Source organism: Procambarus clarkii, chromosome 41, assembly GCF_040958095.1.
Source record: "Procambarus clarkii isolate CNS0578487 chromosome 41, FALCON_Pclarkii_2.0, whole genome shotgun sequence".
Taxonomy (NCBI): Eukaryota; Metazoa; Arthropoda; class Malacostraca; order Decapoda; family Cambaridae; genus Procambarus; species Procambarus clarkii.
In genome coordinates, this window is record NC_091190.1 from 24,841,756 (window position 1) to 24,913,844 (window position 72,089).

The 72,089-nt window shown below is 45.1% G+C and overlaps 2 protein-coding genes across 2 annotated transcripts in view; one reads left to right on the top strand and one right to left on the bottom strand.

Moving 5' to 3' along the window:
* The window catches only part of LOC123761120 (cuticle protein 7-like), an 11,583-nt gene extending 7,217 nt beyond the window's left edge, over window positions 1-4,366 (bottom strand). Inside the window, exon 1 of the mRNA XM_069339118.1 lies at window positions 4,321-4,366. Coding sequence (XP_069195219.1) covers window positions 4,321-4,335 — 15 coding nt within the window. The 5' untranslated portion in view covers window positions 4,336-4,366. The remainder of the gene's footprint in view (window positions 1-4,320) is intronic.
* A 12,956-nt stretch (window positions 4,367-17,322) lies between these two features.
* On the top strand, window positions 17,323-36,930 carry LOC123761121 (splicing factor 3A subunit 2-like). Its single transcript, XM_069339211.1, has 3 exons — window positions 17,323-17,448; window positions 22,806-22,988; window positions 36,154-36,930. Exons 1-3 carry the CDS (start codon window positions 17,323-17,325, stop codon window positions 36,928-36,930), a joined length of 1,086 nt encoding a protein of 361 aa, XP_069195312.1.
* Window positions 36,931-72,089: the final 35,159 nt, after the last annotated feature.

Sequence of the window (72,089 nt, forward strand, 5' to 3'; positions counted from 1 at the left end):
TGAAATCTCAGATTAGGCAAAATTGTAATTAGTTTTGTCAATAAAGATAATAATAAGTATAATGGTGGTGTGTTGAAGGCTTTTGTCGGTACCTGGTTGACAGGACGGTTTTATGAGTGGTTGGTTGGTAGGGTTATTGGTGGAGGGTTGGTAGGGAGGGTTATCGGTGGAGGGTTGGTAGGGAGGGTTATTGGTGGAGGGTTGGGAGGCTTCTGCCAGTATCTGCATATGGCAGGTAAGCCATTTTCTTTAACACTTGAATGGTAAAATGGTTGACTAAATCAGATAAAACTATTAAGAATTGTGTTTATGGAGGTAGACTATCTACCGAGGGTGACTTGGTGACATAGAATAACGAGTCCCTATACTCTGAGGTAGAGACGAGCGAGTGGAGGACGAGGGAGAGTTGAGGTTAAAGATCAAACAATACACTATAATAACGAGGCAACGTTTCACAACCGAGTAACTATTGGTATTTGGGATGAAATATATTACGACCTATAACTATAAAATACAGTATATCTATCTTTTTGTCTGAGGATGGAGGCCAGGCAGGTTTAGTGGGGGCCCAGTTTCAGTGAAGTGTGCAGGATTGGTGGGATTTTATCCTGTCATGGGTTAGTGGGTCGGGACCGACCCGTGACCCCACTGAAGTTCGGGGTAGGCCACAGTCCTGATGCCCTACCCTCACGAAATTGTGTGTGGGGTTGGTGTGTGTGGGGTTGGTGTGTGTGTGTGTGTGTGTGTGTGTGTGTGTGTGTGTGTGTGTACGTGCGTGTGTGTGTACGTGCGTGTGTGCGTGCACTGGTACAAGATGGGAAGTACATGTGGGAAGGGTGAAGGTTTCTGGGGGTGATATTGGGAAAGGGAAAATTGTCGTTATAATTACAAAATTACTTGGGTCGAAATTGGGTGAGAAATGTGAAGTCCTGCCCTATTTAAATTTGTTGGGAAGTAAAAAAAAAACTTTCCTCCCGCTCCAAAGTTACCCCATTAAATTGCGGTAAAGAAAAAAAAAGTGGCTTTAAAATGCCGCTCTAATTCGCCTTTTGGGAACATTAAAAGTTTCCTGGAGACATTTAGTGGAAACGTTAATACGGCCACTGCTCCCCCCCCCCCAAGAGTCAGATCCAACAGCCTGGTTGACGACCGGGCCGCGGGGACCCGAAGTCCCGGAAACACTTCAAGATAGGGCTAATAATATCCACCTTATCACTGTGTGTCCCCTGGAGAGACCAAAACAAACCTGTCCTTACACTTGATGCATCGAAATACCGACGCTTCCTGGGACTAATGACCATCGGGGGTTAATTGCCTTGGTTTCACGTGCTTTTAGTTGGGCAAAACTGCTACATACCTGACGCTCGTCGGTACTCCTGTGTGGTATTTCTCTTGGTGGGTTGACAAGCGATTTGTACAAAACGGAAAGGGGAAAAAATGTTGATTTTATTTCTACTATTTTGGTTCTACATCAATATATCTTGATAAGTTATTATTCCAATTCCAATTTGTGCGCGTGTGCGTGTGTGTGCGTGCGTGCGTGCGTGTGTGTGTGTGTGTGTGTGTGTGTGTGTGTGTGTGTGTGTGTGTGTGTGTGTGTGTGTGTGTGTGTGCGCGCGTGTGTGTGTGTGTGCGTGCGTGTGTGTGTGTGTGTGTGTGTGTGTGTGTGTTTGTGTGTGTGTGTGTGTGTGTGTGTGTGTACTTGTGTGTGTGTGTGTGTACTTGTGTGTGTGTGTGTGTGTGTACTTGTGCTTGCGGGGGGTTGAGCTCTGCTCTTTCAGCCCGCCTCTCGACTCTTATCAATAAATTGTTTTTAACTACTAACTTCCCCCCCCCCCCACACACACACACACACACACACAGGAAGCAGCTCGTAGCAGCTGTCTAACTCCTAAGTGCCTATTTACTGCTAGGTAATAGGGGCATCAGGGTGAAAGAAACTCTGTCCATTTGTCTCTGCCTAGTCCGGGAATCGAACCCGGGCCACATGATTACGAGTCCCGCGTGCTGTCCACTCAGCTACCAGACCCTGTGTATGTGTGCGCGCGCTCCTCTGTGTGTGTGTGTGTGTGTAATATGAATTTCCAACAGTAAATAATTGGATAGTTGTATGTTAAAAAGTTGTGAACCGTCTAATCTACTAATTAGAAAGTAAAGTTATACCGGGGAACTTTGTTCACTAATGTTACATTGTTAATACGTCGCTTGATTACGTAAATAATGCGACGTATTAGACGAGGGTTCGGGGGCCCGGATGAACTTGACTCTTCAGCAGCGGGTTGATGAGGTCACAAGACTTTCACTGTGTAACACATCAAAGTCAATATTTGTTTTGTTCTCTCTCAGACTTTCTAGATCTACATCTTCACTTGTTACTTATGAATTAATGTGACTGCTCACGGGTGCGATTTTACACACACACACACACACACACACACACACACACACACACACACACAGTATGGAGGCATACTTCATACACAGTTTCAAATGTAGATATGATAAAGCCCAGTAGGCTCAGGAATCTGTACAGCAGTTAGTTGACCGTTGAGAGACGGGATAAAAGAGCCAGAGCTCAACCCCCCGCAAGCAGAACTAGGTGAGTACATACTCATCCACTCACATTCACATACACACACACACACTCACACACACACACACACACACACACACACACACACACACACACACACACACACACACACACACACACACACACACACACACACACACACAGGGGGCCTCGTAGCCTAGTGGATAGCGCGCAGGACTCGTAATTCTGTGGCGTGGGTTCGATTCCCGCACGAGGCAGAAAGAAATGGGCAAAGTTTCTTTCACCCTAAGTGCCCCTGTTACCTAGCAGTAAATAGGTACCTGTGAGTTAGTCAGCTGTCACGGGCTGCTTCCTGGGGTGTGTGTGTGTGTGTGGTGTGGGGGAAAAAAAAATAGTTAGTAAACAGTTGATTGGCGGGCCGAAAGAGCAAAGCTCAACCCCCGCAAAAACACAACTAGTAAACACAACTAGTAAACACACACACACACACACACACACACACACACACACACACACACACACACACACACTCACACACACACAAACAGTTTTCACCTAATAGCCAAAACCGCACAGCAGAGTAAGCAAGGACGGCTTTGCATAATAGCCCGAAACATTTGTTACATTCATGGTAAAAAGTAGTTAGACCTTAATGAAATTAACATTAACATTAACATTCATCACAATAATTGCTTACTTGTGCCCAATTTCACCTACGCTTGTCTCGGGGAGTAATAATGTGTATAGTGAGGTGAACTTTCTTACTTAAAGTTCTAATTTAAATTCGCGTGTTTATTAAGAATATAAAATGTTCTTGGTAGTACGGACGGGTTCGTTCTCAACTCGTAATCAAGAATTCCGGGTTCGAATCCCCCGTCTGGGCACGTTTCTATTATCTAATGCCACTGTTCACCTAGCAGTTTATCCTGGGGAAGAATCCGTAATTGATCGACCTTTTTTTTGGGGGGTGGGGGGGGGGGGGTGGAACTATCATAATCACTAAGCCATTACGACTATATAGGATGGGGTCAGGATAAGGATTTGGGATGGGACGGTAGGAAAGGAATGGTGCCCAATCACATGGGCGGTCGGGGATTGAATGCTGACCTGCATGAAGCTCAACCGTCCAGCCCAAGTGGTTGGGCTGGAGAGGGGGGTTATCTCGGTATATAAGCCTAACATGTATAAACACACACTACCTCCACAGATCTCCAGTATCATCTATTGATACTGGTAATGGCTCAAAAGGGCCACCACTTACGGGCTATTCATGCCCGTGCCACCTTTTGGGTGACTTAATCTTCATCAATCAATCAAACACACACTTACGGGCTCACCATAGCCCGTGCTACATGAACACTTCGTTCTGAGTAGCTAAATCTGCAACAACAGCAAAACACACTCTCTTACGGGCTATTCATGCCCGTGCCACCTCTTGGGTGGCTTAATCTTTATCAAACACTAACTGTCTGCCTGTCCCCCGACACAATGAATTATTATAAACTAGGTCTTATCTTTATATGATCGTTAATTAATATAAATTTTCTATGATGATAAAGATTAAGCTACCCAAGAGGTAGCACGGGCATGAATAGCCCGTAAGTGGTGGCCCTTTTAAGCCATTACCAGTATCAAGAGCTGATACTGGAGATCTGTGGAGGTGCGACTGCACCCTGCGTGATAAGGCAATTGTTTTCTTAGCAGCTATTGGATGTTAGGTGTAATTAATATGAAGTAGGAAGAATGGGTGAGGGAGCAGTGAGTACCTTGAGGGACGCCATGGTGGTGGAGGTGGTGTGTGAGGTCGGGCCGGGTGAGAGGCACTGATGCCTCCGTCTCCACTGCCTCTCCTTATATACTCTGGGGCCCGTCTTCAGACCTTGGCCTCCCTTAACCCCTCCTTTTCCTCTCCATCTATACACTCCCACTTATCGTGCACTTGTGCTCAGGGAAGGGCAGTGTATGCCCCCTTCTACCCATGACAGTGTACGCCCCCTTCTACCCATGACAGTGTATGCCCCCTTCTACCCATGACAGTGTACGCCCCCTTCTACCCATGACAGTGTATGCCCCCTTCTACCCATGACAGTGTATGCCCCCTTCTACCCATGACAGTGTACGCCCCCTTCTACCCATGACAGTGTACGTCCCCTTCTACCCATGACAGTGTATGCCCCCTTCTACCCATGACAGTGTATGCCCCCTTCTACCCATGACAGTGTATGCCCCCTTCTACCCATGACAGTGTATGCCCCCTTCTACCCATGACAGTGTATGTCCCCTTCTACCCATGACAGTGTATGCCCCCTTCTACCCATGACAGTGTATGTCCCCTTCTACCCATGACAGTGTATGTCCCCTTCTACCCATGACAGTGTATGCCCCCTTCTACCCATGACAGTGTATGCCCCCTTCTACCCATGACAGTGTATGCCCCCTTCTACCCATGACAGTGTATGCCCCCTTCTACCCATGACAGTGTATGCCCCCTTCTACCCATGACAGTGTATGTCTCCTTCTACCCATGACAGTGTATGCCCCCTTCTACCCATGACAGTGTATGCCCCCTTCTACCCATGACAGTGTATGCCCCCTTCTACCCATGACAGTGTACGCGCCCCCTCCCACCCATGACAGTGCACGCCCCCCCCTCCCACCCATGACAGTGTACGCCCCCCTCCCACCCATGACAGTGCACGCCCCCCCCCCTCCCACCCATGACAGTGCACCCCCCCCCTCCCACCCATGACAGTGCACGCCCCCCCCTCCCACCCATGACAGTGCACGCCCCCCCCTCCCACCCATGACAGTGCACGCCCCCCCTCCCACCCATGACAGTGCACGCCCCCCCTCCCACCCATGACAGTGCACGCCCCCCCCCTCCCACCCATGACAGTGCACGCCTCCCCCCTCCCACCCATGACAGTGTACGCCCTCCCCTCCCACCCATGACAGTGCACCCCCCCCCTCCCACCCATGACAGTGCACGCCCCCCCCCCCTCCCACCCATGACAGTGCACGCCCCCCCTCCCACCCATGACAGTGCACCCCCCCCTCCCACCCATGACAGTGCACCCCCCCCTCCCACCCATGACAGTGCACGCCCCCTTCCCACCCATGACAGTGCACGCCCCCCCCCCTCCCACCCATGACAGTGCACCCCCCCCCCCTCCCACCCATGACAGTGCAGAATGATCCTTAACAACCTGACACACAATATTCTTCTGGTGTTGAGCTAAAGACCCATCAGCCTCTGAAGGGCCGTTAAGTTTAATAGTTTATTTCATCGTGATCCGGAGAGTCGTTGGCAGTAATTAAGGTCAACGCTAACTGCCCTCTCATCTAAGACGCTGCATGTGGTCACGGATGCGTCCAGTACGTTATTAATGCGACGTATTAGCGCAAATTTCGAGCATCAGGATTTTGACGTTTTGTATGCATCGGCTACCGGTTAAATCGGTCGTATTCTGTACGTTGTGACAAATGGGACTGGGTTATAAGTGTTTGTGATGGGTTTGCTAGTGTAAGAGTTCATGCAGTTCCGCATTGGTCACTACGTAACAAATACAACTGTTTTGCCTAACTAGAAATGTACGAACCCAAACAACCTACTTAACCTGTCGAGGCAGATACACAGAAAACGTCAATGTTACGGTACTTTAATTTGAACTAATACGTCGCATTTTTTAACGGTTTGATCAATTCGGTAAAAAATGCGAGGTGAGAGGACAGTTTTACCTTAATTGCTGCCCAGTGCTCCAGGGGTCTTTATTACTGCCCAGTGCTCCAGGGGTCTTTATTGCTGCCCAGTGCTCCAGGGGTCTTTATTACTGCCCAGTGCTCCAGGGGTCTCTATTACTGCCCAGTGCTCCAGGGGTCTCTATTACTGCCCAGTGCTCCAGGGGTCTTTATTACTGCCCAGTGCTCCAGGGGTCTTTATTACTGCCCAGTGCTCCAGGGGTCTTTATTACTGCCCAGTGCTCCAGGGCTCTTTATTACTGCCCAGTGCTCCAGGGGTCTCTATTACTGCCCAGTGCTCCAGGGGTCTTTATTACTGCCCAGTGCTCCAGGGCTCTTTATTACTGCCCAGTGCTCCAGGGGTCTTTATTACTGCCCAGTGCTCCAGGGGTCTCTATTACTGCCCAGTGCTCCAGGGGTCTCTATTACTGCCCAGTGCTCCAGGGGTCTTTATTACTGCCCAGTGCTCCAGGGGTCTTTATTGCTGCCCAGTGCTCCAGGGGTCTTTATTACTGCCCAGTGCTCCAGGGGTCTCTATTACTGCCCAGTGCTCCAGGGGTCTCTATTACTGCCCAGTGCTCCAGGGGTCTTTATTACTGCCCAGTGCTCCAGGGGTCTCTATTACTGCCCAGTGCTCCAGGGGTCTCTATTACTGCCCAGTGCTCCAGGGGTCTTTATTACTGCCCAGTGCTTCAGGGGTCTTTATTACTGCCCAGTGCTCCAGGGGTCTTTATTACTGCCCAGTGCTCCAGGGCTCTTTATTACTGCCCAGTGCTCCAGGGGTCTTTATTACTGCCCAGTGCTCCAGGGGTCTTTATTACTGCCCAGTGCTCCAGGGGTCTCTATTACTGCCCAGTGCTCCAGGGGTCTCTATTACTGCCCAGTGCTCCAGGGGTCTTTATTACTGCCCAGTGCTCCAGGGGTCTTTATTACTGCCCAGTGCTCCAGGGGTCTTTATTACTGCCCAGTGCTCCAGGGCTCTTTATTACTGCCCAGTGCTCCAGGGGTCTCTATTACTGCCCAGTGCTCCAGGGGTCTTTATTACTGCCCAGTGCTCCAGGGATCTTTATTACTGCCCAGTGCTCCAGGGGTCTTTATTACTGCCCAGTGCTCCAGGGGTCTCTATTACTGCCCAGTGCTCCAGGGGTCTTTATTACTGCCCAGTGCTCCAGGGGTCTTTATTACTGCCCAGTGCTCCAGGGGTCTTTATTACTGCCCAGTGCTCCAGGGGTCTTTATTACTGCCCAGTGCTCCAAGGGTCTTTATTACTGCCCAGTGCTCCAGGGGTCTTTATTACTGCCCAGTGCTCCAGGGATCTTTATTACTGCCCAGTGCTCCAGGGGTCTCTATTACTGCCCAGTGCTCCAGGGATCTTTATTACTGCCCAGTGCTCCAGGGGTCTCTATTACTGCCCAGTGCTCCAGGGGTCTTTATTAACTTAAAACAAATTCAGAACAACTTCACTCTGAATTTACAGAGAATAATTATTTTTAATTTTGTTTACGGTACACCACCAGTTAAGGTCAATTGTTTTACCAGAAACTCCCGACTTGGCTGCCAGTACATAAAATATTCCTTGTACCTTCTTGTATATAATAAGGTTACTTTTAACACCCTCTGAAGTAAACTGTTTACAATATATTCACATTTTGCACTTTTTTACAGTCAAATAATGCTTATTTATTTATATATTACTTATTTATATATTTACCTATTTACATTTTATTTTTTCGGTTTATTTTTTATTTTTTTATATACAAGATAAAATGGGTTTGTGGAGTAGATAACATTGGTGTTGTCATTCTCCCCAAGCCACGACCTATTTTACTACTGATTACTGATTACTACTGATTTTTACTACTGATTTTAGGCTGATTACTATTTCAGATTATTAGTTGAAATGTCATACTTCCACTTATAATAGTACTAACGTTGTCAGTGCGTAGTAGTAATTCCTAGTCGCTTATCCATTATGTATTAGAAATCACTTTACTCTGAAGAGTGTGGATGTGTAGTGAGCACTGTGGGAGTGTGCGCGGGAGAAGCGCTTGTGCTCTGTGCATTACTGTGGAGGATTTTTTTTATTTTCTACCACAGACGTGGACACACTTTTACAATGCTAACCGGCATATATACATTTTCTTCTGTCCTCCATGGACAGGGTTAGAGATGTGTTCAACATATAGTTCAGGGGTTTATTGAACACTCAACCACAGAAGGTGATTCGGTGCTTTTAAAATGCTAAGCTAACCTACATACGTAAATACATAGATACACAGATTTACGTATGCCCTACATAAAGTGTTCGATGTGTCTTTTACATAGTGTCATTAATGTACATTTACAAAGTTGAAATGTAATTCTGATCAGCTTCCATATATACTTTATACACATACATATGGAGTGTGGGTGGTTTGCCTTCCTCTACTGGAGTGAACGATATGGAAGGAAATGCACAAGAGTGCATTGTTAACGGTGAAGAACATATGTCATAGGCACAATCGGAGAACATTGCAAGAACATGAGAGGTCCGCGGTTGTTCAACGTCCTCCCAGCGACTAGAAGAAATATTGCCGGAACAACCGTGGACATCTTCAAGAAAAAACTAGATAGTTTTCTTCAAGGAGTGCCGGACCAACCGGGCTGTGGTGGGTATGTGGGCCTGCGGGCCGCTCCAAGCAACAGCCTGGTGGACCAAACTCTCACAAGTCAAGCCTGGCCTCGGGCCGGGCTTGGGGAGTAGAAGAACTCCCAGAACCCCAGCCAGGCATGATCAAGGTATTACCGTGGGCAGAGCGTGAGTATGGGAGCACTCTTACTCTATAATCTATATAATGCTATGGGAGAAGCGCGGTTGTGTTGCACACTCTTGCCCCGTGTAATAAGCACAAAAATCCCCAGTGAAGTTAAGATAATTCAGAAACGCTTTGGCCTCATTGCGTCTTGGTGCCGTCTTGATTATGACTATTTTGTGTGTATGTGAATTAATGTCATTGTGTAGTAATATCTCGCGTTGAGAAATTACATTAATTTACTTTTTATGGCTATAAACGTGTTTTCATTTCTCTTTCATTTGTGAAAGTGAAGATTTGGGTGTGCAAGTGTGGCTGTTTCCAGCGTAATTATATCCTGAGGTTTGTCCATTTACTGATTCCGTAGAGTGGCGGGCTTGTTTTGTGAGCAGGGTCGAGTTCGATCCCCGATGGTCCAGTTTGGTTATGAATATATTTTAATATTGGGGTAACCTAGGCGTGCTGCGCTTATACCCACCGCTTCTCGCCTTCATACAATCTATTCTCACAACATGTTAAACTGTTGCTCAATGGTGATTGGCAGGCAATTCCAATTATCCTCATCGCTATTTCCGAAGCAGTTCTTCCCCTATTTCCTCCTAAACCAATATTCCTCCTACCGGCTCCTTATCCTGTTATATCCTGTTATTTTCTGTTATATCCTATTTTCTGTTATTTTCTGTTATATCCTATTTATTTCCTGTTATTTTCTGTTATATCCTATTTATTTCCTGTTATTTTCTGTTATATCCTGTTTATTTCCTGTTACTGAATTGTTGTATTCTGTTGCTACCTGTTATTTCATGTGATGTGATCATCGTTTCCTTCACTCTTCTCATGTGTTTCTTCACAGCATTTGGCCGCCGTCTCACTCGTCTGAGAATGCTCATTAACCCGATAAACCGATAATAATGCGGTGCTTTTAATTTTTGAAAGCAAGATAATTTTTACGCAGTAGTTGAATAGCGTCCAAATTGGGTTGTGAGGAGCGTAAGCCGGGGGTTGAGCCACTGTTGCCAGGTTGCCAGGCCGCGTGTGTGGCCATGACAGGGTGTGACAGGAAGTGATTGTGAGGCGGTGTGGGTGTGGTCCCTCTGTCAGTACCCGTCTGGTCGTCCGCCGTCTCCAGTCTCCCGTCACGGCCCTCTCCCCCCCCCCCGGACACCGACCGGGGGGGGGAGGGGGGGGAAGGATAGTTCCCTGCCCTTCTCTTCACATGCGAAGGGAAGGGAACTATCAGGGGGGGGAAAGCACCAAGCCATTACGACTATATAACACTGGGAAGGGATAAGGATTTTGGGATGGGACGGCGGGGGGGAAAAGAGTGGTGCCCAACCACTTGGATGGTAGGGAATCGAACGCTGACCTGCATGAAGCGAGACCCACAACCAGTCACTAGATGCCCATATCATAATATAAGCTGCTCCATACGCAACATTGGCTAATATAAGAACTGTCTTTTGCAAGCTGAACAGTGTGTGTCGTTCAAAAGCCTGTTTATTGATTTATCACACCAGTTTTGGAGTATGCGGCACCAGCGTGGACTCTGGAGAGAGTGTTTATAGGTATGCCAGCAGACTAGTCCCGGAGATGAGAGGTTTGAACTATGAGGCAAGACTAAAGGACTTAAACATCACGTCGAAGGAAGAGAGAAAAACTAGGGAGACATGATGATGTAAACAAAAAAAAAAAACTACAGGGAATAGACAAGGCAGATTTATTTGGGGGAGGGGGGGGGGTTGTTAGGTCCTTTTATCAATATTTTTATTTTACATCAATAAGCGATATGTAATATCATTTTTGAAAGACAGGTGGAAAATATCAGAAATACATGAATTTAGGGCGGATGGGTTGGATTTTACTCAGAGGAAAAATATGGTTAGGAAATACATGTTTTCACAGTTTTTTTAAATTGTTCTTCTGATTTTCACTGACATGTGATTTCTGTAAATTTTCCCGTGATTTTCATGTCTGATTTTCAATCGTTGAATTTTTACCATCGGGTTTTCACTTAATTTTTCTACAGCCCAAATTCCTTTCCGTCGCTCGGTGAGTTTTATTTCTCGAGGCCACTTTTTCATTTCCTTCTTCAAATATTCATTGCGTTCAGCGTTCAGTTTTCTGCATTCAAGATGCGTAGGGTGTCTGGTGCGCCTCAAAGGTCTCCTTTGTCTGCTTATTACGCCTTTTGAGCCTCCATATTTACTCTCCTTTGTCATCCTTTCCTCATTTTCTCTTTCTCTCTCCCTGGGTATTCCTTTTGCAGTTTTCCCGCATTGCTTTCTCTCTCCCGTCCCCACATCCTCTTCCTTTTTTACTCTTAGCCTTCTCCTTCTCTCCTGTTGATGTTTACCCTTTCCCCCGTTTCCCCTCTTCCTCTTCATTTCCCCTCTTTCCTTCCTACCCTTCTCATCTTCTTAGTAATTCTCTGTTTCACATCCACCGTCTCCCCTCCATCTCTCTCTCTTCTCCCTCATATAACTCGTCTTTCTCTGCCCCTCTCCAATCTCTCCCACGGCTGCTCCTCACAAGAAAGGGTCGGTGGTGGAGCCTGATAAAGTTACCTACTTAAGCTGGCTGCCTTTGACCACCTTCTATAACGAGGGAGTGAGCACCGTGCCACTCGTCTCTTGTCTTCAGGCTTGTGGGGAGATGAGGGAGGTGTGGGGAGTCTACCTGTGGGGAGATGAGGGAGGTGTGGGGAGTCTACCTGTGGGGAGATGAGGGAGGTGTGGGGAGTCTACCTGTGGGGAGATGAGGGAGGTGTGGGGAGTCTACCTGTGGGGAGATGAGGGAGGTGTGGGGAGTCCACCTGTGGGGAGATGAGGGGGAGTTTTTTATTATTATTATTATTTTCTACCACAGACGTGGCCACACATTTACAATGCTAACCAGCATATATACATTTTCTTCTGTCCTCCATGGACAGGGTTAGAGATGTGTTCAACATATAGTTCAAGGGTTTATTGAACACTCAACCACAGAAGGTGATTCGGTGCTTTTAAAATGCTAAGCTAACCTACATACGTAAATACATAGATACACAGATTTACGTATGCCCTACATAAAGTGTTAGATGTGTCTTTTACATAGTGTCATTAATGTGCATTTACAAAGGTGAAATGTAATTCTGATCAGCTTCCATATATACTTTATACACACACACACACACACACACGCATTCACATACATTTGTCTCTTTTACTCTGACAGGGTGAGATAGCTGATAGAGAAACTAGTGTGCAATTGAGCACTTAATCACTGAAGGTGATTAAGGTGCTTTTACAAGCTCAGGTTATATAGTTACATCATATAACATACATTGTATAATTGATACATTACATGGTTAAACTTGGGTACAAGTCCAATATATCAAGTGTTCCAGTACTCGTATAGTAACTACAGAGTTCAGCATACCTTAGCCCAGGAGGGCGAAAGTCAGTCAATATGGGACAATCTACAATATAATGTTCAAGAGAGTGCATGTTTTCTCTTTCACAAAGTTGACACATTGTGTACCCGACATTTGGGTTTTGAGAAAGCTGCCAGATACGTCTATATCCCAGGCGTATTTTGGCCACTATAACATCACATTGTCATAAGGGAGAGGCTATAATATAGCCTATAGCCATAGCCACTATAACATCACATCACATGAGGGGGAGTGTGGGGAGTCTACCTGTGGGGTGGTGAGGGGAGTGGGGGTGACGACAGCTCCAGAATGGCTAGAGCTGCTACATGAAACTCATGTGTTACAATCTGTAAAATTATAATATTTTTCGTCCAAGTGATGTCCCCAAGGCTGACTGAGACGTCAGTGGTGCGTAATTATCTTGTAGTTTCGAAGAGTGAGCTAAACTTCACCACGCTGAGGATGAAAGTGAAAGGTTAATTGCGACATGTAAGGATGTACTGACACCAACCACGGGAAGAGAACCTAACTGTTTAGGGTAATCACGGGCGAAACGTTCCTACAAGAAGTGGTGATGGATACGAGGGTCTACGGCCCGCTCCAAGCAACAGGCTTACCTATCAGGTCATCACTAAACAATCTGGCACCGAACTGAGAGGAAGGAGCTACTAGGGAAGATTGCTGGAGCTGAATCTCACGACAGGAAGACAGAAGAGTTTGGGGAGACATGATCACTACCTATACAATTCAGAGGAATTGACAGGGGGGTAGATAAAGATAATTTTTGGCACGGGTGGAACAAGCACAAGGGGACACGAGTGGAAACCGAGTACCCAAATGAGCCACAGGAACGGTAGAAAGAACGTTTTCAGTGTGAGAGTAGTTAACAGGTGGAATGCATTAGGAAGTGATGTAGTGGAGGCTGACTCCATACACAGTTTCAAATGCAGATAGAGCCGAGTAGGCTCAGGAATTTGTTCACCAGTTGAGAGGCGGGACCTAAGAGCCAGAGCTCAACCCCGGCAAGCACAACTAGGTGAACACGAACACACACACACACACACACACACACACACACACACACACACACACACACACACACACACACACACACACACACACACACACACACACACAGTTAGTAGTCAGTAAACAGTTGATTGACAGTTGAGAGGCGGGCCGAAAGAGCAAAGCTCAACCCCCGCAAACACAACTAGGTGAATACACACACGGCTCGCACACGCACGTACACGCACACGCACGTCTCTCTTTAAAAAAATAGTATGGTGTTAACCATTTCAGCTCCTTGTGCAGTTTGCCATCAGTTGAAAAGGGTTGAAAATCTCTCCTTTGGGGCGTGGATTGGAACAGGAAACTACAGTGCAAGAGTAGTGAGCAAGAACAATAACCTAATAGAGGCAAGGTATTTCACGCCAGTTCCAGCCGCAGTTTCAAGAGTATTTCTGGAAACTCGCAAAAATATCGGCTGCTCTTGGAATAGGTAACAGAAAGGAGAGGGGCCCAGGAGCCGAAGTTCGGCCTGCAAGCCTTTAGAGACACCTCGCACACACATCTCGCCTCACTGGAAGACACACGAGGGAGGACGAAATACCACATGCACAATTTCCTGTTACATTAATAACAGAGAAGGAACGGGTTGTACTCCTGGACACGGGAGGAAACAAGGCAGTAGTTGAACCATTTATAATTAATTTGATCAGTGTCGTGGTAAACTAAATACATTTGAAAGTGAAGTTGTAATTATCAATAGGAAGCACTGAGCTATTATGACTATATGCCACTTGGAAGGTATATGAGGATAAGGATTTGGGATAGGATAGAGGGAAGGAATGGTGCCCGACCACTTAGACGGTCGGGGATTGGACACCGACTTGCAAGAAGCGAGACCGTCGTTCTACCGTCTAGTCCAAGTGGACGGAGAAAGCCTATCACAGTATAAAATATAGTTAGGACAGCACGAGGCTCAGGAACCTGCACACCAGTTGATTGAGGGTTGAGAGTCGGCACCAGACAGAGGAACCTTGGTTCACAGCGGGTACACACGCACAAACACACACACACACGTCCACAAAAAACAAATTGAGTGACAACACCACAAGAGGCAGAGTGAAAAAGAATCTTTTTAAAAACATGGAGCTTCTCAGTAAAGAAGGTAATAGACGTAGGAATGCTGTGAGGGGAGTTGGTTGGGTCGGCTGTTTGAGGCGGGCCAGAGATCAAAGGTGGTTTTATGGGAGTCTTGTGTACTGATCCAAATTCAACCCGAAGTTTTGGTCAAAAGAGTGGGAGGATGGAGGCCGTGGTACCACTGCCCGCTCTCCTCTCAGAGAGAGAGAGAGAGAGAGAGCGAGCTCCCGCTCTCCTCTCTCTCTCTCTCTCTCTCTCTCTCTCTCTCTCTCTCTCTCTCTCTCTCTCTCTCTCTCTCTCTCTCTCTCTCTCTCTCTCTCTCTCTCTCTCTCTTGATACCTGAGGAGAAAGAGGAGAGAGAGGAGAAATGCTCACACGGAATACCAATATAAAAAGGGGACATGGGTGGAAGCTGGAACCTCAGATGAGTCGTAGAGATGTTACAAAGATTTCTTTTAGCGCGAGAGTAGTGGGGAAATTGAATGAACTAAAGGAGCACATTGTGGAAGCAAACACTATTCATAGCTTTATAACCAGGTATGATAGAGGAGGAGGACAGGAGTCATTGCTTTAAACAACCGAAGGCTGAAGGAACTGGATCTTATAACTTTGGAGGAGACACAAGAAATAGAGGAGTTATAACATACAAGATACTGAGAGGAATAGACAAGGTGGACAAGGACATTCTCCTCTAGTTGAGAGAAAGTAGGACAAGAGAACACAAGTGGAAGCTGGAATCGCAAATGAGTCGAAGGAATATAAGGAAATACTCGTACCCTGTACGGGTGGTCAACAAGTGGAATGCACTGAGAAAGTTGTGGAACCCACCTCCATTCACAACCTTAAGGAAAGGTTCGACTAAGATATTGATTGTTAGAATAATGAAGCTTTAACGCAATACAACAAGACCAGTAGGCGGGGCATAGTGAGATTAATTCCTCGTTGTCACTGGTTAGTACACAGACACCAACAGCTGGCAGATGGAATTCAATGTGAATAAATGCCACGTTATGGAATAGAAAATAAGCCCCACACAACCTGCAGATTATGAGTGAAGATCCCGCCCAAAATGCTATGCGAGTTAGTGACTTTGCAAGACTGTAAGAACAATGTTATGTACTCCCACGAACCCAATTAAATATTGCCGGAACAACGGTGGACATCTTCAAGAGGAAACTAGATTTTCTTCAAGGAGTGCCGGACCAACCGGGCTGTGATTGGTGTGTGGGCCTGCGGGCCTCTCCAAGCAACAGCCTGGTGGACCAAACTCTCACAAGTCTGGCCTGGCCTCGGGCCGGGCTTGGGGAGTAGAAGAACTCCCAGAACCCCATCAAGCAATGTACCTTCCTGAGTATAATTAAATATATATTAAAGAGCTGCGAGAGAGATCTAGGAGTGATCCTGGAGAGTAAACTGCCTCCAGAGGACCACATGAAGGACATTATTCCAGGAGCTTTCCAACTTTCATGATTTTTTTTAAATACGTGGATGATAATAGGTGAAATATTGAAATTGTTCACGACTTAGGTGAGACCAACATTAAAATATGCAGCGGGTGTATGGTGTCCAACTCTCAAGCAACACATCAATAGACTGAGAAGTGTGAAAAGACATGATAAATGGCTTCCGGAACTGAAGATAGATACGATCACTTGATTCTCTTTAAGTGATGATGATGATGTTGTTGTTATAGATTCAGCTACTCGGAACAAGTTCCAAGTAGCACGGGCTATGGTGAGCCCGTAACTTACCTGGCACAGGAGCGGGGCAAGTAGCACGGCCTATGGCCTTCTCCTCAATTCCCCTTGCATACCCGTCCCTTCCACTTTCCCCTCGTCCCTCTACCCCCTTTCCATTCCTTCCCTCTCCATCCTCTCATCTACCCCCCCCCCCCCTCTCCTTCCCACCTTTCTATCCTTTTTTCTGCTTTACCCATTCTTGCTCTTCCTTCCATTTCACCCCCCCTCTTCCTTTCCCCTTTTCATTCCTCTCTCCCCTCTTCATCCCACTTTCCTGCCTCTCCACTCATCATTCCTTTGTCCCCCCTCTCATCTCCTCTTCTCCGTCTGCCCGTCTCCAATCATCTTACCTCTTCTCTGTACTCACCTAGTTGTACTCGCCTAGCTGTGAGTACACCTAGACTGTGTGTACTATCATCACTGTATACACCATCTTCATCATTGTAACCATCTTCCCTTCTCACAACTTTCATCACTGTAACCTGAATAAACCCAGTTCATGGTTTTCGAGTAATTTTTTTATTAACACATTTAGGTATTTGTGCATTTGTGCAGCTACCCTAGACTATATGAAGGGGAGTACAGTGTGTCAAAAAACTAGCTACGTGATGCTAAAAAATCCCCATCACACAGGATGGTTAGTCATACAGAGGCATGTGATCAGAAAGCTGCACTGGCAGACTTTGGGTGTTTTTTGAGGATATCATCAACACAAGATTGAATAAGGTAGCAGTGGTAATAAAAGTCCCCATCTCGCAGGATGGTTAGTCATACAGGGCCATATGTTTAGTAGCCGGCACTGGCAAATTTTGGGTACACTGTGAGGATATCTTCAAGAATACGAGAGTGAATAAAGTAATTGCAAAGCTCCAGGTACCTCATGCCAACTGGTCTGAAAGGTCTAATTACTGGGCATTCAGTGATGTAGTGTAGGAAATTATGCCGCAGTTCCTGCTCGCAAAGTTTGCACCTGGAGTGCTCAGCGATGATGATAGAGTGCTCAGCGGGCGGACCGTCTGTGTTAAACTCCACGTTAATCACACGCCATATTTTACTTTTGACGCCGTAAGACCACGAAAATGACATTATTGTTTATAATTGCTAATTTTTTTCAACGCCTACCCTCTTCCAGCCTATGTTTATCCCATACCCAAAACCATTTCCCCTGCAAATTTGGGTGAGACTAACCTCGAGAATATACCTCCAACTTTGGACAGACATTCTCTTATAGGAATAGATATATATACATACGTCTGCCCAAAATGGGAAGGGTAGAGGGAGTGAGGGAGGGAATTATAAGGGGGGAAAGCGCTAAGCCATTAGCACTTGGAAGGGGTCAGGATAAGGATTTGGGATGAGACGGGGGAAGGAATGGTGCCCAACCACTTGGACGGTCGGGGATTAAACGGCGACCTGCATGAAGGAAGACCGTCGCTCTACTGTCCAGCCCAGCTGAGGGCCTGACAGTTGAGTGGACAGCGCTTCGAATTTGTACTCCTGAAGTTCCGGGTTCGATCACCGGTGGAGGCGGAAACAAATGGGCAAAGTTTCTTTCACCCTGATGCTTCTGCTCACCTTGCGGTAAATAGGTACCTGGAAGTTAGACAGCGGCTACGGGCTGCTTCCTGGGGGTGTGTAATAAAAAGGAGGCCTGATCGAGGACCGGGCCGCGGGGACGCTACGCCCCGAAATCATCTCAAGATAACCTCAAGATAAGCCAAGGGTAAGGGGAGGAGGAAGAGAGGATGGAAAAGAGGGGAAGTGGGGTGGAATAAGGGATGGGAGGTTGGGGGGAGGGTAAGGTAGGTAGTTATCAGGATAAAGCACAAAGCCATTACGACTATATAGCACTGGGAAGGGATCAGGATGATGATTTAGGATAGGACGGAGGGAAGGAATGGTGCTCAACCATTTAGACGGTCGGGGATTGAACGCCGACCTGCAAGAAGCGAGACAGTCGCTCTACCGTCCAGTCCAAGTGGTTGGGGGGGTGGGGGGAGGGGGGTAAGAGATAGACTATCCCAGGCACTGCTGTGTATCCTTCTTAGTATTTATATTTATATAGAATACAACGTCTCTATTCGAAGTTGGGGGCCAGACGTTTGGGCTAGTCTCGCCAAAATTTGCAGGTTAACTGGTCTTTGTATAGGGATAGTCATAGGCGGGTCGAGGTCATACACCCATTAAGCCCCCTAACACTTGGGCATGAAATGGCAAATTACACTAATTTTCAACCTCGCTAAATACCAGACTCCATCCTCAATAAGATTCATCTAGCATCGCTACACACACTATCTTCATCCCTCTACCCATCCTCACTATACGCCACCTTAATATTTAACCATTTCATTACACATTACCTTCACTACACACTATTTTCACCATATTCATGAAGGATATGTATTGTCGAGGAAAACTCCGGAGCCCCTAAGGCAGTTCGTTGTTGCCTTCAACCTCGTTCTGACAAATCCTGCGACGGCGCTGGAACCAATCATATTGGCGTTTGCCTTTCCATTAGAGACTTTCGGTGCCGTGGAGAGCGGGGGGACCTGCTGCATGGGTAACAGCTTCTCCCCTGTATCAACCCACCATGGCTCTGCGCCCTGGAGAGGCCACTCCAGAGAGTAACTCCATAGTCTCCTGAGACTGATGGATGCCCACTACTACTATCATCCCCACTACGCACGCTATCCCCACTACGCACGCTATCCCCACTACGCACGCTATCCCCACTACGCACGCTATCCCCACTCCGCACGCTATCCCCACTCCGCACGCTATCCCCACTCCGCACGCTATCCCCACTCCGCACGCTATCCCCACTCCGCACGCTATCCCCACTCCGCACGCTATCCCCACTCCGCACGCTATCCCCACTCCGCACGCTATCCCCACTCCGCACGCTATCCCCACTCCGCACGCTATCCCCACTCCGCACGCTATCCCCGCTCCGCACGCTATCCCCGCTCCGCACGCTATCCCCGCTCCGCACGCTATCCCCGCTCCGCACGCTATCCCCGCTCCGCACGCTATCCCCGCTCCGCACGCTATCCCCGCTCCGCACGCTATCCCCGCTCCGCACGCTATCCCCGCTCCGCACGCTATCCCCACTCCGCACGCTATCCCCGCTACGCACGCTATCCCCACTACGCACGCTATCCCCGCTACGCACGCTATCCCCGCTACGCACGCTATCCCCGCTACGCACGCTATCCCCGCTCCGCACGCTATCCCCGCTACGCACGCTATCCCCGCTACGCACGCTATCCCCGCTACGCACGCTATCCCCGCTACGCACGCTATCCCCGCTACGCACGCTATCCCCGCTACGCACGCTATCCCCGCTACGCACGCTATCCCCGCTACGCACGCTATCCCCGCTACGCACGCTATCCTCGCCACGCACGCTATCCTCGCCACGCACGCTATCCTCGCCACGCACGCTATCCTCGCCACGCACGCTATCCTCGCTACGCACGCTATCCTCACCAACCCTCTTCACTGTAGCCATCTTCATTACACACAATATGTCCTCACTGTAACCATCTTCATTACACACAATATGTCCTCACTGTAACCATCTTCACTACCCACTATCGTTACTGTAATCATCATCATCACTGTAACTTTACAACACAGTCGTCAATTGTCTCGATCTTCATTACAAATGACTATCATCACTAACCATATTTACTAAGCACTATCTTCACCACTGTAATCATCTTAACTACTCACAACCATCATCACTGTAACCGTATTTACTTCACACAACCTGAAGCACTGTAACCGTCTACACTGTACTCGTCCAGCCTCCTAACTGAAGCCATCTTCCATAAGTAGTTAACTACACAACGCCACCACCACCACTTCACTACACTTCACCACCACTACACTTCACTTCACCACCACTACACTACACTTCACCACCACTACACTACACTTCACCACCACCACTACACTTCACCACCACTACACTACACTTCACCACCACCACTACACTTCACCACCACTACACTACACTTCACCACCACCACTACACTACACTTCACCACCACCACTACACTTCACCACCACTACACTACACTTCACCACCACCACTACACTTCACCACCACTACACTACACTTCACCACCACTACACTACACTTCACCACCACCACTACACTTCACCACCACCACTGCACTTCACCACCACTACACTACACTTCACCACCACTACACTACACTTCACCACCACTACACTACACTTCACCACCACCACTACACTTCACCACCACCACTACACTTCACCACCACCACTACACTTCACCACCACCACTACACTTCACCACCACCACTACACTTCACCACCACCACTACACTTCACCACCACTACACTACACTTCACCACCACTACACTACACTTCACCACCACTACACTACACTTCACCACCACTACACTACACTTCACCACCACCACTACACTTCACCACCACTACACTACACTTCCCCACCACTACTACACTTCACCACCACTTCACTACACTTCACCACCACTACACTTCACTTCACCACCACTACACTTCACCACCACTACACTTCACCACTACCCTACACTACACCACTACACTACACCACACTTCACCACCACTACACTACACTTCACCACCACTACACTACACTTCACCACCACCACTACACTTCACCACCACTACACTACACTTCCCCACCACTACTACACTTCACCACCACTTCACTACACTTCACCACCACTACACTTCACTTCACCACCACTACACTTCACCACCACTACACTTCACCACTACCCTACACTACACCACTACACTACACCACACTTCACCACCACTACTACCCTTCACCACCACCACTACACACCACGGAGTGAGCTCGAAGATGTCTGTTTACATAAGTAAAGTTAACGAGAAGAGTAAGAACTGAAGAGGACTATAGGGAGACCATAACAAACTTTTGACTGCTGGAATTTAATTATTTTTTTTATTGAATAATACAATATAAAACATATTTACATCAATTTACAAGGGAAAATACTACAATTATGTTTTATATCATTCTCAGTAAACCAATTTTCCCTATCACCGAGCTTGAGCCGTAAACCCCAAATGTTATACTTGATGCACTGTGTCTGTAATCCACTTTACAAGAACAGCTTTCTGCTAACACACACAAAATATATGCATAGTATTCTCTATTTCACTACATTGGTCACACCTATTGTTCTTAATGCCCAACATCATCAACCTATCATTAATAGGGAAGGTCTTGTGAATATAGCCATACAATAGTTCACGTTGTTTTGGGAAATAAATTTAACATGGAGGTTTGCTTATATCACTCGCTAGTTAATAAAGAGTGGATATGCCTCCTGTGCTTTAGGTCACATCCTGTCACACCCTAGGTCACAGTACCTAGGTCACACCCTAGGTCACAGTACGTAGGTCACACCCTAGGTCACAGTACGTAGGTCACAGTACCTAATATATGGGGGAGCACATCATCATACACTGCCTTTTATCATACACGTGCAGGCGATGAGTCACAATAACGTGGCTAAAGTATGTTGACCAGACCACACACTAGAAGGTGAAGGGACGACCACGTTTCGGTCCGTCCTGGACCATTCTCAAGTCGATTGTGTGTTTACTATTCAAGTCATACACGTGTTTACTGTTCATCATTAAGAGGAAACTTCAATATTACTGGCTGCGGGAATTCAATATATATAAGTGCAAAATAATGAAAATGGGTAATGGACACAGGAAACCTGTATTTAACTGTACTATAATGGAAGGTAATTTAAAAAAAAAGTGAAAAATACCTGAGAGTAGACATTATCCAAACACTAAACACCACAAAGCTCATGTGAACAGGACATCATTAGCACCATATGGGAAGTTACCGAACATGACAACGTAATTTAAGAATCTAAAACAAAGAGGCCTTCAAATCCACACTTACTACATATGTGAGATCATTACCGGAGTATGCAGCGACAGCAGGGAACCCACATCTTATGAAGCATAAATAGAAACTTGAAAAAAGTTCAGAAGTTTGCCCCAAGATTAGTACCAGAATTGAGAGGCCTCAGCTTCGGGAACAGTCTAAGAGAACAATCTTAGAGGAGAGAGAGAGAGAGAGAGAGGGAGGGAGAGAAAAATAACTACGTACAAGCTCTTGAAGAGAATAGATAAAGTTAACAAAGGAATCTTATTTAAATGTAAAAGACGTAAGATGTGAGTACATCACTACAACAAGGCACCGCACTTACTAAACCAGTCTAACTATAGGCCTGACTATAATTCTTTCATCTGGTATATCATTATCAGATGACTTCTTTTAGTTCATAGTGTGACAGCCTTCCCTCAGGTAGGCCATATAAGCACTATGTTTTGGTGCTTTTCCAAGATAATTCCCTGTTGCCTCAGGCCTCAACAATGCTCTGGTACAAGTCCAGTCAGTATGGAGAAGAAAAATGACTCCGGAGACAAAGGTCGTTCTAAACACAAGAAGAAACCTAAGCGTGTCCGCTTCGCCAGAAATATTTGGACGGTTTACGACTTCGATGATTGGCCGTACGAGAGTTGGCAGGTTAGGAAAGCTGGCGTCATGTGGATTACCGCCGGCGCAGAACGCCGCCGCTTTACCAGAAGGTGTCACGAGACCGAAGACTTGCTGAAGGCCGCCATGGTCTTTGACCACCTGCACAGGGAGAAAATATTTGCCCAAAGATTTCTGGATTCTTCACTCATCCAGTGATTTGTTAATTTATTATCTGTATGTTTTGTTTTAATAAACGTATTCCTATAATTGTTTTTTATTTCGTTAACAAACGAAAGTGTGTGTGTGTGTGTGTGTGTGTGTAAGCCAAGGTAATGTGGAAATGAGTTTGCTCTCTGAGTACCTGTTGCACCTCTGGTTTTCAACGGGGATATTCTGCACATCCTGCCATGCCTCCTGGTCTCATGTGATGTTATTTGTGTGTGCAGGTTTGGGACCAGCCCCTCTAATATTTTCCACGTGTAAATTGTGTATCTCTCCCGCCTGTGCTCAAGATAATACAGGTTTAGGCTCTTTAGTCGGTCCCAGTAGTTTAGATGTTTTACTGAGTGGATTCTAGCAGTAAAGGATCTCTGCACGCTCTCCAGGTCAGCAATTTCTCCAGCTTTGAAAGGGGCTGTCATTGTGCAGCAGTATTCCACTCTAGAGAGCACTAGCGTCTTGAAAAGTATCATCATCGGTACAGAATCTCTAGTGTGAAAGGTTCTTGTTATCCAACCTGTCATTTTTCTTGCAGTTGTGACAGCTACTTTGTTTTTTAAAGGAAAGGTCTTCCGACATGAGTACACCCAGATCCTTTACATTGCTTTTTCGTTCTATGTTATGATTTGACTGCGTTTTGGTCATGGTTTCCGTTTTTATATTTTCATTTTTTCCGTAGCGCAGAAGCTGGATCTTCATTAAATACCATATCATTTTCTGTAGCCCATCGAAAGACCAGATTTACATCTGATTGGAGGTTTGTTGTGTTCTCTATGGTGTCTACTCTTATGAAAATCCCAGTGTCATTTGCAAAGGATGATGCAGTACTATCGATTGTGTTCTTGTCAATGTCCGATATGAGGATAAGAGAAAGTACTGGAGCAAGCACAGTACCCTGGGGGACTGTGCTCTTCACGGTTGATGGTCCGGATTTTATTTTGACTATTACACATTACCTTACTGTTGAACAAAAATAAAAGGCCATTGTTTGTGGTGCGCTCACACTAACTGAAAGCCCGGTGAACGAGGTCAAATATTTACACAAAGATGATGAGTATTTGAAGAAAAAATACAAACATTTCTGAGCGGATATCGCGTATTTGCTGTTAACTCTAATTTTTTGTATTCCGAGGCTGAAGAAGTGCCTGTTTTCAGTGGTTGGGCACCATTCCTTTCCCCTCGTCCCATCCCAAATCCTTATCCTGGCCCCTTCCCAGTGCTATATAGTCATAATGGCTTGGAGCTTTCCCCTGATAATTCCCTCACTCGTGGAACGTTTAACCACAGTCTCAAAATATTCACTAATTCAGTTAATGTTATATATATGAAATGATATGAAAAACATGCTTCGTGAAATACACCATGTAATAACAATGACGTGATGTATATATGAGAAGATCTTCGGAGCAGGGCGGCGGGATCGAACCCGCGTTCTGAGTCCAAGGGTTAATGTGAAGAGACCCAGGAGAGGGGAAGATCCAAACGTTTGGGGAGACCCAGGACGCTCGTCCATAAGTCTCCCACAAAGATTCTCTCTTGTCACCTAAGTTATGTTTCTTTAGATATGACAAGCTTGCAAGGTATGTTGCGTTAAGCCTCGCCAGGTAAGATCTTTTACGAAAAAAAATTGTGTGCGGGGTTCAGGATTCGTGAAGTATTTACGCATACGAAACCTGTGCATCTTCACTCGTCATAATCCGTATTTACTAAACAGTTTAGTAAACAGTTTACAGTCGTTCTCAACGCAGTGATATTGCTATTATAGTCGATCTTTCATCGCTTCAGAGCTCATAAACTGTTTAACAAATGTCAACAAAGCCGCCATGATGGAGGAAAGATAAACAGGTCCCATGATTGGCCACGTAAATGCTCAACAGATCATTGATGCTTGTTCATGTTTTCCTCTTGAGCTGTATAACTGCCGTGTCGGGCATTAGCTTAGATATTACGTCGAGCAACACAAGCTGACACACAACAATGGACTTTTGTATGAGAATATTTATAGATTAAAAGTCACGATCGTGTACGTATACATCAACACTTCTGGTGGGAATTATTAACCCAACTTTCAATTTCAGCTTCAGACTATCAGATTAGTCATGTTTTGTTTCCCTTTGTTATCAGGTGTGGGCGGAGAGAGGTCAGAGGTCAAGACCTCAGCCTCGACGCTCATTTATCCGGGTTTTAAACTGTCAAATTTTCTCATTAATTCCTGGAACACGAGCTGACGAGTTGTGGAGGACGACTGTCCACCAGCCATCCAGAGGAAGGTCGCTGCTTCCATGTCTTCCAGGGGCTAGATTCACAAAGCAGTTACGCAAGTACTTAACAAATGTGTACATCTTTCCTCAATCTTTGACGCCTTTGTAAAATAGTTTAAAAGCATGAAAACTTCCCAATCAACTGTTGTTATTGTTATAAACAGCCTCCTGGTGCTTCGGAGCTCATTAACTGTTTAATAATAGTCGTCAAAGATTGAGAAAAGCTGCACAGGTTCGTAACTGCTTGCGTAACTGCTTGAGTAACTGCTTGCGTAACTGTTTGCGTAACTGCTTCGTAAATCTAGTACCTGGGATTCCTCGCGCTAATATTCCCAACCCCCCCCCCCGTCCCACCGGCCCTCGAGCCTAATAGGTCGCATTATTTTACGGAATCCACCAATTCGTAAAAATATTTTGTATTGGTAAAAATTAAAGCATCGTAATTTTGACGTTTTCTATGCATCGGCATGCCAAGTGGTTTGCTTGGTTAGACGTAACAGTTGTATTTTTTACGGAGTGGCAAATACAGTGAACGTATTGAACATCCATGGTTCTCCAGCGTTTTCCCCAGCGTGTCCTGCGCTTACGAGGCCTTTGATACATGTTGGTAATAAGCAGATTTGGCAGCGAATATTTCAGTAACTGTACCAACACCACCATCTACGTCGCGTGTCCCCCAGTGTCTTGGGGGGGGGATGAGGTCATACTGTGTTGCTTACTGTGGCATAACTCTTGCCTAAGCTGGGCGCCTGACAGCTGGGTGGACAGCGCTTCGGATTCGTAGTCCTAAGGTTCCGGGTTCGATCCCCGGCGGAGGAGACAAATGGGCAAAATGTTTCTTTCACCCCGATGCCCCTGTTACCTAGCAGTAAATAGGTACCTGGGAGTTAGACAGCTGTTACGGGCTGCTTCTTGGGGGTGGAGGCCTGGTCGAGGACCGGGCCGCGGGGACACTAAGCCCCGAAATCATATCAAGATAAGTGTGTGTGTGTGTACTCACCTAGTTGTGTTTGCGGGGGTTGAGCTGTGGCTCTTTGGTCCCGCCTCTCAACCGTCAATCAACAGGTGTACAGATTCCTGTGTGTGTGTGTTTGAATGTGTCGCAGATCGTCGCCTGAATTGTTCTCTTGGCCCATGATTCATCAAACATTTGCTATCCACCTGCGAAGCCTGTACATCTTTTCTCAAAAGTGGTGGCTTAGTTTACATTTATTAAGTAATTTGCAAGCTACGAAGCGATACGGAGCTATTTAAACCACTAATAACTTTACGAGCTTCGAAACTATATAACCTAAAGTGTTTAAGAAATGTAAACAGGGCTGCCATGATTTAGAGACGATGTAGAGGTTTCGTAATTTGTTTAGTAAATGCTTAGAGTAATTGGTATGGGTTCTAGCAAGTGTCATTTCTCACCAGTGATGTTTAGTGAAGTCTTTCTTCACCGATGTTTTCAGTTGCAAATATCAAACATTTTTTATCCTGTTTCGTACGTGTGGCATAAACCCTGGAAACACAAACCGTAACTGTCTCTATTTTCCGCTTGTTACAACTTGTAATAAAGTTGTTACATCTTGGCTTAACGTGTTTATGACGTATTAGAACGTTGTTACAACTTGCTATATTGGTTGTTATAACTGGGTAAGTGGTGTTAAAACTTGTTCGAACATTGTAGCAACGTCGTAGTTTCAGTATGTGTTTGGCGGGTTTAAGTGGGTAGTAATTTTATTACCAGCAGTAGTTATGACAACAATAGTGATCGTAACAGTAATTGTTACAGTAACAGTAGCTGATATTAGAAACTGATATTAATAGTCTTCGATTGAGCAGTAAAAAATAACATGTTTAACTTAGATAAATTCCAGGTACGTTAGGTATGGTAAAAATAGAGACTTAAAACAAATACAGGGAACAAAACACAGAAGCATCTGCTGTAATGGGAGAGCAGCATGTAAAGGATCTGGGAATAATGATGTCTGACGACCTAACGTTTAGGGAGCATAACCAAGCAAATATTGCGGCAGCCAGAAAAATGATAGGATGGATTACGAGAACATTCAACTCGAGAGATCCCATCACAATGGTTGTACTATTCAAATTACTTGTGCTGTCCCGTCGTGAGTACTGCTCAGTATTCACGTCCTCATTCCGAGCAGGAGAGATTGCTGAAATAGAGGGAGTAGAGAGAACATACACGGCACGCATACACACGATAAAGCACCTAAACTGTTGGTATAATCTTGTATGTTTTTAAATTTCTGACTCCCTAAAATAAAGATCTATCTTCTAACATAAGAGTAGACTTAGCTGTTGACAGTAGTCATATCCAGTGGTCTCTAGGAAACTGTTGCTTTCTTGCTGTTGTTGTTATAGATTCAACTACTCGAAACAAGTTCCAAGTAGCACGGGCTATGGTGACCCCGTAATGAACTTACCTGGCACAGGAGCGGTGCCGACTGTGGTGGTGGACTGTATGTGCTCCCTCAGTGTTCCCTGGGTGGCTCAGTTTGAGGATGTTCCAGCAGCAATGGGGCTGCTGTCATTTACCTATCGGATGAAAATTACCATTTTACCGCTCGGTAAAATATAAATAATGTAACTAGCACTGATACGGTTATAAATTATTTTAGCCCATCCTCTTGATTGCCACATATGAATTATATTATAAACAATGACAAGCTTGGGTAATTCTTTACTACTATGAATTTATCTGTTGCAAATGTATACTTTCATTTATCTTTAAACAATTGCAATATATCAAATATTTGTTATATTGGTTAACCTAGATACAGTTAGCGAAAGATACGGAAGGAAATGCAGATCAGAGCCAGTGAAGAGTAGAAGTGTCATAGGTACAGAGAGCACTGAAGCCCATATCATCAGCGGCATATGCTAGATTGGCCAACATAAGAACTGCCTTTAGAAACTTGTGTAAAAGATCGTTCAGGACCTTGTATACCAGTTATGTCAGACCAATCCTGGAGTATGCAGCTCCAGCCTAGAGTCCATACCTAGTTAAACACAAGAGAAAGTTAAAGATTCAGAGGTATGCCACCAGACTAGTCCCAAAACCGAGAGGTATGAACTACGAGGAAAGTCTATGGGAGTTTAACCTCACGTCCCTGGAAAACAGAAGACTAAGTGGAGACATGATTACTACCTACAGGATTCATAGAGGAATTGACAGGATGGACAAAGAAACTATTGAGAATGGGTGGAACACGAACAAGGGGACACGGGTGGAAACTAAGTACCCAAATGAGCCACAGAGACAATAGATTTTTTTGTCAGGGTAGTTAACAAATGGAATGCATTAGGAAGTGATGTGGACAAACTCCATATAGTTTCAAATGTAGATATAATAGAACCCAATAGGCTGAGGAATCTGTACACCAGTTAATTGACAGTTTAGAGGCGGGACCAGAGAGCCGAAGCTCAACCCCCGCAAGCACAACTAGGTGGGTATTGTCTGAACATCAGAGGTCCACGGTTGTTCAATATCCTCCCAGCAAGAATAAGAAACATTGCCAGAACAAAAGGGGAAGTTTTCTGGCATAAAACTTCAGTTTGTTTCTTGAAGTACTGAACCAACCAGGCTGTAGCGGATATATGGGCCTGCGGGCCGCTGTAAGCAGCATCCTCTTGGACCAGGCTGAACGGGGGGAAAGGCAGGATTTGGGAGTAGAACTCCCTGAATCCCATTCAGGTACAATCCAGGTAGTATTAATAGTAGCAGTACCAGTTGTAGTAATATCGACAGTAGTAGTAATGGTAACTCCCCCCCCCCCTCCCCAAAGCTGACCAGGGAAGGGGGGGGGGGATTACTCATAATAATGAGTGTCTCATTATTTACTCAACAGTTTGATGCTAGGAAAGTCATACTTGTTACAATAGGTCTGCTGCCGGCTCTGCTAAGAGTTTGAGAGAAACTTGATCCCGTACTGTGGTGTTTGTGTGTGTGTGGGGGGGGGGAGTTAGGGGGGTTAAAGTGAGGGGGCATTGTGGGATCGAGAAAGTGGGGGGGGGGGAAGGAGGAAGGAATGAATTATCAAGGAAAAGCGCCAAGCCATTACGACTATATAGCACTGGGAAGGGGTCGGGATAAGGATTTGGAGTGGGGGGGGGGGAAATGGGGTGTCGAGAAAATGGGATGGAAATAAGGATATATCTGGGTAGTAGGAAAGTGGCGCTGACGGGAAGGAATTGGGGAGTTTATTGTATTAACTCCCCAGGAGTAAGTGCTAAGCCACTGTGACTATGTAGCACTTGGAAGGGATATGAGGATAAGGAGCTGAGATATCAGGACAAGGAGGTAGGATATGAGGACGAGAAGATAGAATATCCGGACATAACAGTATTGAAGGATGTCCAACCATGAGAACCAAATGGGTTCGAACCCAGACCCAGCAAGAAGCGAGGCCGTCGCGCTCTCGACGAGTTAAGATGGATATACTTCAAAGGGTTGAAGTGATTGGGGAGGCAAAAGGGCAGGCAGGGTAATAAAAAATAAGGAGTCTAAGGTAAATGTTAGATTTTTTCCCTAGGAGTGTTTCAAGCGTAGGTTAGACACGTATGTGAATGAGTTTGGGCGGATATAAATAGGCGCTGCCTCGTTAATTCGAATGTTACAAAAAATGAGGAAGTGATGGAATATACAAGACAAAGAATCTGGCGTGAGAATGAAATTCACTTATAACATGGACCCACTCAGTGAAACTAAATATACTACAAGTTAGTGGATAATAGTTGGTGTATGTGGCAGCGTGTTCTAACTACTCTGAACAGGCCTGCACGAGGCCTTAACGACTTTGAACAGGCCTGCACGAGGCCTTAACGACTCTGAACAGGCCTGCACGAGGCCTTAACGACTCTAAACAGGCCTGCACGAGGCCTTAACGACTCTGAACAGGCCTGCACGAGGCCTTAACGACTCTGAACAGGCCTGCACGAGGCCTTAACTACTCTGAACAGGCCTGCACGAGGCCTTAACGACTCTGAACAGGCCTGCACGAGGCGTTAACGACTCTGAACAGTCCTGCACGAGGCCTTAACGACTCTGAACAGGCCTGCACGAGGCCTTAACTACTGGACAGTATTCTTGGTCCTTACGGGAGCAGTGAGGCTTTGTAGTCCTCCACACTGCTCAGTCCTGCCATTGAACGTTATCGAGTAAATGTAACGTATCTTTACATAAAAAATGTGAATGTATCGAGTAACGAGTAAATGAAGTTCAAAGTTGGCGGCAATAACTGGCGGGGAAGATACCGACTGATTCTCACCAAACTTTGTACATCTGTTGAATCTTGTGCATTCTTCATCGTGGTGAAGTTTCAACTATATCACTTCAAAAAGAACAGAGATATAAATTGATGAAAAAATAATTATACGCATTTTCGACATACACAACAGGCATTTAGTTCATATCTTCTGGCATACTAATACAATAAAAATACGCATTTCCGTACCTATCATATGTATACATGTATATAATTTATACGGATGTACACATAGCTGTGTATAGTATTACAAGTATTGATGTGTAGCTACAATGAGGCCAGGATATGCAGGTTGCATACTGCATCAACTGCACTCTTACTACACCAATACAACGCCGTCGTTAATGTATTTATTGGTGGAAGGCCAGCGGTGTTGGTCCGCCGGGTCGGGTCCGCCGTGACGGGTCCGCCGTGTCGGGTCCGCCGTGTCGGCCCACCTCCATCAATATTCGCTATAAAATCGTATTTGTAATAAATATTATCACTGTTTTCCACTTCAATGATTGTCTTTAAACCATATATATATATATATATATATATATATATATATATATATATATATATATATATATATATATATATATATATATATATATATATATATATAATAAATTTGTCTGCACCCGGGTCTTTTCACCCCTCTTTCCACCCTTTTCCCCTCTTCACCCCATCTCCCCTTGACCATCTCGTCTCCTACCCCATGGTTTTTCTTCTTCTTCCCCCCCCCCCCCCCCCTGCTTCTCACTCTTCCCCTTCTCTCAGAAAATTGATTATTAAAAAGTACCTCCCCGTCCCCCTCTCATTTTCCCCTCTTCCCTTTCAGACAATTTATTATTTAAAAGCACCGAATTAACTGTATGGGATCTCCCAGAAAACCTATTATGATAAGGTTTAGGGAGTTACACTAAATATTTCACATTTGACCATGAAAATAGTATGTGGTGGTCTCCATAACTGCTAATATTTCACAAAGCATTTAACGTAAGCTCACCCCGACCATCCTATGTCCGTCCCATACCCTAGACCATTCTCCCTGCAAAGTTGGGTGAGGCTAGCACCCAGGCGTCTGGCCTTTAGACACCACGCAGTTCTATTTTGTAGTATAGATCTGTGACGAGTTTAGAAAATGCCTATTATGAATTGGTTTCAAAAATGACTTGCCCTGACAAAAAAATCCATTACACCTAATGGCAGCTAAAACACGCTTTTAACTATTTTTCGGATTATGTAAGTGAATATATTATTTTTTAGGGCACTAAAAGCACTTTTTTTTAACGGGTGGGTAGATGATTTTTGTAAAAAGCGAGCTTGAAATTAGTGGAGGGTTAGTCCCCCGTTGTTAGTGGGTAGTTGACCCTGCTCTGATGACCTCTACCAGGGCAGTGGAGGTCACTGTCGGCTTTTAACTATTCAATTCACTCACTGATGCTGGAAGACCTCATAGTCCAGCTGAAGTTTGCTAGTGCGGGCTAGTACAAGCTAGTACAAGTTGGTGCTAGTGGAGACAAGTGCGGGTCAGTGCAGGCTAGTGCAGGTTGGTGCTAGTGCAGGCTAGTGGCTGAACTCGCATCACCTACCACCATCCTATGAGATAGGGGGGAGGACAGATATTAGGTGAACTTTGAGAGCCTTTTACCCTAGCCAGAGTAACCCCGAATATTGCTCATAGGGAGCCGGTCGGCCGAGTGGACAGTACGCTGGTCTTGTGATCCTGTGGCCCTGGGTACGATCCCCAGGCGCCGGCGAGAAACAATGGGCAGAGTTTCTTTCACCCTATGCCCCTGTTACCTAGCAGTAAAATAGGTACCTGGGTGTTAGTCAGCTGTCACGGGCTGCTTCCTGGGGGTGGAGGCCTGGTCGAGGACCGGGCCGCGGGGACACTAAAGCCCCGAAATCATCTCCAGATAACCTCCAGATAGTAACAACGCCGTGCACCTTAAGCTTTATAATGTGAAATAATGATCATATTAACAGCGATAAATTCCCAATAATGTTGTTTTATCTGACAATTATAATGTTTAAATACCTACTATAACATTTAAATTTAAAGCACTTTTGAATTGTTTACCGTTGATCAGGTTGTTCAACATCAAGGTTGTTTAATTATATTATCGTTCGCTAATGAATTATTTTATTATCTTAAGCACGTTGTGCGTGTTCAATTTGAACTATACGATTATTGGATTATTTTAAAAGGTAATCAGATTATATAAATGCTATGAATAGCAGAATGTCTTCAATGACATTGGATTGATTGATTGATGAAGATTAAGCCACCCAAAAGGTGGCACGGGCATGAATAGCCCGTAAGTGGAGGCCCTTTTGAGCCATTACCAGTTTCAAGAGCTTATACTGGAGATCTGTGGAGGTGCGACTGCACCCTGCGTGACGGGAGATGTCTCCCGTGAATGACATTAGAATGGTTGAAACATTACCTATTGATTGTACCTATCTACCCGTTGTTGGTTCAGGTGGGCAACGTCCTCGCGGCCAGGTCTCTGACGAGGCCGCTTGATTGGTGGTGGGATCAACCAGGCTGTTGCAATACGCAGCTCGCAGCCTGGTTCATCCGGTATCCTCTGGAGGTGTTCCCTCTCTGGAACACCGTGAGAGGTTGGCCAGTTAAGTCTAAAGTACCAGACCGTTCTTAGATTGGTTTAAGATTCATTTGTAAATTTAGAGAAGTCGGAAGACTGTGGCTGACACAACCCGACTTACACGTGGGAAATGGAAGTGACGAAGTTTCGGACATCTTGGACCTTTAACTTGGATATAAGGGTCGAAGATGGACTGAAAAGACTGGTTTCGGGCGTTTCTGCCCGAAACGCTTTACGTAATAGTGGCTTTAGGCATTGTATGTACTAGCTCTATCTATAAATTAATTAATATCTGTATCACCCCTTGTATGTATGTACTTTACCTAAATAAACATTTGAATTTGATTTTTTTTTAAACTGCCACTTATTTCATATTTGTTTGTTGATTATTTAAATATTTAGGGATGGAAATGGTATCAAATTGGGATAGTTTGTAGAGAAGTCATGTGTGTCGTTGATGATAATTATTCCTGTGGTATTTTAAAGTGACGTAATTAATGAGAAAATGTTTAAGTGATACAATGGGATCGAACATCCTTCCTTGGGCTTCACACTCCAGGACCCACTGGATCATGAGCTCATCATGGTTCAGACGGCATTGCGTGTATCAGGACGACCTCCCTAGAAAAGGGCGTTCGAATATGTTACATTCCCACAATACTTTTGCATAAATACATGACTTAAATTAGTATGATTTTGATTTTAATTAATATAATTACACATAATTGTGATTTTAATTAATATAATTACATATAATTGTAATTAATAGTGTTAACAGTGAGGTGGTTAGGAATTACTGCCCAAATCGTGTTATGCTCCTGGGAATTACCGGATAATATGCTATTATAATCAGTATTAGAGACGTAATTAAATAGCACTGTTCACTACGACTTTCTGAGGGGCCTAATGAATTACCGAGGTCTAATGTAATTGGTGGAGGCAGCCGGCTCTGTAATGGTAATCTGTGGACTGATTATGACTGGGGGTTGGTGGGTGATTGGGGGGTTGGTGGGTGATTGGAGTTCTAAGATAATTTTCATTGTAATTAGAAGCTGATTTTGGCTGGTGGATGCAATCAGTCCTCAATAAGCACAAAATTTTATTAAGGAAATGATTGATGATTAGACATGTTTTAATTAAGTCTAAGTCTTGATACATAATTAGACCTCGGCCTACCTTGTGGAGATTCCGAGGATCCACGTTCCCTCGGCCCGGCATTGTCACAGCCGTGGAAGTAATATTTGAACGCAGATTATAATTAAGTGCACCTGGCATCAGAAATAGTATACACAAAAATAAACACAAAAAAATATCAACTTGGCTAAAGTAAAAATGGCAGAAATAAAATTATTAAATTGGGCTAGGCAAGAAAATAATTAAGAACAAGCAATTGTAAACTAAATTTAGCAATCTTTCATTAAAAAATGACTGGAATTAGATGTATGTAAATTAATTAAACCAGACTAAGCACAGCAATTGAGAATATAAAAACTGGAAGTGCAATTGCAAAATTTCATTAAAAAGATTCAACACAGCAAGTGGCAATGCAAGAAATATGTATGTAGCACATAAACTGGACACAGGAATGTATATAACTCCTATGGTAAAAAAAAATTATAATATGCAATGTTGAAGGAATAAATTTAAATTTTAGGCCTGGAGGAATTAAAAAAAATTATATTGCACAAATCCTTAACTGCTACTAAAACAAGGATTTCTTAATTCACTGGAATTTGAATTTACCAATAACACTCTAGGAGAACAATTAAAATTCAATGAAATTACTGTAAGAAGCAGGAATGTTGAAATCACACAGGAAAACTGTGGGGAGTGCAGTACTGAACCAGCTCCAATATTTAACAAGTCACTGAATGGTTAATTCACAGGATATTATGGGAATTATTACATAAGTCACTTTTTAACACTTGGCACGTTGTTCTCAACTAGCAATTACTTATCTCAGGGTTGTAATTTATGAGGATCACCAGTAGCCAAAGTAGGAGAAGCGTCGTGAAGATCTGAAGAGGCCCATGTGAGGCGTGTTTACAAACTGGATGCGACGGCAGCGCTCCTGGCGGCGGTGGCGCGAGACTCAGGGACCCCACACTGTTCAGGCTAGAGGCACGAAGATAAATTCTGACGACGACAATATTGCGACGATGGAATAACCAGTTGATACTTGCGACGATGGCTGACGACGATTGCAGTAGCTTGCACCCTCACGAAGCTTGATACTGTCAGCTTGGGTGGCGGTGGTGGTGGTGGTGGGTGTAATAGGTGGTTCCCACGTGGTGGCGCGAGGTTCAAAAATGGCTGGCGCGGGAAGCTTCCTTCCTCCTCACTGATGAGTGAGCGTTCTCACAGGAAAATATTGACCCTTACTTCTAAAACGTTAGCCTGGAGTAGTGGTTGATGGCAGGACCCCGGTCTGGCACAATATTTGATGCGTGGGTGGCAGGATGGCGGCTTATGGCGGTGGCGGTGGCGGCGGTTTTGGCTGGAACACGAGGCGATGCTGGGTACTGGAACTTTTGCTTCCAGAAAAAAATTTCTGGATCCCACTGCTGCTACCAGTATTCGTTTGCCTTGTTCGGGTTGAATGTAGACACAGTAGTCGCTTCTGTATATATTTATTGAGTGAGGCAAACAGGTGTATAACTGGCCAGCCGAGGTCCACCTACTCTGGGTCTGTGAGGATAACTGAGGCTGCTGGGAGCATGCTTGATGCTCCTCTGTCTGGCATGACGTCAGAGGCCTACTTGCCTGTGATTGGTTACATTTCAACTGACAGAATTTGAGTATAACATCTTAATCAGGCACTCTGTCCAGCCTTAATGCCTAATTAGACCTAAATTAATAACAGCAAGCACTGGAACCGCCCTCCGTGCCGCCGGAACCGCCCTCCGTGCCGCCGGGACCGCCCTCCGTGCCGCCGGAACCGCCCTCCGTGCCGCCGGGACCGCCCTCCGTGCCGCCGGAACCGCCCTCCGTGCCGCCGGGACCGCCCTCCGTGCCGCCGGAACCGCCCTCCGTGCCGCCGGGACCGCCCTCCGTGCCGCCGGAACCGCCCTCCGTGCCGCCGGAACCGCCCTCCGTGCCGCCGGAACCGCCCTCCGTGCCGCCGGAACCGCTCTCCGTGCCGCCGGAACCGCCCTCCGTGCCGCCGGAACCGCCCTCCGTGCCGCCGGGACCGCCCTCCGTGCCGCCGGGACCGCCCTCCGTGCCGCCGGAACCGCCCTCCGTGCCGCCGGAACCGCCCTCCGTGCCGCCGGAACCGCCCTCCGTGCCGCCGGGACCGCCCTCCGTGCCGCCGGGACCGCCCTCCGTGCCGCCGGAACCGCCCTCCGTGCCGCCGGAACCGCCCTCCGTGCCGCCGGAACCGCCCTCCGTGCCGCCGGAACCGCCCTCCGTGCCGCCGGAACCGCCCTCCGTGCCGCCGGAACCGCCCTCCGTGCCGCCGGAACCGCCCTCCGTGCCGCCGGAACCGCCCTCCGTGCCGCCGGAACCGCCCTCCGTGCCGCCGGAACCGCCCTCCGTGCCGCCGGAACCGCCCTCCGTGCCGCCGGAACCGCCCTCCGTGCCGCCGGGACCGCCCTCCGTGCCGCCGGGACCGCCCTCCGTGCCTAGAATACGCACATGACCTAGGAATATTTAAGATTGTGTTTTAGCTTCATTTATTTTAAAATAATTCTTCACTAGTCAGTATACTGCTATTCAAAAAGCTAAGAACGTATGAATTCGTGACTATTGACGACAGTCACAATAGGTACTGTCTCAACAGTAAGATGGGTTGCGTAAATATACATGAATATTGACATAAACAAGTACAAACAATTATTTGTTAACAATAAACATGATCATTAAATATATTTAGTTTGCTATTATTATTATTAAACAGTAAAGAATATGAAATTAGCCCGTTAAATGATATTCAGAAAAGCAAATTATCAAACAAAACAATTGTTATAATGGTATTGTGTGTATTTGTTTTCCATACAAAAACAATAACCGGAGCAATAACAGTAATTGCAATGCACCTTTCCCCAGTCAGTCAGTTTCACTGTAAAATCTACTATTCAGTAAATTAACTGACTCCATAAAGTAATGCAATATAATCAGCTGGAATCCCTTCATTGCAGGTAATGTGTGTTATTAATTACCTGTTTATGTAATTACTTGTTCATTTGTAGCTGTGAGCGTTGTTGTTGTTGGTGTGTGAAGTATAGTGTAACTTGCTGTTACTTTGTGTTGGTGTTAAATACTTGTAATGTTGTACTCGTGTCTTGTATATGATTGTGAGTCCTGTGTGGTAGTGAATGAGGCAGCATCCTCACTGTCTTGTGTGACAATGAGGCAGCATCCTCACTGTATTGACAATGAATGAGGCAGCATTCTCACTGTATTGACAATGAATGAGGCAACATCCTCACTCTATCGACAATGAATGAGGCAACATCCTCACTGTATTGACAATGAATGAGGCAGCATCCTCATTGTATTGACAATGAATGAGGCAGCATCCTCACTGTATTGACAATGAATGAGGCAGCATCCTCATTGTATTGACAATGAATGAGGCAGCATCCTCACTGTATTGACAATGAATGAGGCAGCATCCTCACTGTATTGACAATGAATGAGGCAGCATCCTCACTGTATTGACAATGAAGGAAGCAGCATCCTCACTGTATTGACAATGAATAAAGCAGAATCCTCACTGTCTTGTGTGACAATGAATGAGGCACCATCCTCACATGCTTGTGCTCATACCAGTGCCTATATAAGTATTGATAAATCTGAGAAGTATCTTTGAGAAAACGATAAGGCAATAAAATGGGTTCGAATTCGCTTCCACGGACTCATTAGCTCATCATGGTTCAGTGGGTAGTGCATGTGTCTGGACAGCCCGTCCTCCAAACAAAGATCCAAAAGTGATTCCATGCACCCGCCAAACCCCCTGTTTATGAATGAAAAGCGGTTTACACACGACTCAACTGCTGACGTTCGAACATATCCGGAACAAGTGTTTCACTGACGAATTTTGTTCCAACCACAACGCTGTAAATGCTTCACCCACGTACTACAAATACAAATAATCACCAACAGAACCTAAACACCTAACCTAACCTATGCCTATATATACACAACATGCTAATATATTATAATATTAATTTATACTTGAGAAAATTCCCGTTTTGAATGAACAGCATGTTAAAATTTATGAATGCGTCTGTGGGGTTGACCGCTGGATGTAATGGACTCCCTAGTTTATGTACTCACCTACATAAACTCCCCTAGATGTACTCACCTACAGTACATGTAGGTGAGTACATCTAGGGGAGTTTATGTAGGTGAGTACATCTGGGGAAGTACATGTAGGTGAGAACATCTAGGTGAGGACATGTAGGTGAGAATATCTAGGGGAGTACATATTAGTGAGTACATCTAGGGGAGAACATGTAGGTGAGAACATCTAGGGGACGGTCGAGGACGGGTTGGTCTGGAAAGTATTTTATTTCTAAAAATCCCTCATCATTTTGCCTCAATATTTTCTCTGAGCATAACCAAAATGCTGGTAAACCAATAAAACAACAAAGCGAACATAGCTGGGACGAAAACGTTGGTCTACGGGTCGTTTTCTCTCGAATTCTCAAATTTTTTAAAAATATTTTTGCCCTCCTATGGTTTATGGGAGTGATTACCTGATGGTGGTGGTGTGAGCAGCTGGGCCACACTGGCACCCATGCTAACCTGCCCTCAAGTTTTATCATTGTAATGAGGGTTTTTATGAGTGGGAACGGATTGAGTGATGAGAGGGAGGGAGGGAGGGAGGGAGGTGGGAGGAAGTTTCATTAAATAAATTAGGATATCAAGTAACTTTATGATGTATTTAGACTTTATATCTGGAACCTTTTTCTCTAGATTTGGTTCTCGGGTCCAAACTAAAGGGTCCGTGGACCAGGGACTGTACCGTGGTGTATCTGTACAGCTGACTAACTCCCAGGTACCTATTTACCGCTAGGTAACAGGGGCATAGGGTGAAAGAAACTCTGCTACGTCGTTTCTCGCCGGCGCCCGGGATCGAACCTGGGACCACAGTACAGGGACTGTACCGTGGTGGTAGTTGGGGGGGGGGGAGACACCACACCACACCACACTAGCTACAGTGTATGTGTGTGTGTGTGTGTGTGTGTGTGTGTGTGTGTGTGTGTGTGTGTGTGTGTGTGTGTGTGTGTGTATGTGTGTGTGTGTGTGTGTGTGTGTGTGCTCACCTAATTGTGCTTGCGGGGGTTGAGCTCTGGCTCTTTGGTCCTGCCTCTCAACTATCAATCACCAGGGGCTGTACCGTGTGTGTGTGGTGATCCAGCAGAGGTAACAAAGCATGCGATTTGTGGAGAAATAAATGCGAGGGGTCATAAGGTCATAAGCCACGAGGACAAATGGGAGTGTAACAGCATATTGCTTTTTGTGCAATGTTGCAACAATTTCTGATTTTTATTTAGAGTTCGACACTTAACCAATAAATGGAAAACGGTTTTTGTAATAGAGAAAGTTATCTTGAGATAACCAACTTCTGTAATGGATGCGGTTCATATTTCCAATGGAAATCTGCAATATATATATATATATATATATATATATATATATATATATATATATATATATATATATATATATATATATATATATATATATATATATATATATGTCGTACCTAGTAGCCAGAACGCACTTCTCAGCCTACTATGCAAGGCCCGATTTGCCTAATAAGCCAAGTTTTCATGAATTAATGTTTTTTCGACGACCTAACCTACCTAACCTAACCTAACCTAACTTTCTCGGCTACCTACCCTAACCTAACCTATAAAGATAGGTTAGGTTAGGTTAGGTAGGGTTGGTTAGGTTCGGTCATATATCTACGTTAATTTTAACTCCAATAAAAAAAATTGACCTCATACATAATGAAATGGGTAGCTTTATCATTTCATAAGAAAAAAATTAGAGAAAATATATTATTTCAGGAAAACTTGGCTTATTAGGCAAATCGGGCCTTGCATAGTAGGCTGAGAAGTGCGTTCTGGCTACTAGGTACGACATATATATATATATATATATATATATATATATATATATATATATATATATATATATATATATATATATAAATATATATATATATATATATATATATATATATATATATATATATATATATATATATATATATATATATATATAATATTCATACACGTTAGGCTTATATCGATAATAAGAAGATACTGGAAAGCCAGGTCCCAAATTTCCACAGTGGAATAACAACATACTGGAGCGAAAAATACGGAAGGAAATGCAGAATAGAACCAGTATAGAGCAGAGGTGCCATTGGCACAATCAGAGAACACTGTATAAACATCAGAGGTCCGCTGTTGTTCAACATCCTACCAGCCAGTATAAGAAATATTGCCGCAACAAAAGTGGAAATCTTCAAGATATAACTGGATAGTTTTCTTCAAGGAGTGCCGGACCAACCAGGCTGTGGTGGATGTGTGGGCCTGGGGGCCGCTCCAAGCTATAGCCTGTTGGACCAAGCTCTCACAAGTATCGCCTTGGGGAGTAGAGCAACTCCCAGAACCTCATGCTGTTACAATCCAGGTACAAACCTATAAAGGCTGATGCCTATTACTCCTTCAGAACGTCACAATGAGGCTGCTGTAATTGCAAATGTAACGCAGCAATATTTACGCTGTGGTCGATAGCACTAAATTGGGAGGACAGGATGCCGTTCGGTTGTCTCCAGGATGTTTACACTACCGTTCTCCAGTAATACAAGATGGCTGACCATCCCCCCCCCCCATCAGATACCCGGAGACACTGGAGGGTATTGAACCATCAACTTGTAGTGGATTCACGTAAAATGACTTTCTTCAGAGATCTGGCAATCTGTCACCATCGACCCAATACGATGGCTGAGGGAAGAGATCAAAGGTGATGGAGGTGTGATTGCCTCCGTGCCTAATCCAGGTGCAGTTCTCGTATAGGTAATTGTCGGGCCTCAGATGGCTGAAATTGATGCGGATTTTGAGAACTGTTTTGGAAAAATCGAGGACGCGTTTTGGGGGTCGCGGTATTAAAGGAATTAAATCTACGGTTCCTGCTAGTAATGACTGCTGCCAGCCCGGCCGCTCTCTCGATGTGTCATTCCGTTAAAACTGAAACTCTTTTACCTGACTAGAAGCGTACAAACCCAGCGAGAAAAACCTATCGAGGAAAGTCAATAGAAAAGGTAAATTTTAGAGTGCATCAGTGTTTGTAACATTTAGATAAGTTATCCATTCACACGTGTGGCCTCTCCCCCACTTACACCCCATTTTGTCTTCCTTTTTGAAAGCTCTGTACCTCAGGGTACAGTCCCTGCACCACTGATTTCCCTTATTCTCTTATCAGATATAGTCTCAAATACAAGGCACAGCTTCGTATCATCCTTTGCAGATGACACAAAAATCAGCATGAAAATTACCTCATCTGAAGACATTGAAAACTACAAGAAGATATTAATAAAGTTTAAGACTGGACAGCAGAAAATAACATGAAGTTTAACAGTGATAAATTCCAGGTACTCAGGTACGGTAAAAATGAGGACCTTAAACATAATACAGGGTACAAAACACAATCAAATCTGCCCATAGTAGGAAAATGGCATGTCAAGGATTTGGGAATAACGACCTAACGTTTAGGGAGCATAACCAAGCAAATATTGCGTTAGCCAGAAAAATGACAGGATGGATTACGAAAATTTTCAAATCCAGGGATCCCATCACAATGGTTGTACTCTTCAAATCACTTGAGCTGTCCCGTCTTGAGTACTGCTCAGTACTCACTTTCCCCTTCAGAGCAGGAGAGATTGCTGAAATAGAGGAAATACAGAGAACATATACGGCACGCATAGACGCGATAAAGCACCAAAATTATTGGGATCGTCTCAAAGCTCTCCAAATGTACTCGCTAGAAAGAAGACGAGAGAGATACCAAATAATATACACGGAAAATACTGGAGGGTCAGGTCCCAAATCTATAGAGTAAAATAACAACGTACTGGAGTGAACGATATGGGAGAAAATGCAGAATAGAACCAGTGAAGAGCAGAGGTGCCACAGGCACAGAGAACACTGTATAAACATCAGAGGTCCGCGGTTGTTCAACATCCTCCCAGCGAGCATAAGAAATATTGCCGGAACATCCGTCGATATCGAGAGAGAACTAGATAGTTTTCTTCAAGAAGTGCCGGACCAACCGGGCTGTGGTGGGTATGTGGTCCTGCGGGCCGCTCCAAGCAACAGCCTGTTGAACCAAGCTCTCACAAGTCAAGGTTGAGGGAGTAGAACTCCCACAACCCCATCCAGCAGATATAAAAACGTCAAAATGCTATGTTCTATTAGGAGGACAGGTTGGATTTCCTGGTGCATGTGAGTAACTATAGAAATATACAATTAAAAAAATCATTTGTTTTATATAAAATAAACAGTATACATGAAAGAATGTCTAATTAAATATAATTCAAAGGCAACAAATATGGTATTGACAAAAATGGGGCTGCAAGTTTCCATTATTTTATTTATTTATTACTAAAAAAAATTAAATTTATTATTTAGTTTTCCCGTTAGGAAGTCGACTTTAAATCTCCATATTTTAATGGTTAATAACATATGTACATCGTTCACAAGATGCCATGTACATGAACTATCTAATGAGTGATTGTTAAGCTTTCAACATAGACAAGATACAAATTAATGGGTTATTTAAAGCGTGTTGTGGTGTAATTGCTCGCTCACTCACTCACTCACTCACTCACTCACTCACTCACTCACTCACTCACTAACTCACTCACTCACTCACTCACTCACTCACTCACTCGTTCTCCCACTGTGTGCGCGTGAGTGAAAGCCTGAGTTGCCTTAGGGGATTATCTAAATATAAAATATATTCTGTAATGGAATCCGTACAGGATGTTAATATGATGTTAATATTTAATGCTATTCACATGTTTTATTAATTTAGTGTTCGGATACTGAGCGGAGATTTAAATTTGTTTTCACGTTAGTCAATAGACTAACGACTATTTCAAGAAAATAGTCGTTAGTCTTAGATATTACAAGAGAGAAACCTGTGTAAATATTTACTCATATATTTATTGAAAACAATTTAACATCGTGGAAGTGTGTGTAAACGGTATGAGTGTTTTGTTGAGGTGCGTCAGGCTGGGAGCAGCTGGATCCAACAGCCTGGTTGATCAGACCAGCAACCAGGAGGCCTGGTCAGGGACCGGGCCGTGGGGACATTAATTCTCGAAATCGTCAACAGGAATAGTTGTGGGGGGGGGGGGATTCAGTATGGAATGGTGATCCCTTCTGGCTGGTGTGAGCCGGCATTATTAAGGGATTGGAACCGTCATTAAGGGATTGGGACCGTCATTAAGGGCTGAGACCGTCATTGAGGGCTGGGACAGTCATTAAGGGATTGGGACCGTCATTAAGGGATTGGGACCGTCATTAAGAGATTGGGACCGTCATTAAGGGATTTGAGGCTGTCATTAAGGGATTTGGGGCCGTCATTAAGGGATTGGGGGCCGTCATTAAGAGATTGGGGGCCGTCATTAAGGGATTGGCGGCCGTCATTAAGGGATTGGGGGCCGTCATTAAGGGATTGGGGGCCGTCATTAAGGGATTGGCGGCCGTCATTAAGGGATTGGCGGCTGTCATTAAGGGATTGGGGGCCGTCATTAAGGGATTGGAACCGTCATTAAGGGATTGGCGGCCGTCATTAAGGGATTTGAGGCCGTCATTACGGGATTGGGGGCCGTCATTAAGGGATTGGGGGCCGTCATTAAGGGATTTGAGGCCGTAATTATGGGATTGGGGGCCGTCATGAAGGGATTTGAGGCCGTCATTACGGGATTGGGACCGTCACTAAGGGATTGAGCCGTACCTCTCCACAAGTTCAAACATCGCACTCCTGTAGAAATGTCCTCATACTCATAGATGAAATAATTATAATCACATTAAATCCTCTTAGCAAGGAATTTCAGCCGTGATGAGAATTGCCATAATCTCTAATTAATATAAGTAATCCTACCTGGGATTCCATCATCAGGCCTGCAATTGGGGTAATGTGCCCAGGAAGGTTGAACAGTTATTTTATAGATGAAGATAAAGTGGCATAATTGTGCTGTCTCCAATGGTCATATTGCCTTAAGGAGAGGGATTAAGACGTGGTCCGTCTCATCAGAAACACATTAGAGGTGCTTTCTGTCTCTCTTCCGCTATTCCCTTTCATGACTTAGGTCTTCCTGTTCTGCGTATCCTATCTTAGCTATTCCTGTTGTAGCCACTTTAGCTTCTGATCATACTGTGCTTCCTAACATCGCCCCCCCCCCCCTCGTATAAGTGGTGGGTGTTATAACTCGTATAACAGTGTATAAGAGCAAAGGTAACTGCAGAAGGCCTATTGGCCCATACGAGGCAGCTCCTATTTATAACCACCCAATCCCACTCATATACATGTCCAACCCACGCTTGAAACAATCGAGGGACCCCACCTCCACCACGTTACGCGGTAATTGGTTCCACAAATCAACAGCCCTGTTGCCGAACCAGTATTTACCCAAGTCTTTCCTAAATCTAAACTTATCCCATTTATACCCATTGTTTCGTGGTCTGTCTTGTGAAATCAATTTGGATAGCCTCAATAATTACATTAACTATTAAATTTCATATAAGGTTCAATCGAGATTCTAGTCGTTGGTTAGTTATAATAATATAATGTAGAGTTAATATGACGTGTTGGGAGCCTGGTCTTGTCATTCCGGCTGTTGGTCGTTGGGACGAAATGTACGCGTGTCACAGTATGCACGGCTCCACAACGGTGTGTTATCCTGTGTCACAGTATGTACGGCTCCACAACGGTGTGTTATCCTGCTTGCCCCTGTGGGCGCGTGTCACAGTATGTACGGCTCCACAACGGTGTGTTATCCTGTGTCACAGTATGTACGGCTCCACAACGGTGTGTTATCCTGCTTGCCCCTGTGGGCGCGTGTCACAGTATGTACGGCTCCACAACGGTGTGTTATCCGGTGTCACAGTATGTACGGCTCCACAACGGTGTGTTATCCTGCTTGCCCCTGTGGGCGCGTGTCACAGTATGTACGGCTCCACAACGGTGTGTTATCCTGTGTCACAGTATGTACGGCTCCACAACTGTGTGTTATCCTGTGTCACAGTATGTACGGCTCCACAACGGTGTGTTATCCTGTGTCACAGTATGTACGGCTCCACAACGGTGTGTTATCCGGTGTCACAGTATGTACGGCTCCACAACGGTGTGTTATCCTGTGTCACAGTATGTACGGCTCCACAACGGTGTGTTATCCTGTGTCACAGTATGTACGGCTCCACAACGGTGTGTTATCCGGTGTCACAGTATGTACGGCTCCACAACGGTGTGTTATCCGGTGTCACAGTATGTACGGCTCCACAACGGTGTGTTATCCTGCTTGCCCCTGTGGGCGCGTGTCACAGTATGTACGGCTCCACAACGGTGTGTTATCCGGTGTCACAGTATGTACGGCTCCACAACGGTGTGTTATCCTGCTTGCCCCTGTGGGCGCGTGTCACAGTATGTACGGCTCCACAACGGTGTGTTATCCTGCTTGCCCCTGTGGGCGCGTGTCACAGTATGTACGGCTCCACAACGGTGTGTTATCCTGCTTGCCCCTGTGGGCGCGTCACAGTATGTACGGCTCCACAACGGTGTGTTATCCTGCTTGCCCCTGTGGGCGCGTGTCACAGTATGTACGGCTCCACAACGGTGTGTTATCCTGCTTGCCCCTGTGGGCGCGTGTCACAGTATGTACGGCTCCACAACGGTGTGTTATCCTGCTTGCCCCTGTGGGCGCCCATCAGGGCTCCTTGGGGAAGCAGCGGCTGCATTTCTAACATGGTCACTCAGGGACAAATTTCAGCTGGCTTCGAAGCCGGCGGACGTCACCCACCTGACGTGTGGGTGACGTAAGCCATGACATCATGATTCATCACCGACCTCGGTCCACCGTTGACCCGACCCGACCCGACCCGAGAGTCATCCATGGAACATACCTAGTCGTGCTAGAGCCAGAAAGTTCCCTTCTGTAGCAAGAAAACATTACCTTCATTCCTTAAGCAGCTCAACCGTGTAGATGCTTAAATCGGTCTTAATCCACCGATGAGTGATGCCCAACACGCAAAGTGACACCCCGTCATTAATACCATGGGCAGGTAACCTCAAGATGACAACAGTCACTCACCACGCCAGAAGTATTAACACTACTCCTCTAGTACACTTGCAAGTGCACTAGAAGTGGCAATTCATGTCTACGGGAACTGCAGTTGCAGCTAACCTGTCAGCTATGAAAAAACCCTCTCACAGTATGTCCCCATCTGCGCCCTCGCTACTCTTTAAACACACACAATTCCCTTGAACATTATATTGTAGAATGTCCCATATTGACTGGCTGCCGCCCTCCTGGGCCGAGGTATCCTGAACTCTGTAAATACCTTATGAATACTGCAACACTTGGTGATATATTGGACTTGGGTACAAGATTGGCTATGTAATACATTAGTTATACAATGTATGTGATTTAACAAAGATGATTTTGCAAACTCGCTATAATCACCCTCAGTGGTTAAGTGCTTAATGACACACTGGTTTCTATTGCAAGGTTCTTACCCTGTCAAAGTATGAGGTCAATACACTGGTTAGTCTTGTAAATGTGTGGCCACGTCTGTGGTAGATAATAATAATAATAAATAATATTAATAATAATAAATAACTAAACCCAGTCTATCCTAACCGTATCTGCTCCACCCTATCCTAAGTTAATCCGCCCTAACCTAACCCGCCCCACCCTATCCTATCCCAACTTAACCTCACCTCACGAAAATAGATAACATTGTTTTAATATATGGCGTGCTGGAGGTATGACGTCACTATGACGTCACAATGTCAATACAGGTATTAGACACTGCTGGAAAGCTGAGGGAGCACCAACAGTCTGAATGACCGGACCATTAAACTTGACACCTCGCCACAGATCTCACCCGGTCCTTTCAACTAATAGGTCGCGCTTCCTACGTTATGGTAACTGACGTCACAAATACAACCTTCTATGGAAAATAATGGCTCCCATATATCAAAGTTTTCTATGTATCGGAGAGAGAGAGGGAGGTTAGGTGGGTTGCTTGGGTTCGTACGTTTCTTCTTCTGAGGGTGGATTTTATACGTTGTGGCAAATGAGGAGAGCGGGCCGCTTGGGTACGGAGCCCGGAGGGACAAGAGAGAGCGAGTGAATTAAAGCTGCGTGTTGTTGACGTAATCTGGAGCACGGCTTCAAAGCCAGGTATGGTAAGTTGAACTCGCACGGCCCAGTGTTCCGGATCCGCTGTCCGTGGATCTGGGTTCGAGTCACGGCCGAGACTGATACAAAAACGCAATTTCTTTCATCTGGTGTATTGTGTTCAGCTAGCAATAAATTTCCACTTGGGAGTTTGTCAGCTGTATTCTGGGGATTGTGTGTGTGTATAATTATATATAGAGGCGAAAGAGAGAAATAGATCGGTACTGAGTGCAATAGACAAGCAGCGGTGACAAAGGTAGGAGTCACACCACATGGAGACTTACAGGTGGAGACTGAGTACCCAGATGAGTCAAGTATTTGTCACAAGCAGTTTATTGAGGAAGATATAACAGATATAACAGGTATAACAGCAGATATAACACAGTATATATATATTTTTGGCTTGCCGAGGTCCTACCTACCTCTGAGGTCTGTGAGATACTGACTCGTCACCAGAAGGGCTAGTACCAGCTCTCTGTGGAGAATGACGTCAGAGGCTTATTTGATTGTGATTGGCTATCACCAACAGTCGTACAATTTGAGTACTAACACAAAGACGTTAGGGCAGTGTTAGAGTATTAACAAATAGATTGCACTGGGAAGTAATGTGGTGGTGGTGGACTCCATGCACAGTTTCAAATGTTGGTATGATAAGAGCCCAATAGGCCCGGGAATCTGTGCACCAATTGAGAGGCGGGACCAGAGAGCTCAACCCCCGGCAAGCACAACTAGGTAAGTATACACACACACACACACACACACACACACACACACACACACACTGGAATATTTTGTGGTGGTTGTGTGGCAGTGACGGTCTGGGTGGCGTCATTTGTATGCAAATGAGGTGGATAGTGGCTAATTCCTCCACGATGGAGGGGACCTGTTCATTGATCACAAGACTGCACAAGACTGGACCTGGCGGACTTCATGCCGTAAATGCATTATTGCCCTGTACGTCAGTAGTGTGTGTGTGTGCCTTGATCTAAGGCCATGTGGATGGGGCTCACGTAGCCCTCAGTGTTGTTCGTGATATGTTTAGACCACCAGATGTATTCGTGACGGTGTATGTTTACGAAACTCGTAAGACCTATCTGTAAGTTGTCTGTTCGTGTGGATGCAGGAGTTGATGCATTCTGACTTCTTTTAGCGGGCTTATAGCTTTCCTCTCCCAAAGCTCATGGTAAGCGTTAGTCTACTAGTTGTTGGGAGTAGTGATGATACTGGTAGTGGTGGTTCTGGTGGCAAGTAATTGTGCTGCTTGATGGGGTTCCAGGGATCAGTGTCCCCGCGGCTGGGTAACTTGACCAGGTCTCCTCGTTGACTGGTCAACCAGGCTACATACAGTCTGACAGTAGCAGTTAACAGGCTGGTTGATTAACTTCATGTTGGAGGTGTTTAGCAGGTTAGATAACGGGGCATTAGGTAACGGGGCTCTCTCTCTGCTGGACAACCGGCTGTGGTAATGCTTCTCTTAATAAGAGAAGCCTTACCACAGGTCGGCTGTTTACACTCGTTATGTTTAGAGTGTGTGGTGTTAGTGGTGGTGGATGGTGATCGTTGCGGTCGTAATAGTGATGGTAGCATTGGTTGTGGTGAGTGTGGGTGAACCAGTAACATTGGTTGTGCCAGTAATAGTGAGAAGTATAGTGACGGCGGAAACGGTAAGGAGAGTGATGGCACTATAGTGATGACAGGAATGTATCGTGTTGGATATTATTGTTAATTGGTGTCATAAGATGGTTGACAAGCAGTATATCTCGTGTTGGTGTCAGTTACCTATTACTTGTAGGCCAAGTTTCAGCCTGGGACCAGTATCTTTTCAACTTACCTGCGTATTTATCTTGTATTCTGTTGTGTTCCCCTCTACTCCCATTGCTCTCTCTGCGTCTCTTTCTGCCTCTCTACCCATCTTCCCATATTTTCCATTTTTCCCATTGTCTTCCTCCTTCCTCCCCCCCCCCCCTCTCACCTCCTTCCCCTCTCTCTCCATGTCTCAGCATACAATCTACCACCCAGGCGTCACAGAGCCAATTATATGACGCGTATATACAGTATGTAACGATTGTAAATAAATGATTGAAATTTGTATATCGTATTTCATATTGTGTATGTTTAACTGGGGTGTATGAGGCGTCGAGTGTGTCGCGTTGACGCCAGAACGTCGTCTTTGTTATGCTGCAGAAGGGCTGTGGGCGGAGGGGGGCTGTGGGCGGAGGGGGGCTGTGGGCGGAGGGCGGCTGTGGGCGGAGGGGGGCTGTGGGCGGAGGGGGGCTGTGGGCGGAGGGCGGCTGTGGGCGGAGAGAGGGTTGTGGGTGGAGGGGGGCTGTGGGCGGAGGAGGGCTGTGGGCGGAGGGGGGCTGTGGGCGGAGAGGGGCTGTGGGTGGAGGGGGGCTGTGGGCGGAGGGGGGCTGTGGGCGGAGGAGGGCTGTGGGCGGAGGGGGGCTGTGGGCGGAGAGGGGCTGTGGGCGGAGGGGGGCTGTGGGCGGAGGAGGGCTGTGGGCGGAGGAGGGCTGTGGGCGGAGAGAGGGCTGTGGGCGGAGAGAGGGCTGTGGGCGGAGAGAGGGTTGTGGGCGGAGAGAGGGCTGTGGGCGGAGGAGGGCTGTGGGCGGAGAGAGGGTTGTGGGCGGAGGAGGGCTGTGGGCGGAGGGGGGCTGTGGGCGGAGGAGGGCTGTGGGCGGAGAGAGGGCTGCCGGAGAAGGGCTGTGATGGAAACAGCTGTTACAATGGTGGAATACAAACCATTCTCTTCTTATGAATTACAAAATTGGATTCAAACATTAGACAATAAAACATGGCTGCTAACTGTACTGTAGAGGCAAAAGACCTTTATTACCAGGTCTTTTATCAGTGTTAGAGATGCGGGTTTCTCACAATCAAAAGTTATTCCTGTATGTTAGGTTCCTCTTACTTTTATAGGCAAAGTTCCGTATTTGGTCCCCTTTGCTTTACCTGCATTTTCAAACCAAACCTATCCTAACCTATCCTAGCCTAAGCAAACCAAACCAAACCAAGCCTAACCTAACCTTGTCTAACCCTAACCTAACCTCGTCTAACCCTAACCTAACCTCGTCTAGTCCTAACCTAACCTCGTCTAGCCCTAACCTAACCTCGTCTAGCCCTAACCTAACCTCGTCTAGCCCTAACCTAACCTCGTCTAGCCCTAACCTAACCTCGTCTATCCCTAACCTAACCTCGTCTAGCCCTAACCTAACCTCGTCTAGCCCTAACCTAACCTCGTCTAGCCCTAACCTAACCTCGTCTAGCCCTAACCTAACCTCGTCTAGCCCTAACCTAACCTCGTCTAGCCCTAACCTAACCTCGTCTATCCCTAACCTAACCTCGTCTATCCCTAACCTGGCCTCGTCTATCCCTAACCTAACCTCGTCTATCCCTAACCTAACCTCGTCTATCCCTAACCTAACCTCGTCTAGCCCTAACCTAACCTCGTCTAGCCCTAACCTAACCTCGTCTCGTCTAACCCTAACCTAACCTCGTCTCGTCTAACCTAACCTCGTCTAACCCTAACCTAACCTCGTCTCGTCTAACCTAACCTCGTCTAACCCTAACCTAACCTCGTCTCGTCTAACCTAACCTCGTCTAACCCTAACCTAACCTCGTTTCGTCTAACCTAACCTCGTCTAGCCCTAACCTAACCTCGTCTAACCTAACCTCGTCTCGTCTAACCTAACCTCGTCTAACCCTAACCTAACCTAACAAGAACTGACCTCATTCATAGTGTTGCATTCCATCAAAACAATAGGATTAAGCAACTCGTGGATGCGCTTGGTTAGGTTAACACAGTACATCAGAACTCTCACGTTTGTGTGTGTAATTGTTTATACTTGTATCTTTGCTTTAGTGTTACCTATATATATATATATATATATATATATATATATATATATATATATATATATATATATATATATATATATATATATACATACATAATATATATATATATATATATATATATATATATATATATATATATATATATATATATATATATATATATATATTTATGTATATATATATATATTATTAAATATGACCGAAAAAGTAAGATTAATAATTCTAACACGAATTTTCTCAATCCTTCGTACATTATGCTTCACTGTTGGAGGTAAATCAAAAATCACTTCTCCAAAATTCATTTTTATTTCTAGTCTGACGCGACACGGGCGCGTTTCGTAAAACTTATTACATTTTCAAAGACTTCACAAATACACAACTGATTAGAACTTGCGTTTCCCTGATTTTATATCTACATTTGAGTGAGGTGGGAAGGGTGATGTGGCATTACATTTGAATTACAATTACATTCAAATGTAATGCCACATCACCCTTCCCACCTCACTCAAATGTAGATATAAAATCAGGGAAACGCAAGTTCTAATCAGTTGTGTATTTGTGAAGTCTTTGAAAATGTAATAAGTTTTACGAAACGCGCCCGTGTCGCGTCAGACTAGAAATAAAAATGAATTTTGGAGAAGTGATTTTTGATTTACCTCCAACAGTGAAGCATAATGTACGAAGGATTGAGAAAATTCGTGTTAGAATTATTAATCTTACTTTTTCGGTCATATTTAATAATATATATATATATACATAAATATATATATATATATATATATATATATATATATATATATATATATATATATATATATATATATATTATGTATGTATATATATATATATATATATATATATATATATATATATATATATATATATATATATATATATATATACACACATCGTTCCGTTCTCCTACCGGGAGGGGGGGGGGATAGAAGGGTGTTATTCCTTGACAGATTATGCTAAAAAAAGGAAATTAACATCACAACTCTTTCAATTTTCTTGTGTATATTGCTTTTTATAAACTAAAAATCAAAATTTCTGGTAAATCCTACTTTTGGTTCAAAAGTTATGAACCCCAGAAGATGGTACAAGAATCATACAAAACCCAGACGAGGCAAAGAGAGCAAAAGGCCATCAGTGAAATAGAGAGAATTCCGAAATATTTTTTTCTCCTAGGCAAAAATCAGTAGCAAAAACTACATGAAGTATCTGGCCCCTGCGAAAGGGAGATGGAACGTTCACTGATGACCACAAAGAAATTTACGAAATACTGAGGAACGACTGTTCTCAGCGAGACACTTAAGCACACTTAAGATTGATAATCCAAAAGAATTCTTCATGGATGTGGTACCAATATCAAATCATATATCCTGGTTCTTACTGTAGTATCTAGTAGGTTCTGTATTATCTAGTAGTATTACCTGCCTAGTAGTTACTGTATTATCTAGTAGTATTACCTGCCTAGTAGTTACTGTATTATCTAGTAGTATTATCTGCCTAGTAGTTACTGTGTTATCAGCGACTGTCTTGAACGCTCAGCTTCAACAGTTGAAGTGTTCAGCAATATGTAATTAAAGATATCAAAGAGAGGCTCCCCTAATGTGCAGAAAGTTGCATACTGTGCTGATGGCTATTGTAGGCAGAATAAAGATATCTAAAACTGTATAAATCTAATCGTGGTGGTTTAATTTTGCGACCTAATTTAGTGCCACTAACAATCTTTCAATTTTTTTTTTTACACCAAGCACTTGGACTGGACGGTAGAGTGATGGTCTCGTTTCATGCAGGTCGCCGTTCAATCCCTAACCGTCAAAGTGGTTGGGCACCATTCCTTCCAACCCTCATATCCCAAATCATTATCCTCGTTATTTTAAATTGCTATCACAAAATGACAGGTTCTGGTTAATACATAAATAAGAGTGTATACTTACCTAATTGTGCTTGCGGGTTAATGCATTCCATTTGTCTACTACTCTGACACTGAACAAATTCTATCTAAAGTCTCTATGCCTCATTTGGGAACTCAATTTCCACCTGTATCCCCTAGTGCGTGTGCCCCTTGTGGTTAATAGTGTGTCTTTATCTACCCTATCAGTTCCTCTGAGAATCTTGTATGTGGTGATCATGTCACCTCTAACTCTTCTGTCTCCCAGTGACGTGAGGTTTAATTCCCGTAGTCTCTCCTCGTAGTTCATTCCCCTCAGTTCGGGTACTAGTCTGGTGGCAAACCTTTGAACGTTTTCCAGTTTAGTCTTATGCTTGACTAAATATAGACTCCATGCTGGAGCCGCATACTCCAGGATTGGTCTGACATTTGTGATATACAGAGTTCTGAAAGATTCCTTACACAAGTTTCTAAAGGCCGTTCTAATGTTAGCCAACCTGGCATATACCGCTGATGTTATCCTCTTGATATGAGCTCCAGGGGACAGGTCTGGCGTGATATCAACCCCCAGGTCTTTCTCTCTTAACTTGTATCTGGTCTCCTGCTCCCTACACCCATCTTCATTACATTACATTTGCTTGGGTTAAATTCTAACAACCATTTGTTCGACCATTCCTGCAGCTTGTCCAGGTCTTTTTGAAGCCTCAAGTTGTCCTCCTCTGTCTTAATCCTTCTCATAATTTTGGCGTCGTCAGCAAACATTGAGAGGAATGAGTCTATGCCCTCTGGGAGATCATTTACGTTTATCAGAAACAAGATAGGTCCGAGTACAGAGCCCTGTGGGACTCCACTGGTGACTTCACGCCGATCTAAGGTCTCATAACTCATAACTCTCTGCTTCCTATTGCTTAGCTACTCCCTTATCCACTGGAGCGCCCTACCAGTTACTCCTGCCTGTTTCTCCAGCTTATGCATCAGCCTTTTATCAGGTACTGTGTTTTCGGCTTTCCGACAGTTCAAAAAAATGTAGTCCGCCCATCCTTCTTTCTTGCTTAATCTTTGTCAGCTGATTGTAGAATTCTATTAAGGCAAGGCAAGGCCTGTAAGGCAAGATTTACCCTCCCTGAACCCATGTTGATGGGTTGTCACGAAGTCTCTTCTCTAGGTAACAGGGGCATTCAGTGTGAAAGAAACTTTGCCCATTTGTTTCTGCCTGGTGCGGGAATCGAACCCGTGCTACAGAATTAAGAGTCCTGGGCGCTATCCACCAGGCTACCAGGCCCCTAATAGGGAGTGGGGTGGGTGTGTGTGTGTGTGTGTGTGTACACGTACTATATGTACGTGCCGTACTATATGTACATACGCACTTAATTGGGCTTGTCAATCAAATGACCCATCAGTCATCAAATACTTATACTGCCCTAAAGTTTTCAACTTGTAATTCAGAAATGGCTTACCTACAGGTAAACTGATGTTTTTCCCGTCATTGCCTTTTCTTTCACATAAACTCGGTCAAATTTCGAATTACTTCGCATCCCCACCGGACAAAATACAGCGTACCATGGATCATAGCGGCTCACAAAGAACCATAATTGCTACGTGGGTCGGTTTGGGTAGTTTAGGTTCGCGCGTTTTAGTCCACATTTTTTTTTGTCTGGTGTGGTAACTCGAAGAGTAGGACTGAACACACTGACTGAACAACGGGCTGTTCAGTTCAGCTGAACAGGCAAGCACCAGGGTATCCCGTTTTTTCTAATTAAAAAAAACGCGTAATAAGCTACGGGTTTATCACAAACATTTTTTCATCTCAAGAAGGTAACCGAATTTGAACGAAAACCAAATATGTATCATATTAAAATTTATTAAAATTACAATTTTTTTTATATAAATGTGTCTAAGTTTATTTTGGTGAAGATTTGGGTTTCCTTTAGAGATAGAATGATGTTGGGAGTGAATAACACAAGGGAGGTGCAGGGAACATCCAGGATATTTTAATTAGATGAATAAATCGGGACATTCACCTCGGAGGCTTTTATTAAACGTCCAAGGTATGAAAACTCGAGATTTACCTTTGTAAAAGAACTCCAGAAAATTGCGCCGAGTTTATATGCAGTTCTAGAGCCTTGTTGCTCTGAGGGGAAGGCCTTATGAAGAAAGTATTTACTGAGCGGCAGGCGGAGGGCTCGACCAAAGGAAGTGAATGTAGTAAGCTGGTGAGAGTTACTGTCTGGTCACTAGGGAAAGTAACCAACACTTAAATAGTGAAGTACTGTTTCTCATGGAGACATTTGTTCATCTAGCAAACTACCTAGTTTACCTAGAGTTTACCTGTAGTCGGTTTACCTGTAGTTGCAGTTTACCTGAGAGTTCTTCCACTCCTCAATCCTGACTTTAGTCCAGGCTTGTCTTGTGATAACTTGATCTAGAAGGCTGTTGCTTGGAGCTGCCCGCAGGCCCACACATCTATTGTGTGCGCCTGCACAATACTTATTATTCACTACACTTGGTTGGTCACCATATTCACTACAACCTGGTTGGTCAGGCACTTGATCTAGGAATTTGTTTCTCTTTGAAAATGTTCACATTTGGGACGAGTATGTGGAGCAATGATAGGAGGATGAGGACGAGTGGCTGAGATTTGAGGGTGTGGTAAGATAGGTGGTGGTGGTGAAACATGTGGACAAGGAGCTGGGGTGTGTGAGGACAAGGAGCTGGGGTGTGTGAGGACAAGGAGCTGGGGTGTGAGGACAAGGAGCTGGGGTGTGTGAGGACAAGGAGCTGGGGTGTGTGAGGACAAGGAGCTGGGGTGTGTGAGGACAAGCACAAATCACAACATTCACCGACTATAAAATTCTAACCTAACTATAATTAATGCATCTCGTTTACAGTAGGTACTTCAAGTTGTAGACAACGTATACTCACCAGATTACCCGCTCTACCCCAGTCATTTGTCGTCATTAAGGTGGAGGAGCGGATCTTCCTGTCGCTGAAGAATATGTTACGTTTTTGTTTTCCTTGTTTGTATAGTAAGACGGAAGATTATTACTAGAAGATTAGTACTCTAGGCACGTCTGGAGGCACAGGTGTGGATGTCTTGAGTGGTGGAGGTACTACAGAGAGCACTGTCGAAGGTGACACTTCGTGTCGTGGAGTCGACACACTCGACTAAACCTCCAGATCGATACTCGTCCGCAGCGGCAGACGACGCCGTCAACAGAATAAGAAAAAATAGAATGTTCGCTTCACCAACCCAATTAGGACAGTCTACCATCTTGACGACTGGCCGTATGAGAGCTGGTTGGCGAGGAGGAGCGCTGTGTGGTGAATGACTCGGCCAGGTGGACGGTAGAGCGACGGTCTCCCTTATGGCAGGACGGCGTTCAATCCCCGACCGTCCAAGTGGTTGGGGTGAAGCAGTAATGATTTAGTTCTTTCTCCTGATAATTACCTTGTGGATGGCTGTCGCACATAAGAGCTTTTATAGATCCTGATTAAAGCTCGAAGCTTTGCTAAATTATTCCAGTGTATCCAGCAAGAACAAAGAGAAAATCATTTTGGAGAGATTCTTGGATTGTTTAGTTAGTCACTTATTATTATTAACATCTTTATTGACAAAATTAATTCAAGTTTTGCCTAATATGAGGGAGTTCAATTAAGTATTACTAAAGTGAGGATAATGCTGGTATTCACTGTCACGCAGGACACAGTATCATACACAAGACAATAGGTCTAAACTGTAGGCTGAAGCATATATCATGGTTACAATCAGTGTTTTAATGTGTGTGTGTGTGTGTGTGTGTGTGTGTGTGTGTGTGTGTGTGTAAAAACGACTTCCTACTGTGCACTGCCACACAAGGGCAGGGATGGGTTCATAAGTGATGCAGCTTAGAAGTAATATATATAAAATTGTTCTTCATTCTTTAAAATGGACAAGCAAATGTTGGATACATTGTTAGGATGTCGTCCAGAACACCTGAGTCAATGACATCGTTGCACAGTTGGTGCACAGTCACTTGGGCTGGTCGGTAGTCACAATCCCAGTACTTGTAGGTCGGCGTTCGATCCCTGAAGGTGTAAGTGGTTGGGCACCGTCCCTTCACTCCCTATCCCAGCTTCTATCCTGCCCTCGCAACCCTTCCACGTCCCATGTAGTCATGCTGGCTTAGTGTCCTCTTCACGATCACCTTTCCCTCAGCCAACTAGTGACGGACCAACCATCGCTAAATATAATAATTCATTCTGAAATATATCAAGTCCTTAATGATATCTTAATGCTATCTTGTCTTCCAGGCGTCATGCCTTCTTTGATAGTTACTCCAGGTGGCTTATATTTAATTAGTGAATACATGTCAATATGTAACATGTTTTCACTTATTAACATATGTTGATAAGTGAAAATATATGTTAAATATTGAAATTCTTGCATAATGCATCAACTTTTAGGTATCGACAGTAGTGTGGAAAATTACAAAAAAAAATCTAATAATAATTTGTATAGGTAGATACTCTTTATTATCCACAACACGTCATCAGTGCACTTATATCAACTCCTGCCTTATCATATATTATACCTTCCCAAGTGTGATATATACATGCTGGCTTAGCACTTTCTCCTGATAATTACTTTACAGTTTCGTCACATAAATATACAGTCTAATAAAGGAGCAGAGAAGTGAAGGTGCCTTACCTTGAGGTTATCTTGAGATGGTTTCGGGGTTTAGCGTCCCCGCGGCCCGGTCCTCGACCAGGCCTCCTCGTTGCTGGACTGGTCAACCAGGCTGTTGGACTAGGCTGCTCACAGCCTGACGTATGAGTTAGTCTGGGTTGATGAGGCTGGTCAGAGGTAGAGTGGACTAAAGATAGAGTGGAGTACTGGCATGTAAGGCGCTGCATGGGTAACAGCTTCCTCCGGTGACTGCCGGCCCTACCATAATACTATTAGACAGGGTGATGCTCGCGTGGCATAATATTAATTAAAGCCAGGTATGTGTGCTGAATAGCTGTGAGGGCGAGGGAACGTGAGCGGCCGGCGAAGGACCCAGGCCACACCACTACAGGTTATCTTAGTGTAACCAATGTAACTATTGGTGATAGTGTGTAGTGATGGTGACAGTGATGGTATTGGAGATATTGTGTAGTGATGGTGGTGACAGTGATGGTATTGGAGACAGTGTGTAGTGATGGTGTGTAGTGAGGGTGGATAGTGATGGTATTGGAGACTGTGTAGTGATGGTGTGTAGTGAGGGTGGATAGTGATGGTATTGGAGACAGTGTGTAGTGATGGTGTGTAGTGATGATGGATACAGTGATGGATACAGCATAGTTGTATCCCTCATTGTAATCATCTTCACTACACACTATCTCCACCGATAGAAGGACTCTTGAGCTCGACAAAGAGCTGGGATAGAGAGGCGGTGTAAAGGAACCATGCATTAGCACTAAGATCATTGGGGATCGAACGCCGACTCTGCAGGACTCGAAGTCGACGCTGTACGGACCCGTACTAGTAGCAGAACGTTTACAGTGGTGAACTAAGGCAAAGTAATTATTACAAGAGCGCGCTATGCCATCCTGACTATGTAGCACTTGGAAGGGACACGAGGAAAGAGATTTAGCATAAGACGAAGAGAAGGAATGATGCCCAACCACTTGGACGGTCGGGGGATCGAACTCGGACCGTCGCTGTACCGTCCAGACCCAGGGGGGGGGGATTATCCAGGTAGCTCTGGGTGTAAACAAGCTTATATTACCTCCAGACCACATTTCCTCGGCGAATTGGATAAGGCAGGATATCCTGGTAAGGTATATTACATGTGTTTACAATAAATGGCCGAGTGTTGGAACCTGCAGGGCGTTGCTGCGGCTTGTATATCTGTCCACCCACTTGTACATCTGTCCACCCACTTGTACTGGAGTCAGATTCACGAAAGAACTTACGCAAGCACTTACGAACGTGTACATCTTTCCTCAATCTTTGACGGCTTTGGTTACATTTATTAAACAGTTTACAAGCATGAAAACTTCCCATTCAACTGTTGTTATTGTTATAAACAGCCTCCTGGTGCTTCGGGGCTCATTAACTGCTTAATAATTGGAAACAAAGCCGCCAAAGATTGAGAAAAGATGTACAGGTTCGTAAGTGTTTGCGTAAGTGCTTTCGTGAATCTGGCCCCTGGACGGTAGAGCCTTGCTTCTTGCAGAGTCGGCGTTCGATCTCCAATTATCTTAGTGCTAGAGCATCGTTCCTTTACACCGTCCCTCTATCTAAGCTCTTTGTCGATCTCAGAGTCCTTCTATCGGTGGAGATCGTGTGTAGTGAAGATACAGCGATGGATACAGTATAGTATCCTGCTAATTCCCCCTCCCCCCTACTGTCCCACCGTCCCATCCCAAATCCTTATCCTGACTCCTCCCAAGTGTTCTATAGTCTTAATGGCTTGGCGACTTCCCCTGATAATTCCCTCCCTCCCGACTCTGTCCTACCCAAGAGCCTTTTGAAACTCACAAGTTCGTAGCTCTCTTAAGTGCTATAGTGGATTAGCACTTTCTTCTCATTAATACCTGTCCTGGTCCTGTCTCGTCCAGTTTAGTTATGTTTTTGCTTGAATTGTTTAGTGTAGACTAATGGGGCTGCGTGGGTAGTGTTGAGAACATGCCGCCTTGTATAGCGCCCCCTGTTGGGCAGAAAATGTGCCCAGTTGTTCATCCTGTGTGTACTAACAGTTGTACACACCTAGTTACGCTTGCTAGGGTTGAGTTTCGGCTTTTTGGTCCCGCCTCTCAACTGTCAGTCTACTGGTGCACAGGTTCCTGAGTCTATTGGGCTCTTATCATATCTACATTTGAAACTGTGTATGGAGTCAGCCTCCACACATCACTTCCTAGTGCATTCCATTTATTATCTACTCTGACAATGAAAAAATTCTTTATAATGTGTCTGTGGCTCATATGGGTACTAAGTTTCCACCTGTGTCCCCTTGTTTGTGTTCCACCCGTGCTGAAAGAGTTTTTGTCCACCCTGTCAATTCCCCTGAGAATTTTGAAGGTGGTTATCATGTCTCCCCTTACTCTTGTGTTTTCCAGGGACGTGTTTTAGCTCCTTCAGCCTTTCCTCGTAGCTCATACCTCTCAGTGCCGGGACTAGTCTGGTGGCATACCGCTGAATCTTCTCTAACTTTGTCTTGTGTTTAACTAGATATGGACTCCAGGCAGGAGCTGCATATTCCAGGATTGGTCAGACATAAGTGGTATACAGTGTCCTGAACGATTCCTTAAACATTTTCTAAAGGCAGTTCTTATGTTGGCTAACCTAGCATATGCCGCTTATGATATCCTTTTGATGTGGACCTCTGGGGACAGGTTTGGTGTGATATCAACCCCCCAGATCTTTCTCTCTTTGATTCTTGCAGGATTGTGTGTGTGTGTGTGTGTGTGTGGTGTGTGTGTGTGTGTGTGTGTGTGTGTGTGTGTGTGTGTGTGTGTGTGTGTGTGTGTGTGTGTGTGTGTGTGTGGTGTGCGTGTGTGGTGTGCGTGTGTGGTGTGCGTGCGCTTGCGTGCGTGCCTGTCATAGCAGGAAGTGAACGAGTGAGAAAGGAAGGTGGCAGGCCATGAGAGGGATAGAAAGGAACGTGCAAATGAAGACTCTGGAAACACAAACCGAAACTGTCTCTATTTTCCGCTTGTTACAACTTGTGATAACGTTGTTACATCTTGGCTTAACGTGTTTATGACGTATTAGAACGTTGTTACAACTTGCTATATTGGTTGTTATAACTGGTTAGGAGGTGTTAAAACTTGTTCGAACGTTGTACCAACGTCGTAGTTTCGGTGTGTGTTTAGCGGGGAAACGTAAAGGATCCAAAACACACACACACAAAACATAATGTATATAACAAACATATCCAAGTTAACATGTAAATATATGCAAGTTTAGCATTATATGCTGAACAATGAGGCTCAGTTTAGAGGCGTTGGAGAGAACAATCTAAAGTAATACGGCTGTAGAGGCTTTAATTAATACTAATGCCATAGTTGTGATATTAGGCAGCATATGGCTTACGGCCATATTGGAGGTGAGAGAGAGAGAGGGAGAGAGGGAGAGAGGGAGGGAGGGAGGGAGAGAGGGAGGGAGGGAGGGAGAGAAGGAGAGGGCAGAGGAAGATGGACGACACAGACAGAATAACGGACATGTTAGAGAGCCCCTCCCAGACGAGGTAGCTTATTGGCCGAGCCGACCAGCCAATCCCGTGGCTGGAAGGTTTCTCGAACGTGCGTAGGATTTCTTTAGATATGTGAAGATGGATGAGGCACGCCTACAGGTGGATGAGAGACGCCTACGGATGGATGACTGACACACACACACACGTACACACGTACATACGTACGTACAGGTGGATGTCCTGGGCGACGGGTTCCGAGGGTTTGAAGCACAAGGAACTCGCTACGACACATGAAAATATTTACGGAAAAGGATAGAATAGGAGGAGTTGAGAGAATAGATAAGAATAGAGTTGAAACAAAGTAACGGAGGGAATATAAAGGAATGGAGGAGGTTGGAGGAAGAGTATGAGCAGAAGGCCGTAGAGGAAGCAGGCAGGAATAGATAGAAAGGGACACGAAGGTGGAAAGATTGGATGGGATTGGTATAGAAAGTTTCTAATACCTAGGATTAACTTTGCAAATCTTTTCTGAACGTGATCAAATATTAGTCTATTTCATACAGAAACAGAACTGCACAATCCAACTAGGCCTAACAAGGGCAAGGAATTTAAGCTAAAGAACATTAGAAGTCTTGTTGATAACACACATGAAAATTAATCTTGAGGTTATCTCGAGTATACCCCAGTATCTTGAGTATAGTATCTTGAGTATGATCCCCCAGTATACCATTTTCTTCACTTCATACATCTGTTGACTTTTTTCGGCTTTAATATCCCCATTCATCATGACTCCTCCCTGGAAACACAAACCGTAACTGTCTCTATTTTCCGCTTGTTACAACTTGTAATAAAGTTGTTACATCTTGGCTTAACGTGTTTATGACGTATTAGAACGTTGTTACAACTTGTAATAAAGTTGTTACATCTTGGCTTAACGTGTTTATGACGTATTAGAACGTTGTTACAACTTGCTATATTGGTTGTTATAACTGGTTAGGAGGTGTTAAAACTTGTTCGAACGTTGTACCAACGTCGTAGTTTCGGTGTGTGTTTGGAGGGCTGGATCTTTTTAGCATTGCGATTTCGCAATTTCAGTCTTGCTGGCATTTACAGTCTCCGTGGTGTAGTGGTAAGACACTCGCCTGGCGTTCCGCGAGCGCTATGTCATGGGTTCGTAACCTGGCCGGGGAGGATTTACTGGGCGCAAATCCTTAACTGTAGCCTCTGTTTAACGCAACAGTAAAATGTGTACTTGGATGAAAAAACGATTCTTCGCGGTGGGGATCGTATTCCAGGGACTTGCCCGAAACGCTACACGTACTAGTGGCTGTACAAGAATGTAACAACTCTTGTATATATCTCAAAAAAAAAAAAAAAAAAAAATTAAAGCCGTGTGTCCTTGTTTCCCGCACAATGAAGATTACTAAGTGGGAGAGAACATTTAGAGAGACCAAGTTAATTGAAGATTGCGTGACCATCTCGTCAGCTAAACTCGTTTGCCAGACATATTGGCAATTGCTGGACACAATGAACGACCAACCAACCAACCACTCAAACATTTCCAAAACAGTGAGTTGGTAGCTTCTTGTGTTTGAATTGCGTTCCAGAAATGGTCAAAACATGTTCTCTAGTGAGTAATATGTTTAGTAGCAAGCTGGTCCATCTTGGGGGTGTTAGGAGAGGACGTACACGTAATGGTCTTGTTCTGTTTGGTCTGAATAAGGTGAGATGTCCGAAACATGCGCACGCACGCACGCACAAACACGCGCACGCACGCACAAACGCGCACGCACACACACACACACACACAACATGATAGAAACAACATGGCCACCATTAACATAATAGAAAGAGCAGCTTCTGTTGCTAGCAGGAATGGATCTGGACTACTAATTATGGGAGACTTCAACCATGGGAAGATAGATTGGAAGAACAGAGACCCGCATGGAGGACCAGAAACATGGAGAGCTAAGCTGCTGGACGTGGCAACAAGAAACTTTCTAAGCCAGCATACCAAAGAGCCAACAAGAATGAGAGGAGAAGATGAACCAGCCATGCTTGATTTGATATTTACCCTAAATGAATGGGATATAAGGGAAGTTAAGATGGAAGCGCCCTTGGGAATGAGTGACCACAGTGTATTGAACTTTGAGTACTTGGTAGAGCTAGGACTTATCTCCCCCCAAAAAGAACTAGGAATCAAAAGGCTGGCATACCGAAAGGGGAATTATGAACAGATGAGAAGTTTCCTAAGTGAAATACCTTGGGACACAGACCTCAGAGACAAGTCTGTACAGGGTATGATGGACTATGTTACCCAAAAGTGTCAGGAGGCAGTAAACAGGTTCATCCCGGCCCAAAGGGAAAAATCCGAGAAGCAACAAAAGAATCCATGGTATAATAGGGCATGTATGGAAGCGAAGAAACTGAACAAGAAGGCGTGGAGGAACTTCCGGAATAACAGGACACCAGAAAGCAGGGAGAGATACCAGAGAACCAGGAATGAGTACGTCAGGGTGAGAAGAGAAGCAGAGAAAATTTTTGAAAATGATATAGCAAACAAAGCCAAGACCGAACCAAAGCTACTCCACAGTCACATCAGAAGGAAAACAACAGTGAAAGAACAGGTATTGAAACTTAGAACAGGCGAGGACAGGTATACAGAGAATGACAGAGAGGTGTGTGAGGAACTCAACAAGAGGTTCCAGGAGGTCTTCACAATAGAACAGGGTGAGGTCACTGTGCTAGGAGAAAGGGAGGTAAACCAGGCGGCCTTGGAGGAGTTCGAAATTACGAGAGAGAAGGTCAAGAGACACCTGCTGGATCTGGATGTTAGAAAGGCGGTTGGTCCAGATGGGATCTCACCATGGGTACTGAAGGAGTGTGCAGAGGCACTTTGCTTGCCACTCTCCATAGTGTATAGTAAATCACTAGAGACGGGAGACCTACCAGAAATATGGAAGACGGCGAATGTGGTCCCAATATACAAAAAGGGCGACAGACAAGAGGCACTGAACTACAGGCCAGTGTCCTTGACTTGTATACCATGCAAGGTGATGGAGAAGATCGTGAGAAAAAACCTGGTAACACATCTGGAGAGAAGGGACTTCGTGACAAATCACCAACATGGATTCAGGGAGGGTAAATCTTGCCTTACAGGCTTGATAGAATTCTACGATCAGGTGACACAGATTAAGCAAGAAAGAGAGGGCTGGGCGGACTGCATTTTCTTGGATTGTCGGAAAGCCTTTGACACAGTACCGCATAAGAGGCTGGTACATAAGCTGGAGAGACAGGCAGGTGTAGCTGGTAAGGTGCTCCAGTGGATAAGGGAGTATCTAAGCAATAGGAAGCAGAGAGTTACGGTGAGGGGTGAGACCTCCGATTGGCGTGAAGTCACCAGTGGAGTCCCACAGGGCTCTGTACTCGGTCCTATCTTGTTTCTGATATATGTAAATGATCTCCCGGAGGGTATCGATTCATTTCTATCAATGTTTGCGGACGATGCTAAAATTATGAGAAGGATTAAAACAGAAGAGGACTGTTTGAGGCTTCAAGAAGACCTAGACAAGCTGAAGGAATGGTCGAACAAATGGTTGTTAGAGTTTAACCCAACCAAATGTAATGTAATGAAGATAGGTGTAGGGAGCAGGAGGCCAGATACAAGGTATCATCTGGGAGAGGAAATTCTTCAGGAGTCAGAGAAGGAAAAAGACTTGGGGGTTGATATCACGCCAGACCTGTCTCCTGCAGCACATATCAAGCGGATAACATCAGCGGCATATGCCAGGCTGGCCAACATACGAACGGCATTCAGAAACTTGTGTAAAGAATCATTCAGAACTTTGTATACCACATATGTCAGGCCAATCCTGGAGTATGCAGCCCCAGCATGGAGTCCATATCTAGTCAAGGATAAGACTAAACTGGAAAAGGTTCAAAGGTTTGCCACCAGACTAGTACCCGAGCTGAGAGGTATGAGCTACGAGGAGAGACTACGGGAATTAAACCTCACTTCGCTGGAAGACAGAAGAGTTAGGGGGGACATGATCACCACATTCAAGATTCTGAAGGGGATTGATAGGGTAGATAAAGACAGTCTATTTAACACAAGGGGAACACGCACAAGGGGACACAGGTGGAAACTGAGTGCCCAAATGAGCCACAGAGATATTAGAAAGAACTTTTTTAGTGTCAGAGTGGTTGACAAATGGAATGCATTAGGGGGTGATGTGGTGGAGGCTGACTCCATACACAGTTTCAAGTGTAGATATGACAGAGCCCGATAGGCTCAGGAATCTGTACACCTGTTGATTGACGGTTGAGAGGCGGGACCAAAGAGCCAGAGCTCAACCCCCGCAAACACAACTAGGTGAGTACAACTAGGTGAGTACACACACACACACACACACACACACACACACACACACACACACACACACACACATGAGGCGGGACCAAAGAGCCAGAGCTCAACCCCCGCAAGCACAATTAGGTGAGTACACACACACACACACACACACATCTAGTCAATGGATATCTAGTCAAGGATAAGACTAAACTGGAAAAGGTTCAAAGGTTTGCCACCAGACTAGTACCCGAGCTGAGAGGTATGAGCTACGAGGAGAGACTACGGGAATTAAACCTCACTTCGCTGGAAGACAGAAGAGTTAGGGGGGACATGATCACCACATTCAAGATTCTGAAGGGGATTGATAGGGTAGATAAAGACAGTCTATTTAACACAAGGGGAACACGCACAAGGGGACACAGGTGGAAACTGAGTGCCCAAATGAGCCACAGAGATATTAGAAAGAACTTTTTTAGTGTCAGAGTGGTTGACAAATGGAATGCATTAGGGGGTGATGTGGTGGAGGCTGACTCCATACACAGTTTCAAGTGTAGATATGACAGAGCCCGATAGGCTCAGGAATCTGTACACCTGTTGATTGACGGTTGAGAGGCGGGACCAAAGAGCCAGAGCTCAACCCCCGCAAACACAACTAGGTGAGTACAACTAGGTGAGTACACACACACACACACACACAAAACACAAACACACCCAGGAAGCAGCCCGTAACAGCTGGCTAACTCCCAGGTACCTACTTACTGCTAGATAACACAGGCATCAGGGTGAAAGAAACGTTGCCCATTTGTTTCTGCCGGGTCAGGGAATCGAACCCGAGCCAAAGAATTAAGAGTCCTGCGCACTGTCCAATCAGCTACCAGACCCCGTAAAATGTGTGTGTGTGTGTGTGTGTGTGTGTGTGTGTGTGTGTGTGTGTGTGTGTGTGTGTGTGTGTGTGTGTGTGATTGGTGGCTCGCTTCCCTCAAGCTCTATTGTGGTCTTGTTGCTACGTTTTGCAAATCTGTGTTACAGACAATAGCAATATAAGCATAACGATCGTCACTAAATCACCTCGTTCGAAAGGTACATTACACATTTAGTGGAGAGAGAATAGCATGGGGGGGAAGTACAAAAGATTTGCTATAAGTGAACTGCAACTTGGCATGCAGGAACTCCAGGACTGTGTCCCACACTGATGTATACAATCTAGCGAACAATCACGTGCAGGGGTGAACCCTCACTGCAACAATGGTTCAAGTCAATATAGCAAGCAACACCGTTCAATAATATATATACATTCACCTTTTGTATGGAAAATCTGTTGCACAATGGAATACTTTATGGAAATCATTGACAAACTTATGTTTAATTTAGAATACAAATTGCATTTGACGAGCTCAAATGCATATATATTTCATAATATTAATATATATATATATATATATATATATATATATATATATATATATATATATATATATATATATATATATATATATATATGTATGTATATATATATATAATATGTTGTACCTAGTAGCCAGAACGCACTTCTCGGCCTACTACGCCAGGCCCGATTTGCCTAATAGGCCGTGTATTTTTCTTTACTTTCAATAAATCGTTTCCTATTGGTTTATTTTAAATATTACTATTATATTATATTAAGAACATAAATTATTGATTTAGTTTTGTTAGTTTAGGTTAGGTTCAGATAGGTTAGGTTAGGTAGGGTTGGTTAGGTTAGGTTAGGTTAGGTTAGGTTAGGTTAGGTAGGGTTGGTTAGGTTCGGTCATATATCTACGTTAGTTTCAACTCAAATTTAAAAAAAAAAAATTAGCTCATACATAATGAAATGAATAGCTTTATCATTTCATAAGAAAAAAATTAGAAAAATATTGAAATTCTGGAAAATTTGGCTTTTTAGGAAAATCGGGCCTTGCATAGTAGGCCAAGAACTTCGTTCTGGCTACTAAGTACAACATTATATATATATATATATATATATATATATATATATATATATATATATATATATATATATATATATATATATATATATATATATATAATATATATATATAATCATTGTACGAAATACATGTATGATTTGAACTAAATGTACTTACGGATACCTGTGTACTTTAACACGTGGTTTACGTTGACATCAACTTTCTCATATAGACTGTACCAATTAAACTAACAGAACATATTGGAACTTGGTTTACAACTTACGTCACTTGCACTCTATATAAAATCTTCGCATATTTGCATGTATATTAGCATATATATAAATCATGCAGTTTGCTTATGCATAGCATACAAACGTCTCGGAAGAACATTTTGGGCATACAAATAACTACAGTTGATTTCATTGATGTTATTGTTTGCAGTGATGCTATTCAAAGATGTGAAATCAGGAGTTTCTTCTACAGCACGATACCTTTCATTGTCTACAAGACCTTTACAACGTCAGATGAAAAAGATACCAACCGGGCTGTGGTGGATATTGAGGGCCTGCGGGCCGCTCCAAGCAACAGCCTGGTGGACCAAACTCTCACAAGTCAAGGCTGGCCTCGGGCCGGGCTTGGAGAGTAGAACAACTCCCAGAACCCCATCCAGGTAGAATCGGAACAATTTTAATATTTGATGCGCATATGGGACCCAAAATGTGGACACGAGAGCCTCCCCAATAACCACCACATCAGTTTGCTTCACGTGTTGTGGTGTTAATCAGGTATTCCTTTTTTATGAGCACCCAACCAGTATTAACAATACGTCACTTGGGGTGGTCGGTACAACAACAGCCTTGCTTCCAGCAGGTCGGCGTTCGATCCGTAATGGTCGAAGTTGTTGGACACAGTTCCTTCTCTTCGTCCTCATATCCCAGCCCCCATGGCTGCATATCCCAGCCCCATCGCCTCATATCCCAGCCCCCATGGCCGCATATCTTAGCCCCATGACCGCATATCCCAGCCCCATGGCCTCATATCCCAGCCCCATGGCCTCATATCCCACCAACTTTATCCCTGAGTGGTCTATAGTGGTACAGGCTCGGTGTTCTCTCCTCATAATTACCTTCACAGTTCTAAACTCGGACACAAATGACTAAACTCTTCATGTTTGAGAACGCCTTATAGGCACCAGTTGTGTTTACGACGCCGTCATTAAACTTGTGTATGAGGTATTGGTGTGATCCTGTAAGGCGGCCCAATCGGTCCCTGCAGGGATGGCGCGGCGTGCTCCCCGGGGGAGTGAGGGCACCCATCCCCCTCCCTAGCCAGATATTGCATTAATAAGTTTGTTTGTGATGTGTGTGTATGAAGACGTTGTACTGAACGGGGTGAGAATAGCTTGAGTTACCTCATGCCTTTGTGTTTATACGTGAATAAACTTATTTCAGTTTGAGATATTACATTGCGTCTTGTTCTTAAGAGCGGTCTCGAGACAGTCACGGGCCTCCCCGAGCCGTTATGATTAAATCATTGCACTAAATTTCGAATGATAATGAAAAGCCGATAGCCTAAAAGGAGATAACGTAGCCCATTGGTCTACGTACTCGGCTCATATTCGAGGGACCCCGGGTTCAATCCCCGGGCAGGGCATAAACAATTGAACACGTTTATTATTTGACCTAATAGTATATAGGTACACGGGAGTTAGGCAACTATTGTGGGTTGCATGATGGTCAACAGCTGGTCTAGTGGGACATTACACCCAGAGCTGAGAGCCCGGGTGTAGTGATGTCATGCCGGCCAATATACTTAATAATGCCTCCACATTTTTAGGGGGGCCTTGTGCTAATTAATCCAATCACAACCCAATCAGCTGTGTGTCCTGACGCGTTCAATCTCATTTTCACCGTCAACTGTCCGGGCACAGTTTGCCGGGAAAGTAGTAAGCGATTGAAAGTTATAATGGAAGCTTAAACTAAAGAACATTAGGTATAATAAGGCCAACTTTGGCTAAGTAAAATAGATGATTAAAAGTTATTTAGAGAGAAAAAAATTATCCCAGCCCCATGGTCGCATATTCCAGCCCTATGGCCTTATATCCCAGCCCCATGGCCTCGTATCCCAGCCCCATGGCCTCGTATCCCAGCCCCATGGCCTCGTATCCCAGCCCCATGGCCTCGTATCCCAGCCCCATGGCCTCATATCCCAGCCCCATGGCCTCGTATCCCAGCCCCATGGCCTCGTATCCCAGCCCCATGGCCTCGTATCCCAGCCCCATGGCCTCGTATCCCAGCCCCATGGCCTCGTATCCCAGCCCCATGGCCTCGTATCCCAGCCCCCATGGCCTCGTATCCCAGCCCCATGGCTTCGTATCCCAGCCCCATGGCCTCGTATCCCAGCCCCATGGCCTCATATCCCAGCCCCATGGCCTCGTATCCCAGCCCCATGGCCTCGTATCCCAGCCCGATGGCCTCATATCCCAGCCCCCATGGCCTCGTATCCCAGCCCCATGGCCTCGTATCCCAGCCCCCATGGCCTCGTATCCCAGCCCCCCATGGCCTCATATCCCAGCCCCATGAACTCATATCCAAGTTATCCAACAACTTAAGATAACGGAAATTTATTAAAAAATAAGGATAAATTCTGTTGATAAGGAACTTGGATGGCTCATTAATCAAAACTCAAAGAATAAATATCTGCCTTTACTGAAATAAACTATACTTCACAACTGGATGCTGTCAAAGCTTACCTTAGAATAAAGTTACCAAGTACTCTGTAACTTTGTTACTGCGCCACAGACACCTTTGTACATATAATGCACCTGGCGATATGAACCTGGTAACTCAGGTGCAATATTTTCGAAAAAAAATAATGAAAATAGGAAGTTGTGGGATTTTGGGATACGTTGTGCAACTTGGGAAATGGAAAACTTAAACGAAAAAAGCAAAGCATGTTGAATTATATTAAAACTTTGGTGAAAAACTTTGGCTTGTCAGCGGGAAACTTAGCAGTAAACTGTGTGTAACTTTGTAGTCACTTCGCAACTTCCAGGAGAACCACTTGTAAACTTTTGTTACTGAAAATTAAAAGAATAATTTTTTGAACAATCTCGCAAGTAATTTCCATAGTTGATATTTTAGTTTATTGATTTTAAAGTAAATAGGCGGCTCGTACTTTATTTTTATAAGTAAATATTTTTTTTTTTAAAGATAATCAGGATGAAATGAAGGGCTCGGGCGGGAGCCGTGTCACGAGACCATTAGTACACGGGTCTGTTGCGAAGACCAACAGGTGCCTGTCATATTGTTGATTACATGTTGATGATTTCGAGAGTTGTTCTCCTGCAGCCTAGCCTGTGGCCAGCCTGGCCTGGTGATTGTGTGTGTGGGGGGGGGGGGTGCCTGTGGCCAGCCTGGCCTCGTGATTGTGTGTGTGGGGGGGGGGGGGTGCCTGTGGCCAGCCTGGCCTGGTGATTGTGGGGGGGGGGACTGTGGCCAGCCTGGCCTCGTGATTGTGTTGGGGCTGTGGCCAGCCTGGCCTGGTGATTGTGGGGGGGGGGACTGTGGCCAGCCTGGCCTCGTGATTGTGTTGGGGGCTGTGGCCAGCCTGGCCTCGTGATTGTGTGGGGCTGTGGCCAGCCTGGCCTCGTGATTGTGTTGGGGCTGTGGCCAGCCTGGCCTCGTGATTGTGTTGGGGCTGTGGCCAGCCTGGCCTCGTGATTGTGTTGGGGCTGTGGCCAGCCTGGCCTCGTGATTGTGTTGGGGCTGTGGCCAGCCTGGCCTCGTGATTGTGTTGGGGCTGTGGCCAGCCTGGCCTGGTGATTGTGTTGGGGGCTGTGGCCAGCCTGGCCTGGTGATTGTGTGGGGGGCTGTGGCCAGCCTGGCCTGGTGATTGTGTGGGGGGGGGGGGGCTGTGGCTAGCCTGGCCTCGTGATTGTGTGGGGGGGGGGGGGCTGTGGCCAGCCTGGCCTCGTGATTGTGAGGCAGTTTGTCTTCATAACCATTCCCACCCACCACTTACCATGCTGCCATACCCACTTACTATCTATCATGCTGCTATACCCATCCACTATGCTGCCATACTCAACCATGCTACCATACCCACCCACCAATACCTACCATGCTACCATACCCACCCACCAATACCTACCATGCTGC

What these genes read in the sequence shown, in the direction of transcription:
- LOC123761121 (XM_069339211.1), top strand. Translation starts at nt 17,323, where the DNA reads ATGCCGCAGTTCCTGCTCGCAAAGTTTGCACCTGGAGTGCTCAGCGAT. An exon ending in CATATTTTACTTTTGACGCC is followed by an intron (nt 17,449 to 22,805) that starts GTAAGACCACGA and finishes TGCTTTTCCAAG; the next exon opens with ATAATTCCCTGTTGCCTCAG. An exon ending in GGCCGTACGAGAGTTGGCAG is followed by an intron (nt 22,989 to 36,153) that starts GTTAGGAAAGCT and finishes AATTAATAACAG; the next exon opens with CAAGCACTGGAACCGCCCTC.